The 54,140-nt window shown below is 41.6% G+C and overlaps 4 protein-coding genes across 6 annotated transcripts; all 4 read right to left on the bottom strand.

The window, feature by feature from the left end:
- Positions 1-808: 808 nt before the first annotated feature.
- slc24a2 (solute carrier family 24 member 2) lies at positions 809-12,547 on the bottom strand. The gene is made up of 9 exons (XM_070827918.1): positions 11,627-12,547; positions 4,869-4,904; positions 4,538-4,649; positions 3,960-4,043; positions 3,181-3,260; positions 2,918-3,055; positions 2,018-2,107; positions 1,175-1,341; positions 809-1,058 (listed from the first exon to the last, which is right to left on the bottom strand). Exons 1-9 carry the CDS (start codon positions 12,545-12,547, stop codon positions 809-811), a joined length of 1,878 nt encoding a protein of 625 aa, XP_070684019.1.
- A 5,152-nt stretch (positions 12,548-17,699) lies between these two features.
- On the bottom strand, positions 17,700-22,340 carry nansa (N-acetylneuraminic acid synthase a). The gene is made up of 6 exons (XM_070828080.1): positions 22,108-22,340; positions 20,633-20,848; positions 20,453-20,552; positions 19,803-19,957; positions 18,965-19,231; positions 17,700-18,854 (listed from the first exon to the last, which is right to left on the bottom strand). The coding sequence occupies exons 1-6, from the start codon at positions 22,237-22,239 to the stop codon at positions 18,645-18,647; spliced, it is 1,080 nt and encodes a 359-aa protein (XP_070684181.1). The 5' UTR covers positions 22,240-22,340; the 3' UTR covers positions 17,700-18,644.
- Positions 22,341-26,886: 4,546 nt separating this feature from the next.
- clta (clathrin, light chain A) lies at positions 26,887-36,699 on the bottom strand. Its single transcript, XM_070856147.1, has 5 exons — positions 36,418-36,699; positions 35,758-35,786; positions 34,141-34,258; positions 33,731-33,842; positions 26,887-28,143 (listed from the first exon to the last, which is right to left on the bottom strand). Exons 1-5 carry the CDS (start codon positions 36,593-36,595, stop codon positions 27,972-27,974), a joined length of 609 nt encoding a protein of 202 aa, XP_070712248.1. The 5' UTR covers positions 36,596-36,699; the 3' UTR covers positions 26,887-27,971.
- Positions 36,700-38,238: 1,539 nt separating this feature from the next.
- gne (glucosamine (UDP-N-acetyl)-2-epimerase/N-acetylmannosamine kinase) lies at positions 38,239-53,552 on the bottom strand. 3 transcript variants are annotated; one of them, XM_070854255.1, is made up of 14 exons: positions 53,464-53,552; positions 44,728-44,799; positions 44,443-44,591; positions 44,013-44,259; positions 43,485-43,692; positions 43,238-43,390; positions 42,813-43,025; positions 42,495-42,582; positions 41,964-42,174; positions 41,105-41,234; positions 40,781-41,002; positions 40,413-40,595; positions 39,765-39,881; positions 38,239-39,499 (listed from the first exon to the last, which is right to left on the bottom strand). In XM_070854255.1, the coding sequence occupies exons 2-14, from the start codon at positions 44,779-44,781 to the stop codon at positions 39,264-39,266; spliced, it is 2,211 nt and encodes a 736-aa protein (XP_070710356.1). In that variant the 5' UTR covers positions 44,782-44,799; positions 53,464-53,552; the 3' UTR covers positions 38,239-39,263. The 3 variants fall into 3 exon arrangements, with proteins under 3 accessions (XP_070710356.1, XP_070710354.1, XP_070710357.1); XM_070854253.1 differs by lacking the exon at positions 53,464-53,552 and adding an exon at positions 48,856-49,046; XM_070854256.1 differs by lacking the exon at positions 53,464-53,552 and adding an exon at positions 44,908-44,955.
- Between the last annotated feature and the right edge of the window lie 588 nt (positions 53,553-54,140).

Below are 54,140 nucleotides of genomic sequence, written 5' to 3'. Positions count from 1 at the left end.
CACTCTACTGTAACTATTTAGCATTTAATGCATCCTACTATAGATACTTAATGACTGGGACATAAAGGAGCAATTTCTGCCAAATATGCTGCCAAGTGCAATGTACTGTACCTGAAAAACACACTCGAGTTATTAACATTGGATATTTCTCTTTTGATGACACTGCAAAGCCATACAGGTGGAGGGGTGATAAAAACAAAAAAAATAAGTCTCTTTGAGCCTCCACACTCCACACAGTTTATACGCGTGACTTGGCGTAAAGAGTAATGGAGGTTTTACTTGTTCTACTGCCGCAAAGTCCTTTAGTTGAAAAAAACAACAACAATCTCTGGTGATCTTCGGCTGACATTTCCATCCACGGTGGCATTCGCACAACTTCGTCCATCAGTAGCTTTCAGCAGGTTTCAACCAATGGCAGTTACTGAATGTAGTCACATGGTCCATCGAGAGAGAGAGAGAGAGAGAGAGACAGAGAGAGAAAGAGAGAGCGAGATAGAAAGAGAGAGAGAGGAGTCCCTCCTATTGGGTGGCAGAAAGTCTGTAAATGTCGTACAGGCTTGTGAGCCACTGCTGAACGGCTGTGATGCACCGGTCTGAGTTTGCAGCGTTGCCCAGCTGGCATCCACGTGTGTGTTTTTTCTTCACCTTGATAACGAATAACTTATGCGTGTGTGTGTGTGCAGTCCTCTGCTGTGTATGTATGTGAGACAGATGAGATGTTTGTCCTCTCCTACAGTAAATCATGATACACGTGAGCACATTTCTGCTGACTTTCTGCTCTCTGATAATCAGTGTGAGGCGCTCCCTCTCAGATAGTAACGGGGCAGATGATAACTTTGTCCTCCAGCATGACACTGACGATAAGAAAGACGAAGTAAAGCAGGAACATGAGGAAGCCCAGAAACTTGCTCATTCTCCACTTGCAAGCTGCGATGGATATGATGACAAAGATGAGCATGAGGAAGAGGAGGACGATGGCGCAGAAGAGGCCGTTGCTGCTCACCTCTACCGGCTTGAAGTCATTGATGATGTTGTAGACGAGCCAGGGGAACGGCAGACTGCAGGGAGACGAGAGCAGAGAGGCTCAATTACGTTAGAGATGAACAGCACGTGCTCTCATCTAAAAAGGGTTATTACACTGGCCTGTTACTGTCTTATTGTTCACCGGACTCACCCCACAGTGATATCAAAGATGTTGGAGCCCACAGAGCTGGACACGGCCATGTCCCCGAGGCCTTTTCGTGCCACAATCACGCTGGTGATCAGGTCAGGGATTGAAGTACCAGCTGCTAATATGGTCAGACCCATTATCTCCTCTGTGATCCAGAAAGTTTCTCCAACCTGAAACAGGAATAATTTGCTTAGCGTTGCACCCTCTCCATTTAGAAACTTCTCGTTGGCTTATGACTGGTTTATCTTTCCGTTAATGGTGATATTTGTATTTTAGCCGGAAACAGAGAGAATAAGTGTGCACAACAGTAATTAACATGGATCACTCTGTTGTGATTTTCAAGATGTCCAGAAATTAACATAAGGAATCACACACACAGGACATCGTATCTGTAATGCACTAACACACCAGGAAGAGAGACCTTCTGCTTTTATGTTCCAGTGTGTTTAGTCCAGCAGCTTAAAAGGTATGAGAACACTGATGTAACGCGCTGAGACACGATAATGATTCATCACCCCATCTACCTATATATCATATGTAGGTAATTAGGTACATGGGTACATGGCCGATATATAGGTAATATAGGTACATGACCTTTATATCATATACGGGTAAATGTTTTTGCACACAGCACCCATGGGAACTAAAAAAAGCAGCTCCGCCTCAATGACCTTGCACACATGACCTCCTGTCTTTGCATTTGCAACGTTAAAATAGAGCGTTACATGTTGATCTGGCTGTGGATCAAGGCAGATTAACTGAGATTAGCTGCCGTGGTCACACATTCAACACCCTGACTGCTGCACTCGCATAAGAAAGGCCTCACAAATAGAGTAGATAAAGTACCTGGTGAGCCCACCACACCATCAGGTAGGAGAAGAAAGCAATCCAAGAGATGGAGCCGAGGAAAGTGATGGGGAAGAACCTTTCTGAGGTCTGAAAGACAACAATAAAAACAAACCAACAACCACTCAGTCAATCTGTGATCGAGGTTCAGCCAATAACCTGATAACCTTGTCATATCACACTTCGGGAAAAACTTCAATTTTTTCATGCACCAGTCAATTTTGGGCTATTTTGTTTCCATGACACCTCTTCCTCTTTCACACTGGTGGAAAGAAAGCATCCAAAATACACAGCTAGTTGTTTATTTTTTCAGATTTCTCCAGTTGAAATTATATCTTCAAGGGCCATTTTTTCAAATGATTTTTTTCACACTCTTTGAGACAATACTCTACACTTCAGTAGCACTTTTCAGTTTTCTATATTCTGAAGGTTTTTACAGAGGGTTTAGTTCATATATCATTCCTAGACTTATTCATGCAGCATTTCATTCCTAAAAACATGGCGAACGCTGTTTTTCTATGACTGTTGACAGTATTTTCTGATTTATGGAGTGAAGAAAAAAATTATATCCATAATTTCCCATAAACATTTGAGTCTAAAATTTGAACCTGGCTTTCTGAAAATGTTAATTTGCATAATTGATCATTCAAAGTTGCGATACAAAAAATACTTCTCTTAATTTAAGTAATCAACTGGACAAGTTTCATGGCGAAGCGTCGAACACAAAAAAGATGAGAACCCCTGTAACAAATGAACTAAACATACGCAATCAAGTTGGAGATCGTGCTTTAAAACACAAACACGTTCGGGTGTAACTCAGTTTTCACACATAAAACATGCTTTTCATTGAGTGTGTGTGTGCGTGTGTGTGTGTGTGTGTGTGTGTGTGTGCGCTGTCACCTCTCTCCTGACGTCGGGCAGTGTGAGCCACAGTGGAAGGACGATGGGCAGGATGAGGAGGTAGGTGAGCTGTTTCCTGGGGGTGTCGGGCCAGGCCAGGCTCAGAGGCTGGTCTTCATCCTCCTCTTCCTCACCACCCTGAGGAGGAGATCATTACTTAGCATCATTTCTACATGCTCGTCCGTGATGGTGATGTTTCGGTTTTACATCTGCAGAGAGAGGCTCTGTAAAAACTATATGATTTACAGACACGACAGCTATACCTCATCTCCTCCCGCAACACCATTCATGGGTGGTGTGACTTCCACTGCAACATTGGTACTGTTGGGGATGTTTTTATCAGCTTGGGGAAAGAATCAGAAGAGACGGGGTGTCAATAGATTTGATAGTTGTTCACAAGGACTGTATTGATTTGAAATGAAAAGTAGAAGTCTAATGACAGTAAGAGAGAAACTTAGTACAATTTGCTTTTCTTGGAGGTTGTGTCTGGGAGAGCGCTCCTATGTTGTGAAACAAAATATGCTTGTTAATTCTTCTTACAAGTGTAAATGAGTATCATGTTAGCCCTTTTGTGCCCCTTAATAATGAAGTGATCAAATTGTCCGTAGGCTGATAAGTTTCAGTTAAAAACTTGGCAAATTGTATCAAACATTAAGTAAATTCATCTACAACATGCTGACTAAAGAAATGAATGGATAAATAAATGAATAACCAAAATGTGCAGTTTGACAGTAGCAGTAAGTTGCTTTAGCTCACTTTGGATCATAAACTACCCCACTCATGTTTCATCAAAGGTATCAAAAATGTGTACTCCTGCAATCGTAACCTATAAGAACAGTTTCAAGCTACAAGTGGGGGAAGTGAAGTGATAACAGCCCGTTTCAACCACAAACATCTTCTCAGTAAAACACAATGATGACTTTAAGTGCTGTGTTAACTGGTCAACCATCAATAATCATAGTTCTTACATGATATGATGTATCTGCTGAGTTTTGAACAGTACAAATGGACTCTCACAGTATCACACATGGCAGTTACTCACCTACACCGTTGGCGCTGCTGGCCTCTTCTTTACACTTCTGCTTGGCCATTTTGTGAAGGATTGACGCCTTCTCTTTGAAACGTCCTAAAAGCAAATAAATGTAGTCAGTCCAGAACAGTGAACTGAAAGCTTGACATTGGTTTGCATGTGTATATGCTCTAACCCATGGAGGGGAACTAGGTGAACTGTAGGAAAGAGGTAAGGAAACGCTTACTGTACCTCAACCACACACGTTAATGTCCAAACACATAAACCTTAAACATTATCTTCACCAAAGCTGTGTAACTTATTAAAAGTTTAACTGTTTATTTCTATTTATTCCAGCATCTTTGCACCATTGTCTTCATAATTATTTTTCTACTTCTAAACTTTTGATACATATTTACGGCTGTACGTGGCAGTTTAAATGTTTGTACTTATGCTTACTTTGTCTAACTGTGTATCCTTGTTTCGCTGTTTGTCTGTTACTATGTAGGTACATGAGAGCAGCGGAAAAACCAGAGTGAATTTCCTCATGTGTGTGCACATACTTGGCGAACAAAGCTGACTCCCTCTTTTTTTCCTTTGGCTTACTGTACCTTCATCACTGAGGGGGTCCAGGGTGTGTATCATGAGCTGGAAGATGCTGTTTCTCATCAGTGAGTTGTGTAGAGAGGCACAGCTGCCTTCCCTCTGCAGCCTGGGTTTGGCCTATAAAAAACGCCAAAGTGTTTACATCAATGCAAGAAATTCTGATGTATATTTGGCATTATTCATCATCGTGTTCATTCATACATGAAACTCCTAAAAAAGAAACTTTCCTATAACAGTATCCTGTAAATACATACAGGGAAATAATCTGTTTTTTGATAAGAGAACCAGTAGCCAATCTCAAGTTTTATACAGAGAAGTTTACAAAATCAAGCTCACCGTCAGTTTGGTCTCATCATCTGCAGGTGTGTTTACCTTTAGGGAAAAACAGAGAAAGAAAGCAAACATGATATATATACGGTACAGATTTTCTCATATATACAGATACATGCAGGGTGTGAGCACAGCAACACAAACAGAAGCACTATATGTAATCACAATACATCATGGGCCTGCAGTAAATACTACATTATTTCATAATATCTAATATTGGTGGTGTTGTTACCACGATGGTGAGGTGGGGAAGGAATAACTGAAAGAATGTAATGATTATTAGAGCTAAATTACAATTCGGTGAACCATGAGGCCACGGTGAAGCTAATATTAGAATTGAAAATGTCGTCAAGCCGTGTTGACTCAGCAGGTTTTCAGTAATGAAAGCAGTCAAAACATACATGAGCTCCTAAAGCAATCATATAGATTTTATTTCATCTGTCCCACTAAGTGAAACCAGTTTTTTGAGCATGTCACTATGATATGAAGATGAAACGTGGAAAATTTTGTCATGGCTTCCCCCTGTAAGAAGAATCTTTACGGCTAATTTGATGTATCTATATAGCACTGTTGAAAGCACACACGCTGCCGGAGTGTGTGTTTTTCGGGAATTGTTCTATGCAGACACACACACACACACAGTAGAGGTTTTATGCATATCAATTTCCAAAGCAAACAAAAAGATCAACATTTCTTGATGAGCTGTCCTCATCCCTCCCAACAGATTGCTCAAGACAGGTTTGTTTAGTCTGAGTGGAGTCGTCCTTGTGTGCCTCATCTGTTTCCTGACTGAATGTGGAGGTAGCTCACACAAACAACTACATCACACAGCTGAGGTAACTACTCCTTTTCTCTTTATGCAGTTCCCACTTCCTGCTATACAGCACAAATGTCCTACAGAGACATCATCAGATGATCAGCACTGACAAACAGAGAGGTGGAGGGTTTTGTTGTTGACACGTTTTCATGATGGAGGCCCCAGAGTTAAGAGATAATCCCGTTAGCCTGCATCTGACAAGACACCTGCTGCTGTTATGGCAGCTAAAGCGGGGCTAAAGAACGGGTTTTCTTTTTGTTTTTAAAGGGGTCTCACGCCTGTAGACTTGTTACATGTCTGCCTAAGTGAGTGGGTGTTTGCTTCAGTTGTATGAGGACTCCCTCCCCCAGGCTGCAGTTCAGGGGATGTTCATTGTTGTTATCATTATGAAACAAAATTTGTAGGAATATATCTAACTCAAAGTCAATCACTGACAAATAAGAAGACGCTGTGGACACCTGTATGTGTTATCCATGGGACTGCTGAGTGGCGTGGCCTCTGATCTAATAGACCAGCTTAGCATTTGATCATGTTGGTTAGTTCTCACATGGCCCCCGAGAGACACTCGATGACACAAAACTCTCATAACCTGCCGAAGAATCCGCTGAGACTGAAACTGGATTTTAATGATCGTCCTTCATGTGAAAACCCAGTTTAGGCGATTTTCATGTTTTCACCTGAGAGACACCCTCAACCACCCAAACATATAAAAACCCTTTAAAACCCTTTGCAACAACATAACAAAGAAGGGGACTGTTTGGACATACACTTACACTACAGTTAGTGGCCTTTTCTTTCTTCATAGTAAACTTCGATAATCTTTGTCACCCTTGCCCTTATTTCACTCAGCTCTCACCGCCGCTCTGATGCATTTGCGCGAGTCTGTAGATCCTCTACTGAAGCTGCCACCTCTCCTCAGGTCTCAAATCAATTCCAGCCAGTTCAGTCATTTAAACCCAAACACCAGGGAAGCCTCCAAAGCACAACTTTCCATTTGCCATTTGTTCCGAGAAAAAAAATCAAACAAAGTAAAAATACAGATTAACTGTAACTGCTAAATTAACAAAGAAGTGTTACTTTGCTAGGAATGTTTTATCTATTTTGATGGAGACGTCAGATTTATTATTGGATAATCTACAGAAGTAATCTACAGAAAGATGAGAGTGCTTTTCCACTACACTCCTCACATCTACTGTGCATACAAATTGCTTCCCATATGAAGGCAAATGTTGTCATTCACATCTTATTATTGTCTGAGTTCAATGCTTGTTTTAATTCATAAGCTCATTAGTGAACATTTCTTTTCATTGACTGATAATGTGAGGCAGCTCGAGAGCTTGAGGTGCATGTGTTAAAAACAGTTGTGATATTGAATGTTCAAGAGTTCCTTTTGTTTTTGTTTAATAGCACAGCTGAACACACTTAACAGCTGTAAATCCTGAAGCATAATTTAAAATGTAAAACTATGATAAATAATACTTAAGCATCAGAGTTTGTCTTGGAAAGTAAAGAGTTATTACAAGCAGATCCTGGCTTGTAATAGAAGAAGAACAACAAGAGGGCTTCACTAAACGATTCTGTCACTTTGACTGAGCTGCTGTTCCACTTCAGTTGTCTCATCCCTGATCCAGACGCTACAGACTCAAGAACTCGCAAATCCTAAAATCCTGAAGATTTACTCCAAACTTTCCTCATCACTGTCACCACTGAGATAGTCAGATAACCTCCCCCCCCCCCCCCCCCCCCCCCTCTCTCTCTCTCTCTCTCTCTCTCTCTCTCTCTCTCTCTCTTTCTCTCTCTCTCTCTCCAGTGTCCACCTGACTGTCCGAGCTGTGGGACTTAGCCAGGATTAATCGTCAGAGATCACCACTTTTAGACTGGTGATTTTCAAGCCTGCGTGTGAAGTCCTGCAGCAACCTTCACAGGTCACCATGCTGTCAAACAAGTCTCCTTCCCTCGCATCCTTTTTTCTTCTACAGCTACGCAGCTGCCCTTATAAAGTGAGAATGGAGCTTTGCTCCACAGGGCCTGTAGGTGCGTGTCTTTTACTGAACACCTGCAGCTTTTTTCAGACAGATGATTCAGATCATGATCACAATGATCTAAAATCACATAGTCGGACCTGCTGCGGAGCTGAAGCAAACAGATGCAAGTTTAAAATGAGTCAAACTTTGAGCTGACCCCAGAACAGATCCAACTATACTGTATGAAGAGTCACTATGTATCTGCACTCTAGATGATGAATATTATAGCCTTTCACTTATGGGCAGCAGAAGAGCTATAATAAGTGACATGTGACAAGTAATAACCATTGACAAATATATACACATATAAAAAAGCCAAGAAATCTCCAGTTTGATAGTTTATGTGGCTGCAGATGCACAACATTGATGAATTGTGACCCTGGTCTGATTTTTATGATTCCCAAGGAGAATTTTAATATTTCCTTGCAGCTCTGCAGAGGTGGAGAGACACTGTGCTGGGCTGTATGTTTGCTGTCGTCACTGCAGGTAAGCAGTTGATAAGGGGATCAGGGAGGATTGTCGTCTTTAGTTCCATCACCAAACCACCACATCTTCTCTCTCTCCCTCTCTACATAGACACTGCAGGCACTGTAAGCACTGTGCAAAACCACCTGAAACACTCCCAGCTATGCACCAAATAGAAACCTCACCATCTTATGAGCACGACTGCAGGCTGAGGAAGAAGCATTCAGTATTTTCCCTCAGTGATCTACTGATTCCTGCTCCCTCAAGGAGAATCTGACTATTATTAGCGACTCTAATGGGATTGGAGAGCATTAACCTGGGGGATTATTGAGCAGCTACCGACATATGAGGGCAAGGCAGTTGGACATCAAGTGCCGGACGACTGAAAGAGAAAAGCTGTTCTTGGGTTGAGGTGCGGCAGCCTGAAGAACAGCTGATTCCAAGAAGGGCACAAATGTCAACCAGAGATTCTGCAACAACACTGATGCTCATGGAGGTTGATGGGCACCCAAATGTACTCTATCTGCTCACTGGTTTAAAATTCAAAGACACATGAAATATGTAAAAGTGGATCTATTACAAAATGTGCTACACAGTTTAGATGATGCAACTGAAGTCTGGGGAAAAAATCTCTCAAAAATACTAAATTACCAATCCATGATTAGAAAAATAGAAAAGAACATGAGGAGGTAAAACAAAATAGATTTATTTTTATGTAGAAGTGATTGCTACGCATATGACATAGCTCGTTCTTCTGTAACAACCCCAAAATAAAAGCCAGTCATGCTTCTCGGGAGCATTTTTTTTTCCTGTTTACAATTACCTAAGCATTTAAGGGGAGGAGCTGATACGACTATAGCGGAGGTGATCATGAGCTCATGTGTTTTCTAAAACGTCTACTGGCCTGACTCACTACCATACAAAGAGTCGCCTCTTCTTCAGAGGTGTTTTCAAGCACTAATGTGTCTTAACAGTTATCTTAAAGACATTTTGAGCACAAGACCATTTATTGTAATGAAATAGACGTGCACAATCTAAAATGAATGTTTTCCTGAAAAACAAAAAAAGCTAAATCATCTGCAGCAGTGCAGTGAATACGCCCCTGAAGAACTGGTGATGGGTGATGTCATTCTAGGCCACAGTACGGTAGTTTTTTAATATTTGTCACCTGAGTGTTGTATGAGATTATAATATCAGAGAGCAACAGATCTGACTCAGTCTGCACACACAGACAGAACATACAGATGGAGACAAAGATGGAGAGACAAATAAGAAATCAAAATAGCTTGTTTGTGTATATGCGCCTCTGTGTGTTGAATCCTTGTATTCATGCAGCATTATTCTGTTATTTATGAACTCAGCAGCAAGAAGCACAATCAGCGCTCCAACTAACCTCAAAATAACACTTTCCTGTCGTCCTCTCACTTGAAGTGATTGGTTTAGTGATTGTGATGTGAAGTGATTGTGTGTTGTCATGAGGTCAACGTCCTGTGAGTGTGAATCACACTGTGCAAGGGCCTTTCTCAAAGAAAAACATCACACAGGTACACTGAAAAATAAACATGTCACACACTTTCCTAACATTGTGACCAGATGTATGGAGTCCTATGGGATCTGTGTGTAATCCATGTTAGGATGATTAACCACAGATGCTCTGAAATTATGAGCTGAAATAGAGGACAAACAGTACTCAAAGACCCTTAAGGGTCAAGAGACCACTTGTTCCCATGAGGTGAGGGAGGCTCGAGGAGGCTGACGAAGCTGAAGAGACACTACAAGGATTTCTGGACTAAGTGTGCAGTTTCTTCTGTTTTCACTTGTTGACTCATACAGGACGCTCTCAGATGTCCATTTCATAACATTCAGTGAATATACTAAGAGAAAACAGTATAATACAACCAGCGTGACTGAAACTTAGACTTAACAACTGACAACTGATTTTTAAGGTCCATTATAATGGAATTGGAACATGAAAAAGCCAAAAGCCAGTTAAGTGGCCAATATCAACCCCCTCCCTGAGTAAATTACCCCTTTATCACCGCAACATCAGTCAGAGTTTGTGGCGTTGTCTCGCATGACGTGCTGTACTTCCACAGCAACGGCAACCTAGTCGGCTACTTTTGCATACACCATTTTAATAAGCCATTTGTCATTATTAAGAGAATATCCTGATGTGTGATTATTGGTGTATGCTCTATGTACAATGGCCAATGCGCTGTTCTGTGGCTTATGGCTGACCAGGAAGGATTAGGTCTCTTAGTTCTGGATTACTTGGGAGAGAGAACGCCAAATAGGTAAAGGTGAGTAATAGGTAAGTTAAGTCAAAGTTGACTGAGTCTTTTCCCTTCCTGCCTGTCTTGTATCATGGACAAGGAGCTGACATTGTTTCATTGTATTTTCGGAGAAATAAACTGGTAGCGAGTCGGATATGACTTAAATGGTACTTATCAGTTTTGCTGTAAAATCAGCTGTTCCAGAGTGGAGAATAAAATATCTTTGGTGTAAGCTACATCAGTTTAAATGTAATTTAAAGTCCGTCGCTGACCCTCTTATCAATGCCACCCCGGGTTGGCCACTATTGGAGTCAAGTTCTGCCTATTAGGATACTTTGTAAAATGCCCAATAAGTGCCAATAATGCCAAATTAATGTTTATTCACCATCTGCTCTGCTCTGAAGTATTCTAACCTAAAAAGTCTCTGCATCTTAATCCAGCTGAGGTGGACCAGCTCTGTTACATCAGCCCTATTCTGAGAGTCTTGATGGATCTGAACTTGGTTACCCGTAGTGGTGACCGAAGATGAGCTCCTAGACTTAGTCAGCACGAAGAGGCCGCAGTCTGGTGCTGCATCTGGCACTGTCCGAGCTGCACAGGTGGCAGGTTAAGACAAATCTTTATATCCCTCAACAGTGGAATTCTGGAGGTTTTACCTGCCTGACAGGATGCAGCAAAAAGGTGCACTGCTCCTCTCAGGTTCATACTGTGATGTTATTCATTGTGAAATACAGATGCTTTAGATTTTAACGAACAGACACAGACAACAGACAAAAACTAGTCATATTTCCTTCCAGGAAATGTTATAACCCTATCTTTATCAGAAACTTGGGTCAAGAGTCACGAATGTTCACATAAAAGAATAATGTTCACTAAAAAGAATCCTAATTGCATATTTTCAAGACTCGCTTCATTTTTCTTGCTCTCCGGTAAGTTAGAAAATGTATATACTTAAAGAATCAGAAACTTGTGGGGTCAATCTCACCAAATGAGAACCTTGAGGTAAAAAATTGGATGAATGGATGAATATAAGAAAATAGCTGTTGCTCCCAAGATAGAGAGAAAGATTCCTGCTGCTGAGTGTTATGTTGTGAGAGTAAGGAAGGTATCAAAAGTAATGGATGGATGGATGGATGGATGGATGGATGGATGGATGGCGTGATAGATGGACGGAGTCAGACTCACCTTTGGTGCAGTCTCCAGCTCATCCACCTGGTTGCTGCCCAGTATGCGCTTGATGAAAACTTCTACAGTGGCATTGAACTTCATGAATGTCACGTACATGGTGTAGCACGACAGCAGGCCAATACTTTCCCCCAAAGTGATTTGATTATCGAGAAAGAAATAGATCAGCATGAGCAAGCCAACGATATAGAACGAAACATCTCTGAACAGAGGCCACCAGGTGAGGTTTAGCACCTCTTTGGAGAACAGGGCACACATCCCAATCACAAACAGGATGTTGAAGACAGCAGAGCCCACAATGGTACCGATACCCACGTTACTGTGGGAGACGAAGACTCCTATGACAGAGGTGAAGAGCTCCGGGGCCGAGCCACCAGCTGCCATGAAGGTGGCTCCTGCTACATCATCAGAGATCTCCAGCTTCTCTGTGATGACCGTGAGCGCAGGAACAAAGAACTCATCACAGACGATGGCTAAGGCTATAAACATGTACAACATGCCAAACATATGAAACAACACAAAGCCTTGGCGCCTCTCTTCCACGGTAAAGTAGTCCGTTGGGTAGTCCCCGTGATTCATCTCGGCGGGAGCAGATGATTTCATGGCCACCGGTGTGTCCTCTGGTGCTGCTGAGAGGTTGTGGTGCTGCAGAAGAGTTCTTTGGGGCACTGCTACGTCTGACGAGCCCTCAACATCCGATTCAAACTGCTTGGCCACCGTTGTGGCCAGCGACAAGGCACTCCATGAGCAGACTGTGCAGGCCACCGCCAGGCTGATGATGAATCCCAGAATCCTTCCAGGCCGCAGCTTTCTTCTGAAGCCCTGGTAGTGTTGCCTGGTGCAGCTGCTGTGAGTGCCCAGAAGGGGTGCAGAACTGGAGGAAGCCATGTTTTGACTTCTTATGGGTAGCATGAAATCCATGGTATTTGGCGCAGATTGTCAGGCAGAGTGGAAGTAACTGGGATCCCCCCCCAAAGCTGGGTTGATGGTGCTGGTGGCTACGAGGGTGGGGATTTCACAGGCCGCGATGGTTCACCGATTTGTTTGCATGCTGCTCCCCGGTCCAAACACAATGGAAGCCCTGCAGTCTGATCCCAGGATCTAGCCCATTCAAAGGCTTCCTCATATTACTTGCTGCAAGACAGAGGAAAAACAAACCAAATTTTAATGCATATATGCTGATGAATATGTGATCTTCTGTGTCGAATTGTGTAGCTCTTTTCAAAATTAGCTATGTTCAATTTTGTAAACTACTTGAGCATTTCTGTTTTCTGCTGCTTTCTACTACTACTCACTCTCAGAGGGAAATGTTATAGCTTTTTCACCACAAAATTGGTGTAACAACTATAATCAGCAGTTGCTTTTCAGATGAAGATTTCAAGTGCAAAACATATGATGATAAAGATTTGGTACATTTGTATAAAGTAGTTAAAATAAGCCCCCACTCAACTTGCTAGAGCATTAAACATCTACTAACACATCAGTAATAATAATAATTTTACTTTTATGTTAAGCATTTTTTCTGATAATACTTGTGGATTCTTGCTTACGTGCATTTGCTGAAATCAAACATTTGAAATCAACATTTTCTTTTTAACAGGGTAATATTGCCATTTATACTCAAGTACAGATTCTTAAAAATATGTCAGATGGCTCAGTCTCAACATTTCACAGAAAATAAATGATTTATCATTAGCTGAACAATGAACTCTGTTAAACTGTCAATTTATAATGGCTCAAGATTATGATGCTGATCTTGTGAAAAATGTGACATCTACATTTGGCTCTGCTTCTAACAGATTCCACTTCAGTTTAAGGTACCTTATAAGGCTCAGATGATTAAGCTTTTGCTGGTCAGGTTCTTCTCTCTGGACTGTTATTAAGTTGATTCAAAAAAATCTTTAAATGCAGTCATTGTTTATGCTTATACTCCTATGTTAATGTAAACTTACAAAAATATATATAATATAATATAAAGTTAGAATTTGTTGCTGTTTAAAACCTATTGTTTTTGTATCTGGAGTTACAGTTTGTACTGAATTGCTAGCAGCAGCTATTAGAAGCCGTATTAATAGCAACAGTTCAGCAGAAGTTAAATGCTGTGGCCTTTTTGACATTGTGTTGAGAACGTGCAGTCAGATCTCTCCTTTAAGTGAAGCTTGGACATTAGTGAAAGCTCATTAGGAAGCTATTTAATCCCTTAGAAGATATACTTAGATTAGCCCCAAGCCTAGGACACCGATGGCACTGCACAAAGTCAAAAAGTAGACACCAACAAAATGATTAGTGAATTTGAGGGACAAATTAGAGCTGATGAACGTGAGTGTTTTTCAGAGCTGAAACTACACTGGGACAAACTGCAATGGTGAAACTGCATTTCACAAAACGTAAACAGTGCTCAGACTTAAGCTGCTTTGAAACACCAATTTATTATTGTAAAACATGTATTTAAGGCTTTCAAAACCAAATGTGAACCGTGAAAGCAGCATCTACGAATCAAGCAGGACTCTGTTAGAACATTAGAATGAAGACACTCTGCAGCTACACACAAAAAGCAAGAAAACAAAATAGATATATTTTCTCATACCACACTTGGAAATCTCCCATTCAGCAGGAGGGACTCCAGCATGTAGTCAGGTCCCAAGTCTCTGAACAACAATTCCAGTAAAGTGAATCCTGAAGAAGAAAGGTCTCCAGGGCTGAAAGTCCCAACAGTAAATCCTCAGTGAGATTTTGCTCCCTTAGCCGGAGTGGAACTCCAAGACACCAGGTCAGAAGCCGAGGACCAAGGGCTCCTCCCTCCCTCTCAATGTTCCTCCCCCCTTTGATGCTGCCTCCCTCCTTCCCTGCCTCAGTACGCCTTCCCCTCTACCTGTCCCCTCCTCGTCTCCCGTCTCTACCCATTACCAAGACTGAGGATCAGAGCCATCTACCGCTGTCTGTCCTCTTGCCCTCCTCTCCCAACACCCCTCACCTGTTCCCACCTCACTCAGTGATTCCTGCCAACCCCACACCCAAGCAAATGGTTTCTTATACAACAAGCTTACAGCTTGATGGGGCTGAGGCCTATTATGCCATCAGATCATAGTGCTGGGTACAAAGCCCCTGAAAACTACCCGATTACCCGATACAGCTTTATAACTTTTGAATTATTGAACAGTTTGGAGCAAAAGCAGCATAACAGACAGTTTTAGATCAAACTTCAGTCTAGAATGGCTTCGTTCTGGGATCCTTACATTTGCACTGAATTTCACAAAATTGCAATGGAGAATGTAAAGTTTGCAGATAAATTATTATCTGTCTACCAAAGAATTCAAATGAGTCATGTTTACAAATATCTAAAAATAATTTATCAAAGCAGAAATTCAAATAAGATTTTGATTGCGAGGAGGTAGGTGTGTGTGTGTGTGTGTGTGTGTGTGTGTGTTGCATGTGCACACTTCAAGGTAGGTCAGGCTTTACGCATGGGCTCTGTAAGCTTAAGTAGCCACCTGAAGGTGAGTTCAAATGATGTGACCTATTCGATCACCCCACTGGCAGATTAGAGATAAAACTTTGAGTAAAAAAAAATAAATTCAACAATTATCTTGAGACTCAATAACAGGAAAATGTTGTAAAGACAGAGATTTATGAAATAAAAAGATGATCTAAGCCTGCTGAGATGAACTCCAAGCAGATCTACCTATTGTGTCTCACCTCCTACTGTTCTTATCCAATCAAACAGGGGCATATTTAATGGAGTGGGCCGCTAACTTTCTCTTGTCAGCAAAATGCTGCTCCTGATGGTTTAAGTTTCGACAGCCGGTCAAGGCCACTTAAAAGTTCCATTATCCAACAGGAAATTAAAAATTCTGCACAAAGGACTTTCAGGACTTTTTTTGGCTGTGTATCTCAGTGGTCTCAGGACACTCTGGGAGCCTCCTTACACCAAGGAAAGAAAATAAAAAACAAACAGACCTAAATTTATTAGGAATTTAGTACAGTCTATATATTTTCAGACTATAAAACAACGAGGCGATGCCATGGCCTGAGGTGACACTTGCACCGCTGCAGAGGTGTTTAACTTCAGTAGGGGTTCTGTATTTGGGCTATAGCTGCTATATTAAGGTCGATGTACAGTCCTGAAAAGGCTAAACTTGTTATATAACCAACCAACCTAAGTTAACCTAACCCTCCTTCTAGGTAAGCTGAGGTACATCGCCTGCAGAACTTGAAATACAAATAAGTCTCTTGGCATGCAGAAGAAACCTCACTAGACTTTTGGCAACTGTTTTGGGATAACTTTTCCATGCTCTTCTCTTACAAAAACAAAAGAGTTGCAGTCCAAAGATGGATCCCAAAATTAGCCCAACCTAGGTCTTGAGTGTTATAAAGGAAAACCTTGATTTTTGCAAAATCGAAACAGCACTTGTATCAAATTATTAGTTGTTTTTTTTTCACATCACGATGAGAAGCGGCTCGCTTGTTCAGTCATTTTCATTGGTAGTCCAGGCAGTGGAGATTCATGTTCCTCTGTGAAGCTGGGATCAGCAGCAGCTTACGGGCTAAAGCTCGTGCCTGAAATAGCTTCTAAGTTTTAAATAAGTTATAAATGAGCAGGGACGATACAGGTAATTTGTGAAATCTATATAATGAGTCTATGAATATAGAATAAAAGAATTAACCTCCTCTCAAGGGAACTTACTACTCAGTAAGCCTGGTTTACAGTTATAATGACGGCAGCTTCTCATTTCTACCTGCAACCTGATGAATAACTGATAACGCTGACGTTAGCTTCATTAGTTGTCTACGACTGACTCGTGGCCATGCGCTCCATCTACACACAGCTTCAACATGTGGAGAGATCCAAGCTGTGAGCTTGATGTGGGTGAATATTCCACTCTCTCTGTAAACTGTGACATGCAGAGGAACATCTGTGACTTGCAGACAAATGTCTTTTTCTGAGACTCAAATCTTACACCACCACGACACCTGAGGCCTCCTCTTCATAACCTTGGGACAATCCTCTGATCCTCAGAGGCAGAAAGTAGGATTACTCCCAGCGCAGAGGCCCCTGCAGAAGGCAAGAGCACGATGGCAGAGCAGCCATCTGAGTCAAAAACCTTTATTTAATCATCATAATTTAATCGTCATTGTCTGAAACAATGGAGTTGTGGAGCTTTTCATGTCCTGGACATTAAGTCAGATAATAAATGTTGAGGAGACTTCACAGGGACACTGGCAGTGTGGACTCACACTCTGCTCCATCTGGATTTTATGTTTAGCACACCTTCAATGGACACATGTTGAAAGCTTTGATTGGGTAACTTGTGTTGAGGCGAAGGATTAAGGCCAACAGAAAGACAGCGACATCTAGTGGTTCAAGTACAACATTACTTCCTCTTGTTGTCCAAACAAATTGGCAGAAATCACTGAGGTGAGGGAGGGAGCCTGAGGCCGCCCTGAAGAGGCGCCTGACAGCAGTAAAGATGCTTTTTGTATCGATCAAAATGTTTAGATTGGCTCAGTGTTGACTACATTCTTGGTTTGCAGTCATGTCAAGCAAGATCGCATACAAGAGAGGAGAATAATAATTCACAGTATACAGCAGTGGCGTAAAAAAAAAAAAAGTGCCCAAGCTGCATATGGTGTGGAAGCGCACCCTAGATGGTACTGCATCACATGGTAGAGGGCATTTTGATCTGATACCCTCTACCATGATCTGATTGGATGTTTTATATACCATAGGGGCATGAGAGAGGCCCCTTTTGGTGTTTGTAGCAAAAATATTCCTGTAAAGACTTATTATTTGTAATTTATCATTTTCAGTGTGGATGGTAAATGGCATTATTCATTAGTTATTGTATACCACTTCATATCCACACAGATCATCATCTATAGGATCAGCTCTAAAACAATCCACACACCACTTTGCAAACCAAAAGTTGTCATTATACTCTATGTGCTATGCTATACACTATAATATATTAAGAATATATATATATATATAATATGAAATAAGAGTTAACAGTAAGAATATTTCTGTGCTCACCAGAGCACTGCAGCAAAAAGTTGAAAACCATCAAAGAGGGTATCTGGGCAATATTTTATTTGGAAGTTTTATCTTTTCAGATCACATCTTAGATTCAAACAGAGTCTCAACATTTTTTCCACATAAACATTGATAAATGTATGGTAACATCCTGAAAGCACAACTGGAGGACGCTGTCCGGTCTGGAGTCTGGTTTAAGACCAAAACAAGCTCAACTGTGTTAGTCGGCATCAGACCGTTTCCCTAAAGGAAGGAAGTACACAGAGCTCTATAGATCTGCTGCACACTGCGTATGCACATCTCTCCTCAGGGTTGAATCTAGCTCTGTGCATCTGGATCCAGCCGTCTTATTTTGCTTCTCTCAAGAGGCCGTACGAATACAAGCCCTGTCTGATACCACAAACTTAAGTTTCTGCAGACATCCTGGCACCAGCTGACAACACAATGGTGCAAGAAGAGGACGCTGTTTGGCAAACAGGCTCTGATGAGATGACTAGTAGCAGCTTCATGTGTTAAAAATCAATTTGGCCTCTACAGTGCAGGTTAAATTTACAGTGCTACAGGTGTTCAGTTAACAGTAACAACGGGCTTTGGTGCAACTCTAGACAGTACTGCTGAGACTACGACTGGAAGATAATGTTGGTTTATCAAAGAGCCTGTTTGCCAAAAAGTTGGTGTACTTTGTTAAGGCAATTTTAAGTTAATTAAAAAAATATTTTGGCATAGGAGATCTAAGGGCAAATGTGTTATTAGAGCAAAGAAGTTAAACGTTTGTGTTCGAACTATCAGACTGATGCACTGTCCAATCGTGCAACAAGTTACTGATCGTCCATCAGCTCAAGAAAATCTCAGCAGCATCGAACAAAATTACCATCATCCTCCTGTTTCAGATCCGTCCAAATTATCCCCAGAGGAGTTGGTTAAATCTCCTCTCATATTAAATTGAATACCTCTTTTTTTTTTTTTTTACTTGAACCATTTCAGCCCTCAGCACTTGGCCTTCTTGCCGTAGCTGTCCACCACCTCCGGCAGGATGCTCTCGTCCTCCTCCACGTCCTCTGTCACGGTCTTACCGACCAGCTGGAAGATGTCCTGGGCTACAACACCCATGGGCTCTGCCACCTTCACCGTCAGCATGTCCAGCGTCAGGACAGTTCCTTTGGGGATCATGGCCTTGGCCACTACTGACTTACCCAGCTGGATGAAAAAAAGAAAGGAGTAAATTACTAAAAGTAACAGCCCAAATGGTTTGTTTCAAAAAAACAGCAGTGCAGTAAAAAGTGTCTAGCGGAGCGAAGATATCTCACCTTATCGTGACACGGCTTCTCGCAGGGTAACATCTGCTTGAGGGTGCTGCCCAGCGCCCGCTCCACCAGTCGGACGGAGCGAACCAGCTCGGCTAGCTCTGAGGGTATCAGCGAGGCTGCGTGGTCACTTCCTTTCCACGTCTTGTCCAAGGTTACGTGACGCTCAATGACCTTTGCCCCCAGAGCTACGGCCGCGACTGAAATGCTGATCCCAGACTCGTGGCCGGAATACCCAATGGGAATATCTGGAAACTCCTTCTGGTACTCCTGTAGTTGACGAGTGGGAGAGTCAAGCTTTTCTCTTAAAGGAGTAGTTTGACATTTTGGGAAATATTCCCTATACTTTTCTTTAATGGATGTAACATTGTAGAATAGATTGGAATTCATAAAAGATAAGCATGGTGTGATTAAATTATGGACTTTGGAGTACAAGTCTCAAGAAGAGAGAAAAGATAAGTTATTCAGACAGACTAAATTCTCTTCCCACTTTATCCCAAAATACATATTGAGGTGCCTTTGAATCATTTGTGTTTAGTATTTGAGAAAATAAACGATGACTGAAACTCGCACAATGACTAAACTCAATACAGCCGTCAAAACAGATCATTCAGTCTTAATCGTTTTGAGTACAGTTTGTGGAAATACATTTTATGTGCCAAAAGTGCCATCTGCAATTGGAGAGGTCATGTTTTAAAGGCTCCTAAAACTACCTGCTTAAAGATTTTCATTTTGCTTTTAATGGAATGAGATTATCTGAGAAATCTTTAAAAAATCTATTGTTTCTTTTTTTAAAACACCTTTATGACAAAGAAGTAATACTCTGCTTTATTCTTCTCACCGTTATCACCCTGAGGTTAACGTCTTCAGCCTCCAGAGGGTAGGCGCTGGTGCACTGCAGGATGGCAAAGTTCTCGTTGTGTTCCTTCACCGTTTTGTAGACCCGACGCATCGTCTCCATGGACTGCATCCCACTGGACACCACCATGGGACGTCCTGACACACACAGGCAATCAGTCAATCAATTAATCAATCAATCATTCAATTAATTTATAACAACACATGCTATCTCAACTTTTCAAAAAGAGCAAATTAAGACCAAACTCTTTAATGAAGACAGAATGATGTCATCTTAATGAAGATGATTCAGATATTCAAATTAAAGGATTGTAGAATCCCCACATGGGCAAACACCAGGCGACAACAGCGAGGAAGAACTACCCCGAGGGGGCAACAGCCTGATAAACATCATGTCTATATCTATATTCTATATCTGTGAAATAATTTTATTGTTTTAATTTAATATTGTACATTCATATCTACCAATGAGCATTACTGTGTGTTTCCTACATTGTGCATGTTGTCGACTGTTATTACTGTTTTTAAAATACAGCGACGATATTTTAATGCTGCTGATGATAAAGTGACTCTGCTTTAGCACTCAAGTATTCAACATAAAATATATCTGATGATTCTTCAACTCCCTCTCACCTTTCTTGGCAGTCTTCTCCAGATAGGGGAAGTTGTTGGTGTCTCCAGAGCCCACTTTGAAAAAAGGCACTTTGAGCTCATGGAGGAACTCCACTGCCATCTAAAGACAGACAAAATTCATGTTAAACTTGTAACCCAATTAAAACATCAGAAAACCTTCATCAAAAGCCTCGTCCTTACCTCATCCATCCCCGAGGCCGTGAAGAAGATCCCCACCTCCTCCGCGTACTTCTGCAGCTCCCTGTACTGCTCATGGCTGAACTCCAGATGGCGCTTGTGTTCACCGTAGGTTTTACCCCAGGATTGTTTCGAAGTGTACGGACGCTCCAGAGCTTTCTTATTAAATTTGAACTCTAATTCACTCTTCTGGAATTTGGCACAATCGGCACCACAGTCCTGTGAAGGTGGATATCAGTGAGAACTAGAACAGAAGAGAATCTAGGAAAACATATTGAAAAGCAATGATTCACTTTAAGTGTCCTGTTGCTTCCTATGAAGTCCCAGACAACAATAAGTACATTAGTATACATGTAAATTCAAAGGAAAGTTCCTGGAGGGAAATAAGTATTGTGGTACTAATGGGATTCAGTGTTAAATTACTCTACTTCTAATTAAATGTTTGTGCTTTTTTTTTTCTCCTGTTTTTTCCTAAAAGTAAGCATAACAGTGAACACATCTGGGGAATAAAGTTCACAGTAATGAATTCATAATGAATTAATACATTTACTTGAGCTTAAAAAAGGGCAGTTCTTTTAAAGAACATTATATAAGAGATCAAGTTTGGTGAACACAGGAATGCAGTTATCCCACTTTACTGAAGTGACGGTAGACTAAATGATAACCGTCTCTTTTGTAGCCTAAAGTTGCAACACACTAGCTTTGTATGGTTTTTCATCAGCAGCCATAGCCAACGGTACCTGCCGCAAACGTGAAAATCTGAAATATTATATCATATATCATTTATAGAAAAGAGATTTCTATTTTTGATTTAGGTACATTTCTTTTGACTTGTTGAAGTTTAAGATTAAAAGCTATTATATCAATTTAGAAGAATGGACAACAGGAAAATAGGAACACAGATGCTATTGAAGAGGATTAGGGCAACATGTTAAGATTTATTTGAGTTTTGACTTTATTCTCAGGATTTTGACATAAAAATCTGAAATCTGAGCATATTCGCAGAATTCAGAGATTTTAACTGGACTTCAGACAATAAAGTCAGAACTCAAATTACACATTTGATTTTACACTTCCGAAGATACAGTAGCCTGGTATGACCACTATGTGCCATACAAGCCAAGCCATAGACAAGCCAAACCCCATTCACAAATCTGGCAATTTAACCTTTTACAACATGTTTAAACATCCTCCTACAAAAGTCTTTCGGCGCCACTTACCTTTAGATGGTCTGTAAATTAGCACACTGTAATTTCAATAATTAATTTGAATGAATAGGGTCGGAAACATACACTAAGCTGACATTTCATTCAAAGTGATATTCAGTAGACGACGGTGTAGCGACCGAGATATTAAATTGGTACCTTTTTAAATGAAGTTCTGAACAGGTTCCAGTGTGTGCGGTCTGACTGTTCAAGAATACGGAAATACCCGCTCATTCAAATTCAGTATTAAACGATACGTGTCAGTTTTATTACCTTTGCCATTTTGATCATTTTCTTGGCTATCTCAATGTCTCCCTGGTGGTTTTGTCCAATTTCAGCGATGATGAAGCAGGGGTGGCTCCCTCCGATCATTCTACCGGGACACAGCTCAAACTTTAGAGGCATTTTGTCCACAGAAAAGGAAACAAAAAACAAGCTGCGATAGTAATTATTTAGCAGAGAAGTGGACGGAGGGGCGGCGGTGAGTTGTGCCTGGAGAAGCCGACCGGAGCGGTTACCGTGTTGTACATCCCGGATGCGTCAGGACTTCCGCCTTTGTAGTTCACAGGAAGCGCCTGATTTCCTTTAAGAATAAAAGCATAAATGAATGAGTTTGAAATGCAGGTGAAGGAAAAAGCATTTCACACTATGGATTTAAATTGCAAAATGTGTAAACACCAAAATAATTTACCTAAATAAAAATAGATGCTGTGATAACTCTTCTAAAAGGTATTCAATATTTTGGGTACACTTCAATTCAATTAAAAGGGGCATGAAAATTTCAGGAACAATGTTGCGAAAGCATCAAAATATTAACATTGAATATTAGTATGAACAATAATACAATAGCAAAAATGTAAATATATGTATTAGTTATATATGTGTTTGTGCGTGTGTTTGTTCCTGTCTTACTTGGTGCCCCCTGAAAGGTGGGAGGGCATTCACAGAGCGTGGCCCACAGTGTCTTGTGGGGATATTTTGTTGGGCCCCACAAGGTGAGCAAGGTCTTTCTACACTATGTTGTTGTTACTGATAAAACAAAAAGTATCAGATATTTGTTTGGTGATGGTTGAGGTCAGGGTCAGGGTCCTTTTGCTTTTATGGTGCTGTTATGGTTAATACTCATTGCAGGCTGACATTTAACACCACCACACCCTCCTTTGTTCAGCTATCAGCATCACGTTGAGTCAGTCCTGTTCATCCATAATGTCGTCTGCCTTTTTCTAATTGTAGCTCTGACACCTCCAGGCACATATTAAATCCCCTTTTTTCTCTTTTTTATTCCTTCTCATTCTCTTTGCTGCATTTCTTTCTGTTGAAACACTGCAACACTGTGTGTCCATCTTCTGCCTGTCTGACTCCCTTGCTCTCACACACTCTCTCGTTTGCTTTCCCTTTCTCTCTCTGTCTGTCAACCTCTCCCTCCCAACCTTTGTGGAGGATCCTTTATTCTATCACATATGCCAAGATGCTGTTGCCATCCTCTACAACCACTTTGATATTTCAACTCACCCGCTGCCTCATTCTCTCTGGAGGAAGGCCCTTTGGCTCACCGGCTTTCACTCCAAACATGCCCAGGCTCAGCACAAAGACAAAGAAAAAGAAAGAAAAAAAACACTGATTATTTAGATTAATAAAAATGACAGAAAGAAAATAATACTGAACACTAAACATCCAATGAAAGCAAGTTATATGTGAGCATCTTCTCATTATCATCTGACTGCGGCAAAGGTTAGACTTAAAATACAAACCGAATGTTTCAGTTGGACTTGTTGGACAACATGTCACAAAACAAAGGACTGACCTCACAGATGAACAACTGATTTCAATCTGATATCAAATAGTACCTGTTTCTCAACTGTGTGACAACATAAAATGGATATGATCCTATTAATGGTCGTATCAATACTTAAAACAACACATAGCTCTGGTATTAATACTTTAGGTGTTGATCCACTCCTAACCGATCTACTGTAGTGATAATCAACTTTTATATCAATACTCCAGCAGAGTGTGTTAATATATGACAGGATACATTTACAATCAAGAATAAAGAATCAAGCTACAAGCACAACACTAATGACAACATTATGTGTTACTGTAAGAGTCCTTCCACGTATAACTAAAATGGGGTTATATTAAGAGGCCACCGCAGTGATTTAGTTGCACTTCCATAAAATTGTGGCACTCACAAGAGACAGTTAGAAAAAGCCTGTTACCTGCAGCCATGAGGTGGCATCCTAAGGGTCTTGTTTTCGTGTTGTTTTGGCCCGTTGTTGCTGTGTGCTGCTGGATTTCTGTCTGTCGATGTCGTGTGATGATGTGTAGAAAGTGTGATGTTGTTCTTCCCTGTAATGTGCACTGTTGTGAGAAAGAATTTCCCCCCAGAGACAATAAAGTCCAGCTAACTAACCAGCTGACTGACCGAGGGACTGATGAACTAACTTTCCGATTGTTTTTAATTTCCCAACACACAATTATTTTTTTCTGTTTAGTTTGTTGGGACTGTGTGATGAAGGAGGGAGGCATGTTGGTTGAGACAGGATTCAGTTTCCAGTCTAACTGGTCTTCATGGGTAATCCCCCGTCTGAAGTGGAAAAACATGCATCATAATCTCAAGTCTTTATTCAATGTGTTATATTGTTATACACGAGCAGTTATGTATTACTATATTATCACATGACATTCAGGTGCTGGATTTAATGATTAGTTTATTATTGTGTAAGATGTGTCTCTAGTAGAGTGAAGTAAGTGCTTGAATACAGGCAGGCAGGCAGTACAGCATTACAAATTTGATGATGCTCTAATGTAACATAAATTGTCAATGAAATAAGATGCTGAACTCATTTGGGTCAGTAGTGATAAATTACATTTACTCTTGTTGCCGTAACAAAGTCCTTCTATTTATTTACTTGAAAAGTTTTAAGTGATTCTAGAAATCAGCATTATTCACCATCCGTAGCATAGTTAAAACATGTTGAATCTACCTGAATTAGTCACTGATTTAATGCACCACTTCGTAACCGAAATCAAACACACCCCAGATGTTGTGTGACAAACAAGTGCATGCTGGGTCTGGTCTAATGTTTTCAGAGCAATGTTCACATTCTTGGCGTTAAAACAGTTTAAGATCAACTTCTTACCAATAATATTTGTGCTATTCATGTATGGGATATGAGGGCAGGAAAGGTCCAGCTGCACTGACATTTACGCTGTTTACAGATTATTTTTTTCCTTTTAGCTTCACCTTCAATGAACATCACAGCTGACTGAGTCTAACAGACTAAGAGTTAGATCATTTAACAGCATCTGAAAACCCCCTCCAACGGCCAGACATTTGTGTAGCTTTTCAAAACCAAGAATCTGACAAGCATGAACAACTCCCTGAAGCTCTCTTATTAATTCTGCTCACAGCTACTTCAGTCACTTTAATAAGCAAAGCAAACACTACAAATACACGATTCAGTGCATCCATAAAGTCAGGCTCTTTGCCCCACCTTCCAGCGTGGCCATTTACAACTTTCTCATATGACTGTGGTCATACATTGTTCCCTTATTCTTCAGCCTGTTTAACAATGTGATCTGCTCAACTCCACCCATGTCTGCAGTGACACGTCAGTTAGATTCTGTGACCTGACTAAATGGAAAATAGCGCCTCCTATTGGGCTTAGACTTCTAAGTGACCTCCAATCCAGTTTTCCAGGACAACAAAAACCCTTGTTAACTTCGTTTTGTTCTTTTTTTCCTCACACAACCGGTTAGGTAGGTTCAACCGAGAGTCATTTAAGGCTACATGCTGCACTGCTTCACAACTTTTTGGGAAGTTTTCTCAAAATAGGGAAAAGAAGTTGTTATTATCACAGGTCAGAAACCAAAATAACTAGGGCACCAATATACTGTATGGTTAAGTATTTCAGTGTGTAACATGAGACAATGCCTGTGACCGAGAGCAGTGCTGGTGCAGGTGCTGTATTAGTTATTCAGCTATGGGCTGTAACAAATCTAACTAATTTAAATGTCAAACTCAAAAAATTGAATTATAGTTTGTGTCATAAATGAGAATGAAATAATTATTGTACGTAATAATAAAATTGAAAAAGTCCTGAATACCGTGGAATTATTCCTATGGAAATATATATAACGTGCATCAGTAAACTGTACAGTCTAAGAAGCAGCATGAATTAGTAAACTTCAGTAATTAAAGTAACACAAAAATGTAATGTGTACAGTAACGACAGTTACAGTATCAAGAGCAGCCAGTTTGCTGTCAAGGATGGGCAGTGCTTGATGAACAGTGCTGATAAATTGACATGATGCAGTCGGAGGGTTTTGATAATTTTTTCCAGACCTTGTTACTTATGTGATGCGATGATGTTACTATTTGTAATCAAATGAATCAAATGTAGTTTCATGAGCTAAAACCAGAAGTTTATGGCAAACGAACATCTGACAAACAGCACAACTGGTGAGAATTATTCAATTAGGGTGAACGCTGACGCAGCTGAAAAAGGAACCCAAAATGACACTGGGTAGCCAAATATTATCCTGACTCAGCGTCAGTCTTACTGCTCAGTTTGTATTTGGCCTTACCTCCTTTTCCAAACAGATATGGGCAACATGAGAATGTGCAAATAACTAACAATATAAGTGGACCCTCTGTCTCTAAGTGGAGCTGAGTAGGAATACAATACTTGACTGTATCAACATATTAAATGGCACAAATAGAGAAGCCAACTCCTCCCTCTCCTCGAGTTTAGTGAGAGTGTATGACAAAGTGTCCTCTTTACAATGTAATTCAACCTGTTTCTAGTGTATGCTACTCTAAATTCAGGGTTGAGGTTAGATTAAAATAAAGGCAGGAAACATCATCTTGATGAAGGCTAGATCATGGTGCTATTTTCATTTCACTTACATGTGAGCCAAGACAATGGAAATGGGAAAACAGGGTTGGAGTTCGGGGATCAGGGTGAAGTTAGGGTCGGTGTACCGGCCATCTGTCCTGAACCACAGAACAACACTAAATATTCAGTTGAAGGATGACAGGACGACAACTTTTATTCACTTTTTACTGATACTGAAATCAAATGGACAATGAACACGCATGGTCAAGCAACAGCTGGCTGATATCTAGTTCTCTTTAAAACCACAACGGTCTAATTTCAGTGACGTAAATGTTGTATATACTGTATATATATTGCCTTCTGTATATGTACATAGGTACACGCATAGAGTACATACACACACACACACACTGTTGAGGTTTAAATGCACACACAGACAGGTCACATTTATTGTAATGACTGGACTTTGTTCAGTTCCTGACTGGAGAGGGGGAGAGGCTTTTCAAAAGGAAATGCATAGATTGGAAAATTTTACACAATATGCCACAAGCAGGCTCTACACACACAGTTCAAAGTACACACACTGAATTTGGAGTTTTGTCTTAAGAGTTTGGTCCTTAAAAAACAACAATAAAGAAAAAATTCTGAAGATGTTTTTTTTTGTAAAGATGAGAAAACGGGAGGATGGGAGGTGATGTGCTGGAGGGGAAAAGGTGAATAAAACCATTTAACATCAGTCAATCCTCTCAGGTGAGAGGAGGATTCATAGGACTGACGGGTTAGGAGTTAAGAGTACAGCATTGTGGGAATGATCTTGTTTGGTGGCCATGTGAAGCAGGTTGTAGTGTAGCAGTAGGCCCAAACAATCAACCCGTCCCTTTTAGTGTCCCAACTCACCACCCTTACACGAGTGTTACACAGTACCGCAGACCTTGAGACCTGGTGTCGGTTAACTGGCCTTGATCTCAGTATACTAAAAAACGGGGAGGAGGAATTATGAGGTCTTGATTGGTCTGTGGAAGAGGTGCACACAGGTGAAGACCTTTCAGTGGGAGCGGCGTGGTGAGCTGGTGCTTCACGGCTAATCTCTACAGCCCTGCCAGGAGGAGATAGATGAGGGTGGGACCACCGGCTATGTCCTTCCACAGGGCTGGGCATGACAAACAGATATGGACAGAAGGGGTAAGTAAGTCCCCTTGTCTTCAGAATACACATGGTGGGACATCGGTAGGTGGGTTGGTTGGTGTGCGGTGATGGAGGATGATATGGAATGATACCATGAGCAGTCTTGGCTGCCTAGCGGACCAGCGGGGACTGCTTCAGGGAGATGAGGACGGAGCGCATGCGGGACACGTCTTTGGCCTGCTTGCTGGACTTGGGGTTGAAGTCGCAGAGCCGAGCCACCCGCTCCCACTCTGTGCCGGGGTTGTTCTCATCCAGATCTGAGATCATGGCCTCCTCAGCCGCCCTATACGCAACGGGAAAGAGGGGAAGCACAGGAGATGGAATAGAAAACAGTTAGTGGAGAAAGAGGTAAGATACACCAAAGTACACGTTCGGCCCAGAGGAAGTCCTCTGCTGATCACCAACAAGTTCTGGTGGAAAACTCACTTGTGCTTCTTGGGGCTCTACAGTGTAAATTAAATGAGCCTGACAACAAAATTGGAGAAATACTCCAGTAAACTATTGAGTACAGCGCATTAGAATACAACTGATGACAGCCAGGTCTTTTTTGGCTCAGTGGGACTTTGTTAGGTCAGCAGAGTCTACCTCAGGGCAGGACAGACCAATCACCACACAGACATGGACATCCATCTGTCTTTACGCCCACAAAGAGAAACAAGCTACAACAGTTTCATTACCTGTGGCATGCCCCCAACTCGGGTTAAACATTACAGAACAGTCACCTGTGTTTTTGACTCACCACCACAGCAAAGGGGGTACATTTAAAACACTGATGAGAAATCCAAAGGAAACAAACAAACTGAAGCTAAACAAAGTAACTGGAAGGTCTAATAAGCATTTTTGGTTGGTTAAAAATGCAGTTCTCAGAACTGGGGGAGTGGAGTTTGCCCACACCCGTACCCTTCAACTTGCCCTGTGGCTGCTTATTTACAATGTTCACATTACTCAGCAAGACTCAAGTATAGGGATGATGAGCTCATCTATATACTTGTCTTTAATTTCAAAAGGAACAATAATGGCAAGTTGTTGTTGTTGTTTTTTTTTTTTTAACCAAGCCCAAAAGAACTAGAAGCACTGCTGGGCCTGAGCCATGCACTGTGCTGCGGCTGAGAAGCAGTGGCAGAAGTGTGGCAAAGAATGCGTTTACTTGGATTTTCATGTGTCGTAATTGTGGAACAGATCAATTGAAATGCCTTCTTGGTGAAGGCTGAAGTGTTTTTAAAACCATCTATCAAACTAAAAAAAAAAAAAAAAGGACATTTACACTACAGGGCTTACCACATAACACTTGAAGTTACAACACAAATTAAAAATAGAGAAAAGAAGAAAAGACAAAACTTGAAGCTGAAAATGGATCAGTGCCACTATCACAAGACATTTTGAGATGCAAGCCACAGATTATGGCTAAACAAACGTGAACCCTCATCACACCCCACCCACAAACTTTAGTAATAATTCCACTGCCATGGTATTTTTTTTTTTTTTTTTTTTTTTACTTACAAGGATTCTTTTTTTTCCTATTGCCCACCCAGCCTGCAAGCACAGACTCAGCTACTAACTACAACTACAACACAGTACACAAAGCAAAATGGGGATGAGAGGCCAATGAACATTCACTGTCACAACCAACTACAAATACACAGAAGGGACTAGAAGGACCACAACATCACAGAGGGGACATTATAACAAACTTCTATCTAGGCAGTGGATTTAACTGTTGGGATCGTAAACTGCTATCTGTGCAATTTATAATTACCTAACACGCATACACACTCTCTCTCTCACACACACACACACACACACACACACACACACAAAACTGTGTCTATCCCCTGTCAAAAATATAAAGTATTTGGAGGTTCTGGGGTTTTGTATTTTTACTTAACTGGTCTAGGCGGTAGCAAGGATGGTTAATGTGTGTGCTTTAAGGTGCATAGGAAAAGAAAACAGGGAGAAACAGTTTCACAAGTCAGAATTTAGAAGAGCGAGAGAAAGAGAGAAAGGGGGGGAGAGAGAGAGAGAGAGAGAGAGAGAGAGAGAGAGGGGGGACGAAATGAAAGACAACAAAAATGAGCCAAATGCAGATGTTGAAAGCCGGCATGCAAAAGCGACATTTTTTTTTCAATTTTCATTTTTTTTAAAAATCTTGAAGTCTTCTACAAAATGGTTAGTGTGCAGCCTTTGATTTGGTGAGTGGAACATGTCTCTGTAAATCCTGCCTCGTGCCATTTTCCTGTCAGCTCTGTCACACAAGGACATTACGGCCTGAGGAGTCTTGTTCATAAAACTGTGTTGATTTTCTAATAAGTGAAGCCAAAACACAAACATTGCACCTCGGTAATATACTGATCTATGAAATCCAAAAGCTCCCTCCAGAGATTTATCTTTATATGTCACAAGACATTTGCGAACAATGCGGCCGGCTCCCACTGTCTCCATGTCTTTAAAGGCATTGTTCTGAGGTGAATTCCCAGCGTTTGTGTGGGAGGTGGTATTCACATCATTAAGGCCCATTTGTTCTTACTGAGTGCTTATAAAATGAGAACCTTGGAGTCGTCGCCACAGACTCAGTGGCAGTTCTACACCAACACTGCTGCGGCTAAAATAATATACGTTCTGTAGAGTATATATGACCAAACAATATGCTGCATAAGCTGCATTGAGGTGTGCACATTTAAAAAACAAAAAGACTAATAAAAACACAATGAAATACCTCTGTCTCTAATCAAGAAACAAAGGCATTTCACCCTGGGGCCAGAGAATATGAGAAGGTGTACATTAATAGTAACGCATAAAGTAAATGTCATGCCAATTTTTAAAATTCAAAAACAGCTCAGCAACCAACATAATGTAAGAACGACCAAAAAAGGGAAAATGTCGATTCTCACTAAGCGTGCTGGCCTTCAGCTGTACATTTATGAAAAAATATGTATACTGTATATATTTATAAGAATAAAAAGAACAAAAAACATTTATACACCACAATGCAGGCTAATGGGCATTCCAAGTAATTTGATAGCCAAACCAAAGGCTGCACAGCTCAGGCTACTGGATAGCTAGCTGGGCAATTTAGCATGTCATCGTGTCAGACAGCAGTAGCTACAGAGCAGCTAACAAATCTATTAAAGCATGAGCACAGTTCAGGTTGAAGCAGTTGTGTAACTATGACATGACCAGGGGTGTTCTAGAGAAAATCTTTGCTGGACGTTTTATTTAGCACCGATAAGAAGGAGAGGAGAGAGTCAGTGCTGGACTCAATATCACTAGTCAGGACATCTGCAGCTTTAAGAGAAACTATTTCAAAGCTGTTAAATAAGCTGAATGAGAGATTTTAATAAATTATTTTTTTTAAACTACAGTAGCACATGTCATGTGGTCAGTTCAGCCCAATCCCAGGCGGCACATATAGACCTATGCTTTAGTGAGTGGCTCGGCCTGGGAATGTGTGGGAGGTTATGGTGACTACTTAGGAAGTTTGACTTGAACAGACTCAGAGGAAGGAACCACCGCTGAGAACAATGTCAACTCTGCACACTGTGCAGTGGAGTCATGTCTTATAATACAAACAAGACTCAAGACAAAAAAAAGGAGCTGATTTAAGTGATACTGAGGCAAACACCCAAGTCCAATAATAAACACACAATTGCTTCAAACGAATCTATAAGCATCCTACACCTGGATAATATGTCTGTAGATTAATTTGTGGAAAAATAAATTAACATTCATAAAAAGGTGTTCAAAGAAAACACTTTCTGTGAGAGTTCATACGGTTAATGTAAGCATGTGTTAATCGTTGGAAACGTGTGAAATGTATTTGCAAAATGTTTTGCTGAAATGACTTGAAGGGAAACAGCATGGGAGTGAATCATGGAGGAAGAATCAACACAGGCACAGCAATGAAAGAATGAATTGGATTTCCATGGATGTGACTGTGGAGCGGTGTGTGTTTAGTGGCATGCAGTCATTCCCTTTACTGAAATATCCTGACAGGCATCCACTCACAAATGACATGCAGACACATGGGATGAAAATTATTATTGCAGTTTCTGTTTGAAAGGAAATATACAACTATAAGCTGGATGACAGGAGTGATCCAGACAGTTAAAAATGAAAAACTGAAGATGGAACCAACACATGGCAACATGAGGGGAGGCATCTCTACTGTCCTACGACTAATGAGATGAATGTGATGGATATGTTGATGACAATGGAGAAAAACGAAAGCAGAGGAAATGAGAAGGGAGGATGTTAGTTGGAGCAACATACACATAACCAATGAGCTCAGAGAAGGGCTGCTTGTAGAAGTCTTCATCCAGCACCCTGGACAAACATCCGCCCGAACGACAGAGCCGCAAGAAGGCAGGAGAGAAGAGAGACAGCGATAAAAGGGAGAAGAGGACGGAAACACAAGTATTATGGTTACCACACAATAATAAGCTATGGCATATAATCAATGACTCAGGCTTTTGGAAGGACTTGTAAATGCAGCATCGGGGGGTTTCAAAGGCTCAGAGAGGCTCTCAGCTGATTGTGTCTTTAATTCCATGATTGTGGTGATCCGCCGGGCAGCACTGGCGCTTCGCATTTGAATCGAATTGCAGAATGTCTTTAAGGGTTTTCCACCTTCTAATTAATCAACTGAATCACCCCCTTGTTTTGTAAAGCTCATGAAAATAAGTAATCAATCAAGGATGCCAAAGTATTTGCTACTAGAGATTCTCTAATGTGAGAACTTGTTTGCTGATTTTTGGTTCGAATCATTGATGAAATTTAAAATTGATCTCTGGTAGATAAGGTCTGCGGTCTCAAATATCTGTGAGTTGGAACCCTGGCGCTCGGTGCTAAATCAGCACACAAAGACCACCCATATGAACAGATTACATACATCAGTAACTTTTCCACCAAACACAGGGTGGCCAGATGAGCAGAGAGCCGTGGCAGCAGGTAGTTTATTATTGATAGGGAAGCTGGGCTACGATTACACTGCAGGAGAAACACAGAGAAACACTTTGCCAATTCAACTCTAGAAAATGATGATGAGTTACCTGGTGGCTGACGGGGGACACAAACGTCAGCCGTGCAGCATATCGCACATCCTTAAGTAGCACTATGTGTCCAACAACCATATGAGACAACAACTTATCATTGTGTTATTATAAACTACTCAATACCAATAAACTAAACTCACACTTACAGCACCATCAATACAACAATTTGCAGAAAGCTCCTTAAATATGTCAATCAATAGAATTATTTTATCTTGAGATTGCAGATTTGAAGACACATTTTAGTAATAAAGAGTACTGTGTCCTGAGAGACAATAACTGTGTCAAACTGTATGTATACAAACAGACACCCACACACCACAGTACAGTAGTATTTGTTGCAGGGTTATAAGTCACTGTGGTGTGTGTGTCAAAGCATGAAATCCCCTGACTTCTATGAATATTGCCTTATACTACCATAGCATCTCAGTTTGCCCCCTCAAGAAAAAGGGCTTCATTTCACATTATTGTTCACAAGTATATGTGAGCACATGAACTTCGGTTTGGATGAATGTGAGATTGCAACACACTGTCACCCTGGGACCTCGAGGCTAAGGTGGACCCTTTTCTTTTCCTGCTGCAGATTCTACACACACTGCCAAGTGTTTGGCTGTGGCTGAATCCAAGACTGCTGCTCTCATTTAAGATCTCTAATCTCCCTTTTCAAATATCCAAGCTTTATCTGAGACTTTTGGTAGTCCTCCAAATCATCATTTTGGCCTTTCTGTCCAGTGACAGACTTTTAAATGTGTCCTTATGTCATGGTAACGCAAGCCGTCCTTTTGTTCCTTGTGTCCTGTTTCTACCCCTCCGTGAAACCAGTACCTGTTATTGGTTTTGGTTTTCTCCAGCTGCTCGTTCTGCCTGGCGTGCCACTCTTCCAGCTCCACCTTGGCTTTGTCCTTCCACTCAGACTCCTGCTTGCGAGAGTTATCATCTGGGGAGGGAGATGAGCGAAGAAAGGAGCGATGAGAAGGTGAAGATGCACATGGGAAGGTACACAGCAGGGGACAATGATATTGTACAATAATTCATGATTACTATATTTGGTTTGTCAGTGAATGGTAAAACTGATATTTGACACACAGCCTCACAAACTATATATAAAAAAAAAAGACCCGCTAGGGTTGAATCTCTAGCACTTCTTATAGTAGATCTAATGATATTAGCCATTCTTGTCTGAGACACTGGACGTCTGTCTTGTTCCCTTATAAAACACCCCGGCCTGTGCTTACCTAGCAACTCCAGCCTTTCTTTTTGTTCCTCCCTCCACTTGCGTAGGCTTTCAGGTTCGGCCTGCAGCCGGTCTGCATTGGAAATTGCTGCATAGGCGTCTGATGGACCATTGCTTTCCTGAGAAACAAGGGAGGTGATGACAGGCAGCGGCAATTGTGTTGAGATATGGTGAATAAACTTTCAGTCTGTCATCCTGAGTTATTCATCTTTCCAACTATCATCTAGCAAGAAGATTTAGAGTGAGCTACTGTGACCAATTGCTTGGCCCGTTTCCAATGTGAATACAGTATGTCTGCTCTTAAAGGCTAGCTGTGTGCTGTTTGAAGGGTTTTACTAAAATCAAATTCGGCCCACTGTAAGTTTTATCAGCTCAGCTTCCGTCACTGCCAGAAAGAAGTCCTGACAGTGCAAAAGGCAGCAATGTTGCAATGACAGCACAGGAAAAGGAAGTTTGAGCAAATCTAACATCCAGACATTAAAACCTCTGCCGTTGGCAGTGAAATCATGGCTACAGTGCTAAAAGCAAAGACGTATTTTCCACAACACAAGACTTAAATACCATTAATATCTAATAATATAATATTATATTATACAATGCTGCAGAACTGAAGCCTAAAATGAAGAAAAAAGCAAAATCTCAACATCCCTTATCAAGTCTACTGTAAATTACCATCATCGGGTTAACTTAATTGTGGCTTGTTCCAACTTTGGTTTTCTATCTTGCATTTTGGGGCATCTGTGCTCTACTCAATAAATCGCCAACATCCAGGACCATAGCAAGATCGCTAAAATTGAAGTCAGATGGGCCAAGAAACACAAGCAGTCAGACAGGTTTGCAGTAAACTGTTAGCTTACCCATTACTGACTTCCTGGTTCAACTCTGACTCACTATACTTGACGTAGTTGTGCGCGCATAGTGTTTTTTTTCTGAGCTAACACAGTTAATCACTCATTTCAGGTGGGCTAACTCTCAGTTTTGCATCCAAATGAGGTGGTGCAGATAATCTAGCCCAGCAACCACGTTGGTGGGTACAATGTAATCATAACTGGTACAAATGATCATGTAAAATGTTCATTTATATGCTCAAAACATTTAAACAGAATATAACTTTTTTTTTGCAATGTGCAAAGTGTTTCCACCCAATGTGAAGCATCTAATCTGATGGATGTATAACAGAGAAGGAAGACGTTGCCATTAATCCCACGTGGGACAAAAATGTTCAGAAACAACTGGACTGTCCAGATCAGGGAAGTCTCATCCGATGGAGGTGGTTACAGGAGGCAGTTTTATTCTACTTGGACCATTATTAGGGTCCATGTAAACACAGCTAACACAAAGGTTTTTCCACACTGCATGATAATTGAGACAAATGTGACTTTAGCAGGTGGGCTTGTCTATGTACCCAAACAATAATATCAGTGTCCTGACAATGAGCCTGTAAGTATCAAGAAGCAAAAGCTTTACATTTAGAGATCAAAAGATCAGACATGTAATGACATGTGTACAATGTGAGCACAAACAGGCAGTCAACATGCCCTAACTCACACATAAAACAAAAACATGGCGACACAACAATTTAAGAGTAAAAGAACAAAGAAGCGTGTAGTAGTATTACCCCATGAAGGTCCCCGTTGACAGCACCATCTATAAAGATACAAGGAAAATGGCTGTTAGAAATAAAGCAGGCAAATATAACCACAAACCTGATTAAATGTGAGATCTGAGGAGAAACTCTACGATGACCAACTATGTATCTTACAATAACTGAATCCTCATGAAATTCACACACACATTTCATCATTTGACATGTCAGCACTTCTGACCAGCTACTATTGCTAAACCACAACGGAGCTGCAGCTTCAAGGAAATGAAGCATTGGTGGCCAAAGGTCATTAAGCTCCATCAGTTTCCTCTGGGGGCTGTGAGGTTAGCTGGCAAACAACTGTAGCGACATGTCGCGCTGCCAGGAACCAATGAAGCCCGCTGGAGCATTTTAGCCTACTGACAAACATTAAATGATCGTTACAAGTTTCACTGGATAACGTGGACAGAGGTATATGTCAGCGCTAGCTAAGTCCATTTAGCTAATTTGTTAGCTCAGCTAACGTTAGCATGCTGGCTAAAAGAGCACCAACTTCATTTAAGACCAAGTTGAGGTTTAACGAAACAGTTTCCGTGTAACAACCCCTGTTTATTAAAGCTAAGTATACAGACTTTATTATGGTTGTACGGAGGCAAACTGTAACGCTTTAGCTTGACCACAGCAGTCACCCACCGTTGGAGTCTGCCAGCGACGAGGGGACATCTCCGCTGTCCAGGATGCTGAAGCCTTCGTCGTTTTCAATCCCCGCGATTTCGCTCTCCTGCTGGGCCAAGAAGGCGGCGGCGGGGTCCTCCTCCGAGCCGACGCCGTTTCCAGCGGGAGGCGCGTTTAGCATGTCAAAATCATCCATGTTGTGTGTGCTTGTGGGAGGATAAGTGAGAGAAACGGTGGACAGGTGTAACGGATGACCGAAACCGATGAGCTCAACGGGAAGAAGGACGACGAAAAAAAACCTTAGAAACTAGCGAAGCGGAAACGGATGAATAACCAATCACAGTCCGGTATGGGTGACTGATAGTGCAGAGCACCAATCGCAAAACAGCTGCCTCAACATGTGACCAATCAAATCCGTAGGCCCGCCTCCATACGGGTCCCATGACCTGCTGTCAGAGCAGTGAAAAAAATCCGCAGTCTGCGATTAGGCGAGCCTCAAGTGCTGCCCACTTACCAAGAGATCAGTCTGTGTGATTACATTGATATTCTGTTGTCAGTTATTAAACTGAAAATGCACCAGAAAAAATCATAAAAATATAAACACACAGATATATACACTGTAATATGTTTTTTTCTTCAAATTGAAGGACATAAAGTATACATTATGTAATGTGGTCTTGCTAATGCTTGCATTATTTCATAGCAGACAGCATCAGGTTTCTCCTTCATTTTGGATCAGATCATAAAACATCACCCCGCTTTCCACCAGCCACTCCACTCTAATGCTGCCGAAGCACCCTGGCAACAACTGCTGCATCCAGCCCAAGCATAATGTCATGGTGGTTAATTATTAACAGCTCTGACAGTATCAAAGGCCTCAGGTGACAAGCATGCACCTGACTCAAGGCTGCATCTGGGAGCAAATATAAAGGATTGAAAACTTTAGAACAGTATGAGCAAACATTGTTAGAGAAACTCACTGCTGCAGCATTCAATGCTACAGATTCACACAATTCAAAACCTAGAAACCTGCACTGAACCACAAGGAACTAAAGCGCTCAGTTGTTGCCTTCTTTACATGGGTCATGAAAAATCAACGCGTGACTCCTTACTGCTTTGGATTTTTGTAAGTCCAGAACTGCAACTCATGACTTTTTCTACGTCTTTGGTCTTTAATAGAGATGTAGGACTGGACGATGACCTGGCTTCAGATTTCTTTATTGAATTAATGATAAAAAGCAGGCTTATAAAAATGCTATTTTTTAATGATGGTTGTAATTCAGGCAGATCAATTCAGAGGGTCATCAAAAAGAGTTTTTGAATGGACTGAACTGACAATACACTGACTTAAAAACTTAGCAGCAGGGACAATAGTGAAAGATTCAGATACTGCAACTCAGTTGGAGCTCCAATCTGTGACTGATGGGACAGAGTGCAGAAATCAGCAGGGCTATAATGGGTGGCAATGGTTTCCATTTACAATACTTCTCCCAAAAACAATGTCATGTGACTGGCTGTTTCAGCCAGTTTAAATATTCAAGAGACTCATAGGGTTGAACAAAGAGAAATGTTGCACTCACTATTAAAAGTAAAATGTAAAATGTGCAATGGGGAACAGCAGCTCGGTCAACTTCTTTACTCTACTGGACCCCCAGAAGCACATCGCCCCAATATATCCCATGCGGACTTGGCTTTTGCAGTAATGTCAGTAAGATCTACAGAACATCCACATCTTCCTCGCCTGACATCAGGGGTCTATTTCCTGTGTATACCTAAAAGTACACAGTGAATTTATTTAGACATGAACCAATAAAATTAAAAGAAAAAGACATTCATCCAAAAGTTTCAATTTGCATGTAATGCACAATACAATATATAACAGTACATACAAACTATGTAAATATTTTTGAGATAAAATGTTTTCGGAAGGCATGAAGAAAAACCTCAAAATCAGTTCAAATCTTCATAAGGTCTGTGGTAATGAAATGTAAAAAAAAAAAAAAAAAATGGTCACCTGATTCAGGTAAGAGAGTCCCCCTCAGGTCCTCATCACACTGTAGCAGCTATTACACTGAAGCACTTACTGCCCTAACATTTCATTAACATATTCCAGCATAGTATTTCAACTATATTTTCATTAACCATTTGTTACCCCTAAAGCTTTCAAGTCCACTTATTAAACTAATCATCAACTTAAAGCACTTAAGTTTTTCCCCCACACCTTAAATAATTTAATTTATAACAAAACATGGAAATGTAACATAACTTGTCAGTTTTCTCAAAAATAGATAAGAATTGAGAAAGAAAACCCCAAACAAGATTTATAGAAAAGTGGAAAAGCGAGCAATTAGGCTGAATTGGCAGGAAGCTACAGGAGGATGTTTCAGCAATATTTTGGTCACATCTGAAACACGCTTTTCGATAATAACAGACTTTTCCCTCCACACACATCACATTACAGGTAGAGTGACCTGGTATGGGTCATTTTGGCTTGAAGATGGCTTTGCAGTTTACTCAAACGTTAAATTACTCAAACAAGCTCTGGGGCTTTGTTAAACCTTCACTATGTGGATAAGGAGGAGTGAAGGGACTTCTGGCCGACCGTACACATGACCTGCCACAGGTTGGAAACTGGCCAGCATCAAGATTATCAACATGGGATTTTCTTTTTTTTGTTTAAATTACAATAAATTTTCAAATTCTAAACACTGGCAAGTTGTTTTGAACGGATTGTCTTTCGCCCTTGCCTTCAAAATACATCCCTTAGATATGCTTATGAACCCATCTGGGCAGCACAGGTGGTGCTTTCAGTTCTGCATTCCTTTTCTTGGTAGAAGTTCTTCGTAAAATCATAACAATCTCTGTTAATATATCCTTCTGGTTGCGTAGTCTAACACCATGCTAGCTGCTCCAAGTAAAGCAGGTTCCTCCAAGTCTGACGTGACAACCTTGATGCCCTGTGCAGAGGCGAGGGCTCGCTCAGAGATGATGTGCTGCACTGGGGCCTGGTAGTAAGACGCCAAGACTCCAGAGAGAATCACCAGCGAGGGGTTCACTATGTGGAGGATGTTGACCATGCCCACACCTAGCGCTGTGGAGGCTGGAGAGAGAAAGATGAAGACAGGGAGAAATCAGATTTTTCTCTTCTTATGGCAGATTTTATGACCAGTGTAAAAGAATTGTCATTACTGTTCTTTTGTTTTGTACGCATTTTTGATTTTTGGTGCAGTCATTGGTAACAGTCACTTTCACTTTCTCCATGCTTTGTTTGCAATGCAATATTATTCTATACCAGTGAAATAAAACACACTGTTTAGTTTTTCTGTCACAGAATTTGTGTGTGTGTGTTTTCTCTGTGCTCTGACCTCTGCTCAGGACAGCGTCAGCTTTAGAGTTCCCCAGTCTGGCTGCGTTGATGAGGTGGGCGGCAGTGATTGGCTCCGCAAGCTTCATATCCATCCCATCCACCTTCAGCAGGTCCTCTGAGAAACACACCAGCACAACAGGTCAGATGGGTGTATGTAAATGATGAATGATGAATGATGGTGCGAAGCCCCTTGAGACATGTGGCAAGGAGCAATATTTAACTAACTTGGCAAAATCCCTTTCATTCATATTTCCTGTTTTCAACAGGAGACTACTTCAAGTCATTATCTACTGTGTTGTTTAAGTGTGGGGATTTCTAGTCAAAAATTCAAAAAGGGCAAAGCAATGACTTTAAACTCCTCCAACCAACCTATATTCAATTAAGCACTTAACGAACTTGTGTTTTTAAAACATCATTAAAACCAGCCTCTGTTTTTGCAGACTCAAGTGTCACTTTTCATTTTTTGGATGAGCTATTCCTTTATGTAAAGATGATGCCAAAGCGTGAGCAAACCTAAAATCCGTTTTCAGGGCATATACACACACAATGTTTAGAAGGCCCACATTTCTCAGCTACTCTCTGAATCACATGAGTGCACCTTCAGCATGTTCCTTGAAGCTTTACACACATCTAAGCAAACACTCACCGTCGTGCAGCCTTTTGGCCTCTTTCTGCAGGGCCATGCCGGACGCGTAGGCCTCTATGCATCCTCTGCTGCCACACGAACACTCTGGCCCGTCTAGTGAAACCATGATGTGACCCAGCTCTGCGGCGCAGAAGGTGCTGCCATGGACCAGCTCATTCTGATGGATGATCCCTCCTCCAATACCTACGCAGCATCAAGATATTTACTTTCTTACATTTAATAACCGTGAGTACAATTACTATGATAGTCTAAAATGTGGTGATCAAGAGTCATGTTAAACTGCAGGAGTATAATGACTTGCACCAACCCTTCTTACTCTGATAACGAATGACCAAATGATGGACTGAATGAAAATCCTGGCGTCTCACCTGTTCCCGTGATCACAGTGACAAAGTTCTCCACTCCCTTGCCGTGACCGAACTTCCTCTCAGCCAACGCCGCACAGTTGCCGTCGTTGTCGACCCACACGGGTAGGTGCAGGGCGTCAGAGATGGGTGTTCTCAGGTCCACTGAGGTCCACTCCTGGATCAGCTTTGTGGAGTGTAGGACCAAACCCTCTTGTGGGTTCACACGCCCACCCGTGGACACTCCTAAGACGCAGGGATAGAGATGAGATGATAGTTCACAAATGTGTTTGTCGGCATCATAGCAGGTTCATTAAGGAATATGTGTGTGTGTGTTTTTTTTCATACCAACACCGAGGATTCTACAGTTGAGACAGACGGCTTCCCGCATGGCATCTGCACACATCTTTAATATGAGTTGCATCCTGGCCTCGAAGGTCTTTGGATTGGGCTGGGTATACTTCTTCACAACCTTTCCCTGGATGAAAGAGGCAGGAAGTGAATAGCTGAACCACAATTAAGACCTCTCTGTTAGGATTCAGCCCCCTCTTGGACTTCTTAAGGTAAATATATAAGGCTTTTCAAAGGAAGTGTCTGCAACTTATCTTAGAAGCATGTTTTGTCATATTAGTTGATATTTTTATAACAGCCCGGCAGCAATCAATCAATGAAAACATTTGACAAAAAGAGAATACAATCCAGTGTCTGCCACTGTCTCATTTGTCTTCCACAAAGCTGAAGCTAGCCGCACTAGAATGGCAGAGAAAGTGCCGCAAAAAAAAGAAAAAGGCTCAAAAGCGGCTCAGCGACAGCCTGTTGTGAGTTACAAGCACACAGCACACACCCACTGAACTGAAGAATGAGAAGTACCGCGACAGGCTCTTGTTTAGTAGGCTACCCATACACTCACGGGGCTAACCCATTAGCACAAAGCACACGTTCTGAGAGTGAGAGTCTGGGAGTGCCTTTGGAGGAAAGCCTGAGGGAAGGGGGTGGTATTTTGTATTGGATACATTCAAAATCTAGCTACTCTTGTTAGTTTCTTTAACACTGCAGACCCTGTTTTTAACAGAAAACTCCTTCATGATGTCAAAGTGAAACAAATATCTTCCTGAGCAGTGGTACCTTGCATGATGGTAAAAACCTTAGGCTCATAAAAATGGAGAAATAGCTACGACAAACAGATGACAGAGTCTATGAGGCCTACCCTCATGCAGACGATAGCCACTCTGAGGTTGGTCCCTCCCAGGTCAATAGCCAGAGCGCTCTGTGTCTCCAGGATGTGATCGATGTCCTGGGAGATGGAGTCTTTCACCGGGGGGAAACAAAAAGTCTTCTGGAGGGGCTCATTCAGGTCAATTGTACGTAAAAACTTGAGGATACGAGGCACTGCGCTTCCATCGCCGTAAATCTTAGAGCTGATGGGAAACAGCAATAAAGAATTCATATCAGTCATCTACTTTTTAAAACCATAAAATCAGGGACAGGGACACATTTAAAAGGCAATTACAGGGTCATTGGAAAGGTGCTCAGTAAATAAAATAAAATGTTTTTAATTAAATACCAGACAGTTGAGAGAGGAGTTGAATAAAAATAGTAATCAGCTGATTTACTTGTTTTTGTAATTTACCCTTAATGATACCCAGAGGAAAAATGTATGCTTAAAGAATCTGCTGCTTTTTAGGAGAAAAGATGAGTGGAAGATGAGTGAGAGAGACGGGCAGTACATCGGTCGTACCAGGGGTATCTCTTTCCAAACTGCAGCTCCAGTGCATGGTAGATCTTATTCTGACTGTCGGCATCTCTGACATGTAGAACATTTTCACCTGGCAGAGAGAAAAACGTCAGACACTGTTGTTAAGAACAACATGAGGCAGAATAATGCTAATTAGATTTCTAAAATGCAGAAATTGATCTTCATGCCTTAACTTGATAACTTATGTCAGATATCTCGCTCGCTCTCCTAAGCTGCCTCTGCCAGAGAAGGAATCTGGACCACACACTCATGCCAAATGCTACGAGTAACTACAACCTTGACATACCAGGTCAAACCTACCCGTTTCTCTGCCAGTTTGCCTTGTTCCCAGGTTAATGACGGGCGTGCCGAAAGCCCCGGCCTCTCGTACTCCACAGCTGCTGTTGCCGATCATGCAGCCGGCATGGCACACCAGCTGGATGAACTGCTCAAAGGGAATGTGTTTCACTGCCCGGAAGTTGGGGTGCTGCTCGATGCCCTTCTTTCGCATCACGCGCACCATCTCCTTACTTCCTGTTTACATAGGAAGGGGGCAGGTCAAGCAACACGGCTGCACTTATTCATTCGATTAAAAAAAAGCTGAAAACTGTAAAACAATCTCTAATCCAAAAATGCCTTAATCCTAGAGATTCTAGTTTTACGTTGACAAAACATTCACACATAGAGGAAGATGTGGTTTGGAAAAACAGGAAGGAGCTAAAAACTGACTATTAAGTGAAACTAACCAGCATCAATGTTAGGGAAGAGGATGAGGGTCTTTTTGTTGAAGGAGATCAAGGCATCCAGCATCAGCCCATAGATCTTAATGGAATGCTGGATGTCAGTGGTAACTGGGTGCTGCAAAGCCACTATGTAGTCACCATCCTGCACCTTGTCACCTGAAACACGAATGAACACCACACACATGACTACACACGACATACGCTAATGTCTCACACTACATTTCAGTCCCACGACCGTGTCCCCTCGTACCCAGCCAGCTCTTGATAATATCCATGTAGTCGTCTCTGTGATGAGTTGACAGCAGCTTGTCGTATGAAGGGCAGCCAGCCAGCAGGATGCGAGAGTGGTCCTCACACATGGCGATGAGGTGCTGCTCTGCCATGCGTGTGCAGCAGGCGTGGTAATGGGCCAGTTTACTGATGGCGTGGCGGATTGAGTCATCAATTGTACCACTCACCTGGGAAAAGCAGCGAAGCAGTGAGAAGAGACGTATGTCAGAAAACTCTGACTGTAAAATAAGCAAAACAAAAATTCTGCACTTTGCTGATCATTTGCTTTTTTTAAGGACTTAAGGATGTTATGTTTGCTTTCATTCTTGTATTCTGTGCCACTTTAAAATGGTATTGGCAAGAATAAATATAACCTCATATAAAAAGTGAAAATGTATGTAGACATAACTAACTAATGACTAATTACATATAACTGATACAACTAATTACATACATAACTAATCACAGTAGAGCTTTTCTCTTATACTCTGGATCCCTGCCTCCTCACCTCTCCTCCCTCCAGGTGAAGTATCCTAATGTTCATCAGTGCCGCAGCAGTTGCTAGGGCCAGTGCATCAAAGCGGTCACCATGGACGACCAGGATGTCAGGGCGCAGCCTCTGTAGGACATCAGGGAGTTTCACCAGTGCCAGCCCAACGCTCTCCACCATGGCTGCCTCATCCTCTCCCCTCACGATGGTGTGCAGCTTGGAGCCAATGTCGAAGTCATCCTGCTCGATCATACGAAAAGTGTTCCTGCAGTGGGAAGTATGGGAAAACCCCAAAAGATCAAATTAAATGAAAACCCTGAATAAAGGAATAGAGTTTCATAATGAATGCAGACTGTTGTGTTTATTAGGACTTATACACTACTTCACTGTTCTGGGGCATCTACGAAAAGCTTTATTGGAAGGATGCTGTTGTGGCAGTCGGTCTTACCCGTAGTCATCAATGAGATGTGAGCCAAGCACGACAACTTCCAGATCAAACTCGTCAGGTTGGGATTTGATCCCAAACATGATGGGGGCCAGCTTCGAGTAGTCCGCTCGGTTGCATGTCGCCACACACACCCTCAACCTCTTCTCAGACTACACAAAATGGAGGGGCAACCACCAAACACACATTAAGACCATTAGGACATTAGCACAACCCTGTGCTTTGATTATTTAAAACAACTAGAACACAATAATTTTCAAAATAAATTCTCAAGACTAAAGGTCATACCGGATTCTGCTCTTCTATCTTTTGCCTCTCCATCTTTTCTCTGTTTCTTTGCATTTTCAGATAGTACAACTCCTGGAAAATGAGGACAAAAAGAGAGGGTGAGATGCTGTCTTGAGTTTGTAAAGCATTTATCAATTATCCATTTATTTCAAAACAAACAGATCCACAGGTCATACTCACTCGGGCCTTCCAAATATTCAGATGCTGTTGCATGAAAACACAACAAAACTACACTAAAAATGTTTTGTATTTTACATATAGAACACATGCTGAAACATTTTTTCCCAGAGGTGGAAATGCACATGCACGATACAAGGACCCTGAAACTGAAGCAGCTAAATGGAATTCAGCCACCATTCACTTTTTTATTGTGCTGTGTGAAGGAGGCCTGTTGCTTCTCTTCTCTTTAGCCTTCAACAGTGTGCACCAATGACAGATGCCACAATGTGTCACTTACATACCCTCTATAGGCTCATCCAGCTATGTCAAACTATAACTGCTGCTGAAGTTTCTGTGCAAAGGAGAACCCTCATTTTACAAAAAAATGCTGCCACCTGCTGCTGTGAATGCATCATGACAGGTGCATGTTCCAAATTAGGCTCTATTAGTCTCTAAAACAACACATGACATTTGGTCATCCCATTTTCAGGTGTCCAGAAAACATACAGAGTGTACTGTGCATATATGAGCCAATGCATATTCAAATTCCAGAGCAGATTGAGAGGTTGGAATTTATAAACTCCCGAGGTTAGACTTAACCACTGACTGAGCTGCATTTCACTCCTCTGCACCCCTGGGAACAGGAATGAAGGGGTCATTGACATCAGAATGACCAAACAAAGATAAAAGACAAAAAAACAGGGTTCCCACTGTGGCATGAATGTTAAATCCCATCATGTTTTCCATGGCGCAATCCATTGCCCAGTCAGTGCTGCTCGGAATATTGTTCATTTCTACTTAAAATGCAGTTATGAGAGCCATGACAAAGGCCTCCTTGTTTCAAGTGATTGCTATCATTTTATATTTCTAATAATACATTTGACTGGCGTAATTACAGTGTGAATTAATGCTAAATGTAAAATCATTAGCCACTGTGGATGAATTCCCTCAAACTGACCGATCTCCGCTGAGGACCCACATAAAAACATCAACTCAGAAAAGGTATTAAGTTTATAATCAAGAAATTATAGAGCCCAATATCATAGAATAGCAAAGAACATCTCAATTCTGGGAATTAAAACACCTCACTCTTTAAAATGACTGTACTATGTCATGCCAGTTCAACAGCTTAAAGAATGCAGCCATACATGATGATCAGGACATACTTTACTTCAGCACTGCTGTAATTATCCACCTCAATAACACTACAGTTCCTGACGTATGCTGCTTCGATTATTCCTTATTGTTTGAGACATAGGGCCGGTTTATTTTTGACGTTCACAAACAGGTTGCAGCAGATGCCTCTGATGCCACTGAAACCGGTAGAATGGGGTGACATCAGTATGCGTCACAAAAGAAGTTATTGAAAAAACGACGCCTTAACGTTTACCACCATCAGAGAGAAAAAATCTGTTCTAAGAGTGAGCGAAAAATCCTCCAGGCGCGTTAACGTTAACTCTGATATCCTGACGTTCATTCTAAAACAGACTTACTCATTAAAAGATGCATATAGTACAGTTTATGTAGTATATAGCATAAATTGTGCATCAGTGTGTATATATACCCGCAGGAAATACAGGGATGCTGCACTTTCCAGAGGTGATACACCTGAAAAATGTAAGTGAAATTCAGCCCATTTCTATTCTCCTTCAACCAAGGAAACGTTGTGTATCGCACAGCAAAAACTGCATCTGCTGTTTGTTCCATACATAACAAAACAGTACAGGTACAATAACACCTTTCGACGCTAATGCTCCCTATATTTCTCCTGCTCAAGGATATCTTTTGAACAACAATAAAAAAAGAAGTGCTTACACGGGAGAAAAATTATATTTTGGGTTAATTGACAGCATACACCATCTGTGCATGCTCTCCTCAGAAAACCACTGTTGTCTTCCCATATTGACAGAGAAACTCTTTGCCACTGAGGCAAATTCATTTTATGCCCCATCATTGGATGATGGGGACACTAACACCCAGACAGACACTGCAATACAACATAAAAGAGCCACACACACACTGAACTGAAACCCCCAATAGCTTGCTAGCTTCTATCTCCAGTTCACCAGTGTGAAATGGGTTTTGACAGTAAAAAAAAAAAACACACAGCAGAGGTAGTCACAGTGGAGGTAGTGAGTTTTTGTACGATCTCAACAGTATGGACATGAAAGTGCTAGCTGGCATTTAGGGACGGGAATCAAGAGCTGGTTCCAGTTAGCTGGCTCTAAATTGTCTGATCCATCAGAATCACGTGTGTCTGAGTTTATGCAAAACAAGGACTTCAAAGTCGGTTGTTAACGTCTCTGGAAAAGAAGGAGTCATGGCGGACGAGAAAAAAAGGTCCAACCCGTGGCTGCATTTCATGAAGAAAGGTGGCAATGGTTATAATTACTAGTTATAATTTCTGTAAAATGCTAATTTCGAGTGAGGACATGGCTGAGGAGTAAGGTGTAAGGAGTGGTGGAGTGTGGGAAGAGAGAACGAGCGGCAGAGAAAGTGATGGAGAGCAAAAGTGGAACAACGGAAAAGTTTAGTAGTAAATGCACATGTGCCGCTTCCTGAGACAAACATATAGCTCATCTGCGTTATTTTGCTGACAATTGTTGGAAACACAATGGAGTTAGTCGTGACATCGGGAACTGAGCAGAAAAGGTCAACGGTGGAGACATCAGCGATATGCGGAAACACCTCTCTACAAACATGGGCTTAAACTGCAGGAATGTCATGTATTTGATTATCTGCACACAAGTGCCAAATAACCTATATTATAATAACAATAGCACAATACAGGCAGGCTAAGGAGATTATTTTTGAAAAATTATGCTGTCCAGATTTTCTCTCATTTCATCCATTTTAGATGATGGTAGACAGACATCAGACTCAAGAGATAATTGTGGGTTCACAAATAAGAGTCAGCAGTAAATGACAATTCGCTTTCTTCCACCCTCAAACCAGTTTCGTCTATAACTTTGCTGACAAAACGCTGCGTCCTTGGCTGAGGTTTGTTTACATAATGCCTAATTGCCCTGGCTAACTCAGCCGTAAATCGCTATCAGCCAACACACTCTAATCTACCTCCAAAGACCTTGTCTGATCAATAGGTAAAGAGCTTACATTTAAAAGTTCTTTTGAGAATGACACTGACTGCAAACAGGGATGTGATTTGTGATTTCAGCTGGGCTTCATCACTTCCTCCCTCTGCTTTCCCTTCTCTCTCTCTCACTCACACACCTTTAAGGAAATGTAGTTTGTAACATTGATAACAGTTGCAGCATTTGATGGCTGTCTTCTTTTCGTTTAATACCAGGGCTGATATTCCACTAGTAATACTTATAAGAAGCACTGCTGTACAGTTTTAATTCAGTTACATCATTAGGCTTGTTGAATGTTAATTCTATGTTGTTAATCATCATCATCATCATCATCAGTCTTCTAATCATCCCAGTTATAGTCAGACATAGACTCACAGATGAGCTACAGGAAGGTTAGGATAGTATTACTAGGACTACAGCACAGAGAATCACCCTTTAGAAAGTGTGCCATCAACCAGTGAGTGCCGACTTACATGTAAAACAGGTTACACGAGTCCATCATATCTGTGTGACACGTAAGACTCATTTCTTGCTGCTGTACCTTTCCTCAACTCTCATGTGTCAGGTCACACAGAAAAACCCTCTTTGACTAAATCCCGTGATTTACCCTGAATCTCATTCAGAACTATGTGACTCCTAATCAAGCATCACAAGACAGCATCAGCAGCCAGTGTTATGGTATGGGGGCAGGGACGCATGCAGGGAGTAAAGGCAGGGATGACACGGCAATAGAGGCACACAGAGATACTGTATAATGGACTGATAGAATAATACAGGGGGAATGATAGACTGTGAGAAAGAAATGAAGGGTATAGGAAGATGGAGGGGAAAAAAATATGAGTGAGAGAAAATTAAATAAAAAAGCAATCCGACTCACATGAGGATTTATGCACACAGAACCCGGATGCATTTCCATCCCACACCTCTGTGGATTCTCAGCTAAAAATCACCTTCTGCTGTTTTTCCAATCCTTCTGTCTCTTTATTTCTCTCTGTAGCCCAGTCGCATTTGGTGACAGAGGAAGGGCATGTGCAAGCCAGCGAGCAGCAGAGGAAGAGAGAAAGGAAGAGAGAGAGGTAGGGCGACACAGAAATACAGCTGGGGGAGGGGCTGCCTGAGACGGGGTTGGGTTGATTTGTATTAATGCTCGTGATTGGCTGAGTGGAGGGACGAAAGACCATGTGGCAGTATGCCAGACATACAGTCTCCATATTTTATCCGACTGCTTCCTTCTTGTGAAATGACGAACGTGACGAATGACGAAAATAATATAATTGAGAGAATAATTTCCGGTGTCATCAGCTTAAAAGGTTTTGCTTGTACCCCGCCTAAATCCTTTTTTTTTTTTCCATGTGCAAAGCATTTAAGGTTGTAATATCTAATAACTAAAAAACACTGATTTTTACCGTCTAGACACCAGGAAGCTATACATGTTGTAATTAGATGCAAGAAAATTCAAGAGGGCCTTGGAAATAATGCCACGTCTTATGTTGCTATAGAAACACACAAACAATACGACACATATTCCTCTAGCTCAATATATTTCTATCCATTTTTGTTGAAATTCATTAAGAATACAAATAATCCTTGTAGTATAGTGATGCACACAGCATGCAATGCATCACAGGAGTCGGGAAGTCCCCTTTTTGACCATTTTTTCTCCAATGACGAAACCGTACCACACTACGAACAGAGAAAATGGAGGTGAAGCAACAACATGTAATTTACAGCACATCAGCTACAAATTCACCACTCTGAGTTTGCTGTACCTTGAAAAGACGTACTTGTTTCATCAGCCTTTGTAGTTAATGCCCCTAAAACAGCCCTGTGTTAAAAACATACCAGGTGCTGCATTGACTTCAGGTATTGGTGAGACAATGAAAAATGTTCCAGGAAAACCAGTTTGAGTAACAAATCCATTCAGAGCCGAAGGCTTATCAGGCAACAAAGCGCTGCACGTCAGTTTACCACCTTAAGATAGAACTTTTACTACTCAAGCAATTCTATCTAGAAGCTTTTGTCATGACAATTGCAAAGTAAAAAGCAGAAATACACCATTCACGTTCAAAAGTAATCCAGCAGGAATTCACATTTGATTGACAAAAACGGTGCCTTGCTGGATAACTATGCACTGAAGTCTGGCGAAAATTGATAACTCAACAGGCTTTACTTCCCCCATAAACTTTGTTGTTTGTGTGTTGCTCCAGAGTGCTTTCTATAAAGTTTTCTTACAGAGAGACAGACTCATGAGGCTTGTCCAGTACTGAGTACAGGTTAAGTTTTACACACTTATCTCCATTGTTCATTAGAGCATGAACAGAGGTGTTCTCTTATGTCAGACCCTGGCTTGTTTTATCTTTTTATGAGCCTTATGAAACTCTACATTGCAGGTGTTCTTGACCATATACTTTAATGAGCTGAGTGTGCAGGCACAGGTTTAGTTTTATTAATCATCTCAGTTACAATCAGTCTCTTTACAGAGCTGAACACTCCCACCAACCAACCAACACAGATAAGCCTACACCGAGTCACAGTTGAACCCTGGTCTCCCCTCCAGTAACAGGCTGCACCATCTGCATGCCTTCACCTCATTGGCCAGAACAGCCTTAGTTCTCAGAGAGCCTAATGCCGCTTTTCCACTAGCACCTACTCGACCTGACCTTTTTGGTTTTCCACTAGGCGATAGTACCTGGGTACCAGGTACTTTTTTAGTACCTACTCGGCCGGGGTTCCAAGCGAGCTGAGTCGAGCCGACAATGTGACGTCACCAGACTGCAGGCCACTGATTGGCCAGGGAATGGCGTCACTGGTTGAGTCATGAGAGCGACTCGTTCACAAGAATCAAACCCGCCATTTTTAAAACCCTAGCAACAGCGACTGTGCGTTTTTATTATTTCTGTTAACGAGGTAAATGGCTACACGCAAACCAAACACTCCATGTCCTTAGTTGTGTTTGTGTCGCATACAAATTACGCCACTGGAGTTTTGGGCCGCCTTGCTATGACGACCCCACCCATTTTGAGGTGGTACGCAACTGTAATGGGAAAAACAACCCAAACCGAGTCGAGTCGAGTAGAGGCAAGTAAAGCTAAAACTGTGTAATGGAAAAGCGCCATAAATGGCCTTCCTTCATCAGCCACAGCTTTGGTCAGGGGTCAAATTATAAACAGGCTATAAAGGGGGATGCAGCCTACTGCAGTCTGCCACGTCTCTGATTCACAGCAATGGTCAGTGACTCATGATTACTAAGCTTCTCTGTTTATTTAACAGGTTCAGGGACACACAGCCTTCTGTTTCCTTCAATTTACCAAAAGCGGTCAAGGTAATTGTTCCTCATTCTTTTGCCAAAGTATTTCATCAAAGGAAAAGAAATTTTATAGTTTTAAAAAGTCACAATTTAATGATGTGCACTTTATGTCATTAGCCTGCTGCGTAACCCACTAATTCAAGTGAGAATTCCCACTGCCATTTGTAGCAATGCAAGTCAGAAAAAATGCCAGGAGGGAAATTCTTTCTGCAGGGCTCTTGAAATCAGTCATGTAAAACAGAGTGTTAAATTTTGCCCTGAGGCCGAGACGTTTACACTCACTTTGAAGAAAAGCAGGAAACACCTTTAGTATGCAGCTTTCATCAAGCATTCATCTGTAAACACTCTGTATTTGAATTGCAGTGAATTTGAGCATTGGAATAGAAATGTGGTTGAAGTGCACACTAGATTTACACCTGTGATGATACCTTGGTCAACTTCTTATTACTGCCAAACATATTGTACTGTAAAGCCCACACAATGACAGTGGTGTAATGTCAAGTGAAGATTAGCACACACACTGAACTGCTGTGTTTGACATGAGGGAACGGCAATTCTGGCACCCCATCAACAAGCTGGCTGTACAAATGAACATGAACTGGGTAAACTACCCACGGTGTTGACACAGTTGTGACATCCTGGTTCACAACGGACACAGATAACACTGCATCAAACTAGAGCAAACAGCTGATCTCACACTGTGTGTTTAATGCAGATTCACTCCGACGCAGACGTTCAAACAAAGCAGTGGGCCATGACCTGTGCCCACTAAATGCCTCGAAATCTAACCGACTACATCTAACACATGAAGAGCAGATTTACTTATTAACCAACATGTGAGAGCCTAAGCTCCCAAACTGCTCTATAAGAAACGCTTAGCAAATAAATAATTAATCTTTAACAACAAATTCCCTGTTAACCAACTAAAAATACGACTTCCAGCACTTTGAGTAGTTTATAGTCATCGCTTCCTTCTTTCATGCAATAACTTGACATTATCTTATGAAGGCTCTGAGATAACAATCTAGCATCATAAAAATAATCTCCTCACTGTGTTAAAATTGAGGCTCCTTAAATAGCAGATACAAGTTAAGGTGTGTCACATCCCTTTTAATGCAACACTGCCATCTAATGTTCCTTATGAGGAAGCAAACACTTCTCTATGACTTGTGTCCTGTAGATGGGGTTACACATCTCAATATTTAGATGCGACAAACCAACTGGATCACTTGTCCACTTCCTTTAACTCAACTCATCGGTGTTATCCCGGACTAAGTGGGGCACAATGCATCCTTACATGCTGTGGGCAGATAATAATGTGCAGCATAGCTAATTACGTCAGTCAGTCAACCACTGGTGCGATGTAAGGTTACTCAACAAAGGGACGGGCTGAATTTGTTTACATCTGGGAAGTTAACTAACCCACACCACACCCACACAAGTGTGTTAACTAAACATCATGTTAGCCACCAGCCTCCACGTCTCTGAAAGGTTAAGCTCAGTTTCAGCAGCTAATGTCGGGCACCTGAAGGCAGCATCAGGCCGATTCACTTTTGGCTGTTTAAGCTAACACATTAACGTTAGCCGGAGTCAAAGGGGAGAGACTTGCACTTTCTCCACAAGTTGACGTGACTTTGTGGCACTAAAGGTCGTTTAGTATTTCTATCCTTAATCCTGGAGGTCAGGGACAGAGAAAAAACAAACAAAGGTCTTGCCCTCATTGACGTTCATCCGCTGGTGGTAAACACCAAACTTAGTGCCCCACCTCTTTGCGGCTTCTCGGTAAATAAACACCGTGTTACCGGGCTAATTTCGCCCTCATTGTGTGTTTAAAGTTACATTTACAACTTGTTTTGGCGCCGTGCCGCCTTCAGCGAGTCTTTAACGTCTGACTTAAGCTACAAAGTTATGCTAGGACCAGCTAGCATGCTGGCACTCCGGCACGGGATATGTTGGGGCCATCTCTGGCTCCATCCTGTCAGCATCAACGCAGCATGACGCTGCTAGTGTTTGGGACACGTTGCCCAAATCATCTTCCCCTGGTGACTGAGCCCTTCGCAGTCGGGTTAGCTTTCGTTAGCCGGAGCGCCCCGCCTCGCTGTTAGCTGAAGTTATCTCTCCGCCCGCAGCTTTCATTTCATGACACTGTGGTGGACTCACACGGCCCCGTGTCTTTACCTTCAGTCGCCCACAGACGCTGTCTTCACCTCCTGCTCAAACCATCGAGGGCTGCTCTCTCTTCTTTCTCTGGGTTTCCAGTGGATAGCGGGCATCTGGACGCTCACACGAGGGGGGCTCGCATGCTCAAGTGTGGTGTGGACACACAGCGGGAACAACACCGGATGTGCGTGGTTTGGACCTTCAGAATAAAAGGGGGGGGGCATGGCACACTGGATCGTCCAAACATACACCAAAATTACCGGCCTTCAATTATCCTCCTCTAACAGGAAGTATTTTAGAGGAAAAACTCTAACAAAAAGACATATATTCTTCATATTTTAACAATTCTGGCTCTGATGGCCCATCAAAAACATAAAACACAGACTATGCCCAGCACAAAACACCTCCATGTACAAATCCTGCAAGATAAAGCAAGAATAACCTTCCAAGGAAATTATTCCTGGAATACTACCCGTTCCCAGGTTTGCGGTATGGTAACCTGGCTGAACACAAGCTCATTTAGGAACAACCACAATCTAAGCACGATATCAGCTGAATTTAAGAAGCCCTTAAAATTAGATTTTAACTCAGGAAGCTTCCTTGAGACTGAACCTCGACATCACCTGAAGGACTGCCACATGTCAGCTGATCCTGAGCTTCATTGATCCACATCCTACCTGTTGCTTTTGGGCCGG

Source organism: Pempheris klunzingeri, chromosome 3, assembly GCF_042242105.1.
Source record: "Pempheris klunzingeri isolate RE-2024b chromosome 3, fPemKlu1.hap1, whole genome shotgun sequence".
In the NCBI taxonomy this organism is placed as follows: Eukaryota; Metazoa; Chordata; class Actinopteri; order Acropomatiformes; family Pempheridae; genus Pempheris; species Pempheris klunzingeri.
The sequence above is the reverse complement of the archived record's forward strand: the minus strand, read 5'-3'. Positions and strand labels throughout refer to the sequence as shown.

What these genes read in the sequence shown, in the direction of transcription:
- clta (XM_070856147.1), bottom strand. Translation starts at nt 36,595, where the DNA reads ATGGATGATTTTGACATGCTAAACGCGCCTCCCGCTGGAAACGGCGTC. An exon ending in AGAAAGGCTGGAGTTGCTAG is followed by an intron (nt 33,843 to 34,140) that starts GTAAGCACAGGC and finishes CTCCCTCCCCAG; the next exon opens with ATGATAACTCTCGCAAGCAG. An exon ending in AAAACCAAAACCAATAACAG is followed by an intron (nt 28,144 to 33,730) that starts GTACTGGTTTCA and finishes CGTTGCGTATAG; the next exon opens with GGCGGCTGAGGAGGCCATGA.
- gne (XM_070854253.1), bottom strand. Translation starts at nt 48,894, where the DNA reads ATGGAAATGCATCCGGGTTCTGTGTGCATAAATCCTCAT. An exon ending in GCAAACTGGCAGAGAAACGG is followed by an intron (nt 42,583 to 42,812) that starts GTAGGTTTGACC and finishes TCTCTCTGCCAG; the next exon opens with GTGAAAATGTTCTACATGTC. An exon ending in TGGCTATCGTCTGCATGAGG is followed by an intron (nt 41,235 to 41,963) that starts GTAGGCCTCATA and finishes TCTTTCATCCAG; the next exon opens with GGAAAGGTTGTGAAGAAGTA.
- slc24a2 (XM_070827918.1), bottom strand. Translation starts at nt 12,547, where the DNA reads ATGGATTTCATGCTACCCATAAGAAGTCAAAACATGGCTTCCTCCAGT. An exon ending in ATGATGAGACCAAACTGACG is followed by an intron (nt 4,650 to 4,868) that starts GTGAGCTTGATT and finishes CGTTTTTTATAG; the next exon opens with GCCAAACCCAGGCTGCAGAG. An exon ending in GTGTTGCGGGAGGAGATGAG is followed by an intron (nt 3,056 to 3,180) that starts GTATAGCTGTCG and finishes TCTCCTCCTCAG; the next exon opens with GGTGGTGAGGAAGAGGAGGA.
- nansa (XM_070828080.1), bottom strand. Translation starts at nt 22,239, where the DNA reads ATGCCTCTAAAGTTTGAGCTGTGTCCCGGTAGAATGATCGGAGGGAGC. An exon ending in CGGCCTCGGGGATGGATGAG is followed by an intron (nt 20,553 to 20,632) that starts GTAAGGACGAGG and finishes GTCTGTCTTTAG; the next exon opens with ATGGCAGTGGAGTTCCTCCA. An exon ending in GGAGAAGACTGCCAAGAAAG is followed by an intron (nt 19,958 to 20,452) that starts GTGAGAGGGAGT and finishes TGTGTGTGTCAG; the next exon opens with GACGTCCCATGGTGGTGTCC.